The sequence below is a fragment of the Elephas maximus genome, chromosome 23 (assembly GCF_024166365.1).
Source record: "Elephas maximus indicus isolate mEleMax1 chromosome 23, mEleMax1 primary haplotype, whole genome shotgun sequence".
In the NCBI taxonomy this organism is placed as follows: Eukaryota; Metazoa; Chordata; class Mammalia; order Proboscidea; family Elephantidae; genus Elephas; species Elephas maximus.
The window spans coordinates 30,279,639-30,351,727 of record NC_064841.1 but is presented as its reverse complement, the minus strand read 5'-3'; the positions used below and the strand labels follow the sequence as shown (position 1 = coordinate 30,351,727).

General features: G+C 40.1%; 1 protein-coding gene across 4 annotated transcripts; it reads left to right on the top strand.

The window, feature by feature from the left end:
- Positions 1-27,878: 27,878 nt before the first annotated feature.
- SKIL (SKI like proto-oncogene) lies at positions 27,879-56,067 on the top strand. 4 transcript variants are annotated; one of them, XM_049867723.1, is made up of 7 exons: positions 27,879-27,985; positions 30,477-32,223; positions 45,492-45,589; positions 47,144-47,376; positions 50,161-50,402; positions 50,719-50,943; positions 51,624-56,067. In XM_049867723.1, exons 2-7 carry the CDS (start codon positions 31,123-31,125, stop codon positions 51,780-51,782), a joined length of 2,058 nt encoding a protein of 685 aa, XP_049723680.1. In that variant the 5' UTR covers positions 27,879-27,985; positions 30,477-31,122; the 3' UTR covers positions 51,783-56,067. The 4 variants fall into 4 exon arrangements, with proteins under 4 accessions (XP_049723680.1, XP_049723681.1, XP_049723678.1 ...); XM_049867724.1 differs by lacking the exon at positions 27,879-27,985 and adding an exon at positions 28,618-28,905 and having other exon boundaries at positions 50,719-50,874; XM_049867721.1 differs by lacking the exon at positions 27,879-27,985 and adding an exon at positions 28,619-28,905.
- Positions 56,068-72,089: the final 16,022 nt, after the last annotated feature.

Below are 72,089 nucleotides of genomic sequence, written 5' to 3'. Positions count from 1 at the left end.
TGCTGTCTCATTAGGGGGAGAACAACTAAGGGTATATAGTAAGGTGTATATAAGGCTTTGTATGAGAGACTGACTTGATGTGTAAACTTCCACTTAAAAAAAAAAAAAGATTATCTCAGGGCAATATTTTCAGGGGTTCATCCAGACCCCATGGCTCCAGAAAGTCTGGAGTCCATGAAAATTTGGAATTCTGTTCTGCATTTTTCCCCTTTTGATCAGAATTTGTCTATAGAATCTTTGACCGAAATGTTCGGAAGTGGTAGACAGGCACCATCGAGTTTTCCTAGTCTCACAGCAAAGGAGGCAGTTGTTTGTGAAGGCCATCAGCCACACACATTCCGTGTCCTCCTCCTACTCCTGATTCTCCTTCTTCCCCGGTTGCTCCAGGCAAATAGAGGCCAACTGCGACCTGAATGGTCATTTGCAAGGTTTTAAGACCCCAGAAACCGTGCAACAAACTAGAAGTAGAACAGAAGCACTAAACACATTATTAGACCAATTAACTGGGATGTCCCATGAAACCGTGACCCTGGACCTCCAAACCAAGGGTCCAAATCTGATGAGGCTTTTGGCTGTACGTAAGCAGCCTTAACAGCTACTTTTTTTTTTTTTTTTTGTCATTGTTGTAAGTATATCTATCACACAACTTTTGCAAGTTCAGCTTTTTACAGGTATATCTCCCACGGTATTGCCGGATGGGTTTGAGTGGCCAACCTTTAGGTTAGCAGTTGGGCACCAACTGTTTACATAATTTAAAAAGTCAAATAGGAATGAAAGTAAAAATCCTTTGCCCCACTCCCACAGTCCAGATTTTCATTTCCCAGGAACAACCACCTTCAACTTTTAGAACTGTTTCTTCCAACATTTACTTCCAAATCGCTAAATAATACATCCTAATTGCTATTTCTGACTTTTTTGCATTTTACGTGTTGTCTAAAGATTTCCTACTATGGAAGACTAAAATCTAATTCTCTTTCTCTCTCTCTCTCTCTCTCTCTCACACACACACACACACACACCCCACACACAATTTATCTGCTTTCTCTTCTCAATACAGTTATACCACAATTTTTGGTTATTAATAGTGTTTACTGAAATCACTGGATGGTGCAAAAGGTTAATGCTCTCAGCTGCTAAACAAAAGCTTTGAGATTCAAGGCCACCCAGAAGCACCTCAGAAGAAAGGACTGGCAATCTGGAAATCAGTTATTTAAAACCCTATGGAGCAGTTCTACATTGTAACACATGGGGTCGCCATACATTAGAATCAACTCCATGGCAACTGGTTTTACAGTTCTATGGTTATGTAAATTTTATTCACAGCAGAGCCAGGTGATGTATTATGTTTTTCCTTCTTAAATAGCTTTTTAGTTCCTTAAAAAAACTTTGCTTTTAGCTTTCTATGTTTCTATTTATTACTCATTTATCTTCAAACTTTCTCACAGAACAATGAGTCTCTTCCAATAGGCTCAAACATCAGGAAATGTGTCAGGGCACCCCCCCTCTTTGATAATCTGGACTGGGGCATAGTGATCACTATCATCATTCTCAGCTTTCCCTTTGTCAGCTCTCATCTTTTGCATTCTTTTTGTCCTTGTGAGTTTATGCTTGTTTTATTCATTTAAACTTAATTTACTTCCCTTTTAATGAGGTTTCAGGAAGGGGGAGAGTTTTTTTCTCAGAAGAGCTTGTCAAGCAATGGGAAAGTGACATTTCCCAACCTCAGTGTTATAGAGTAAAAGTCATAGCATCATCACAAGAAAAACAGCAACTGCAACCCATGCCCAATGCAAGACAACCCCAATGACAAATGCTAAAAGAAGTTCCTTGTTCCAGTCTGAGGTAACTCAGACTACCTGCACAGCAGCAGTAAGACACAGAGTGTCATACAGAGTCCTTATAAATTCTCGTAACACACAGACTTTAGTCCACAAACACCAGGTTCAGGTAATTCTTAACAACTCATTTTGTAAATTCTGGAAAGTAGCCCCTAGTCCTATGGGTACGTGAACACTTAACATGCTTGTGGGTCATTCGTCTCTAAGAACCGAAGAGCCAAAAGTGGGACATTTTGAGTTAAAAAAAAAAATCAAACGAAAGATAATGTGTTAAAACATATAAAATATCCATGAACTAAAACCCAAAACAACACCTTGGTCATCTTTGGAGAATGCTCATTATTCTGAAAACTGACTTAAAAAGGGAAAAGACCAAACAGAAGCATTCCCTGAAACAATTATACCTCCAAGTAACCAACAGATGACAAAGGAGGAGTCTTCTTTATTTAAAATATTTCCAGGTAATACATGAAGAAGGAATAAATGACATTGCAACCTCTAATGGAATAATGGATCCAATGGTTACTGCACCCATTTGCTGAAAACTGATGGGGAACTTTATAATAGATGGGTCAGATTGGCAACCTCTGAGCCTACCGATCGATTTTAATATCACAAACAACAAAGACAAGTAGACACTATATGTCTCCTTATGTGAGGTACATATAAGTACACAGCACTACCAATAAGATATTCTTGCAGGAAAAAAAAAAAATCACACCTAATCTGATCAAGCCTCTAGATTTCACTACCACTCTGCAGAAAACAGAGGGAGCAGAGGGAGCAGAGGAACTGGTACCATAAGCGTGCATCCGGCCAAATCATCAAAGCTCAGGATATGGGAAACCCCACAGTACAAATGACCCAGTTTCTTCCACAAATAAATTACAAGGAAAAAAACGAGTTTCTACAGATTAAAAGGGGGCAATGGTGGTTCAGTGGTAGAATTCTTGCTTTCCATGTGGGAGACTCAGGTTCAGTTCCCCCCAATGTACCCCATGCACAGCCACTGCCTGTCAGTGGAGGCTTGTGTGTTGCTCTGAGGTTTCAGCAGAGCTTCCAGACTAAAATGGAAGGAAAGACCTGGTGACCTACTTCTGAAAATCAGCCAATGCAAACCCTATAGATCACAACAAAGCTATCTGAAACTGATCATGAGGATGACGCAGGACCAGGCAATGTTTCATTCCATTGTGCGTGGGGTTGCCATGAGTGGGTGGCCTGAGAACAACAAAGACATAGATTAAAAGAGACCCGAGGAACTCAAATGCAATATATGGACCTTGATGCAAACACTCAAGCTATAAAGGCAAGCAAACAGACAAACTTTTGTGAGACAATCAGGGAAATTTGAACACTTAGTCAATTTTAAATGATATTAAGAAATTATAATTTTTAAGATATGATAATGGTATCATGATCATGTTTTAAAAGAACTTCTTATTGTTTAGATACACATACCAAAGTATTAACAAATGGACAGATGAGATTTTTAAATAATACAGTGGGAGGGGAGAAGTAGGTGGAAGTACAGATGAAACAAGACTGGACATGAGTGGATAACTCCTGAAACGGGGTGTTGGGTACACAGGAGTATGTTATACTATTCTTTTTACTTTTGAATAAGTTTGGAATGTTCCACAATAAAAAGTTTTTATTATTATTATTATTTTTTAATCTTGGTATTCTTAAAAATCAATTTTTCAGCCCATTGGGAAAACTCCATACTTTGAGATTCTCTACCCTAAACCAAAACCAAACCCATTGCTATCAAGTTGATTCCAACTCATAGCGACCCTCTAGGACAGAATAGAATGGCCCCATAGGGTTTCCAAGGAGCAGCTGGTGGGTTTGAACTGCCGACCTCTTGGTTAACAGCTGAACGTTTAACCAGTGTGCCACCAGGGCTCTGCTAGAACCCTAAAAAGAGGCTTATTTTGCCTGCCTTTCTTGTCTCACAAACTGTTATTGTACAGGGTTGACTCCCTTCCCAACAGAGTCAGAAAACTAGTGTAGATGCCCAAGCCCCCATTGGCCATCACAGAGCCTGCCCTGTGTGGGCCTTGGGGCCAGACAAGGTCTTCAGAGCCAAAAAAGAACCAAAGTAGCTGATCACCATGAATAGTAGTAAGTGCTGAGTGACAAGTTGTCACCCTGGACCAGGGATAGGGAGTGATGAGGCCATGGTAAACTGAAGAGCATATACTCCATTTAAAAGCACTCAAATTGATTGAAAGAAAGAGAGGAAGAAATTAAGGGAGAAAGAAAGAAGAAAGATTAAAAAAAAAAAAAGGAAGAGAGGGAGAGAGAGAAAGAAAAGAGAAAAAACAATCAATACTGGAGAACCATACTGGAGCACAGCTCTTGACCATATTCTGTAGTCTTGCCCATGACCCCTGATGAAGACCTAAACCAATAGTTGAACTGAGTCCAGATTTTTTTGAGAAGTACAACTGTTGGACATATTCATCTCTCGATAGTCAGTAGAGGACTCCAGTGCCTAATCAGGGTGGATTAAAAAATAGTGTGCTTATCAAACTGACAAAACAAGAATGAGTAGGAAATGGACTACCAGGAAAAGGCAGTCCCTTGGGGAGGCTGACTTGTTGATTTAATGATAAGAATCTGTACACTGAGGGTGTCAGCCAGCACAGGAAATCCATCCGGGTGGAGAGTCAGAAGTGCCCCAGTCAAGGCTGATAGCCTGTGGCCATATCGATTGGCTCCAAAGGGCATCCCTTATACACACAGGCAAAAGCCACATGTAGACTTCCCAGTCATGGGAGGTTTCCCTGGGCACTGAAAGGGAGTGAAGGGTGAGGGCCAGGGGCCAAGAAAGAGGCAGGAAGCCTACTTCTCCTTACCTCCCTGTGATTGGTTGGCTTTTATTCAATTTAAAAATAATTCTGAGATTCTTCCTAAAATATAAGAGCTATATCAGAATGCAGAAGAAAACTATTACGAAAAGTAGGATTTTTGGTGTGTTTCAATATCTTGCTCACTAGATAAAATTATTAATTTATTTGGTGGGTTAGCAGGAAGACTTACTGTATCAACTTCTGCATTGTCAAAAATGCAGAACCATACCAAGTTCTGTGGAGGATTCAGACTGAAAGAAAACAGGGTTCTTGCCCTCCCAGATATTACAATAATTGGTAAGTATAAATAATTGTAAGATCAGGAAAGAGAAAGCTTCGCGGGAGATCTGGGGGTTGACTCTGGCTTTGAAGACCGATTGACCCATAGTGACTCTATAGGACAGAGTAGAACTGCCCTATGGGGTTTCCAAGGAGCCACTTGCAAATTTGAACTGCTGACAGTTTGGTTGGCAGTCTGAGGTCTTAACTACTACACCGCCAGGGCCTCCTGGCTTTGAAGGGTAGTCAGAATTTCAGTAGGTGTAAGCGGAAAGAGGGAAACCCTGGTGGCGTAGTGGTTAAGTGCTACAGCTGTTAACCAAAAGTTTAGCAGTTCGAATTCACCAGGTGCTCCTTGGAAACTCTATGGGGCAGTTCTACTCTGTCCTATAGGGTCGCTATGAGTCCGAAACAACTCGACGGCGACCGGTTTTGTTTTTTTTCTTTTTTCAACTTTTATTGAGCTTCAAGTGAACGTTTACAAATCAAGTCAGACTGTCACATATAAGTTTATATACACTCCCACTTGCTCTCTCCCTAATGAGTCAGCCCTTCCAGTCTCTTCTTTCGTGACAATTTTGCCAGCTTCCAACTCTCTCTATCCTCCCATCCCCCCTCCAGACAGGAGATGCCAACACAGTCTCAAGTGTCCACCTGATGTAATTAGCTCACTCTTCATCAGCATCTCTCTCCTATCCACTGCCCAGTCCCTTTCATGTCTGATGAGTTGTCTTCGTGAATGGTTCCTGTCCTGTGCCAACAGAAGGTTTGGGGACCATGACCGCCGGGATTCCTCTAGTCTCAGTCAGACCATTAAGTATTGTCTTTTTATGAGAATTTGGGGTCTGCATCCCACTGATCTCCTGCTCCCTCAGGGGTTCTCTGTTGTGCTCCCTGTCAGGGCAGTCATCAATTGTGGCCGGGCACCAACTAGTTCTTCTGGTCTCAGGATGATGTAGGTCTCTGGTTCATGTGGCCCTTTCTGTCTCTTGGGCTCTTAGTTGTCGTGTGGCCTTGGTGTTCTTCATTCTCCTTTGCTCCAGGTGGGTTGAGACCAATTGATGAATCTTAGATGGCCGCTTGTTAGCATTTAAGACCCCAGACGCCACATTTCAAAGTGGGATGCAGAATGTTTTCATAATAGAATTATTTTGCCAATTGACTTAGAAGTCCCCTTAGAGCATGGTTCCCAAACCCCCGCCCTTGCTCCGCTGACCTTTGAAGCATTCATTTTATCCCGGAAACTTCTTTGCTTTTGGTCCAGTCCAGTTGAGCTGACCTTCCATGTATTGAGTATCGGGGTTTTGTTTTTTTTAAGTGGAAAGAGAATCTTCTTCACAACTAAGTCTTTCATGTACTAGATTTTTCCTGCATTCCTTCCAAGGAAGCGGCTTTGCCCACAGACTCTTTTAGGTAGTCATGTTTTTAATGCCCACAGTCCCCTGTTACAGCCAATCTAGGCAAGAGGTTACCTGGCTCCAAAACTGTCAATCTCAGGTATGGCGTGACAAGTATGGCCCTGCTTTGAGAGATGTTCTGTGCCAGTGGGGTCCGTTTCATGACAATTTAAACTTAAACCAAAAAACCAAACTCAGTGCTGTTGAGTCGATTCCGACTCATAGCAACCCTATAGTAACCCTATAGGACAGAGTAGAACTGCCCCATAGAGTTTCCAAGGAGCACCTGGTGGATTTGAACTGCCGACCCTTTGGTTCGCAGCCGAAGCACTTAACTGCTACACCACCAGGGTTTCCAACTTAAACTTAGGATGGGAAAAAAGGCTTGCAAGAAGGATGCCATGTGTAAATCAAAGTTATGAAGAAAAGGTGGTACCAGGCTACCTAGAAGCCAGAGGACTTTCTGGTTCCAATTACAGATCTCCTTATAATCCTCCACCCCTAAGAAACTTGAAGTAAACAGGATGGATATCTATTTCTTAACCAAAATTATCTGATTAAATTATATGGGCAGGGTGAATGGAAATAACAATCTCTGTCCTCCCCCCGACCCCCACTTAGCTCTGAGACCTTGAATACCTTGAATGGCATCTTAGAATTTATAGGGTGAACATTGCCCTTATGTTTGTATGTGAGAGGAATAAAAAAAAAAGGCATTTTGGTATGAGTCAGCCAGAACTTCCGGTTTCTCTTACCCCCAGTTTCTCTCCCTCCTTCCCTCCCTCTCTCTCTTCCTCCCTCCTCTGCCTCATGGATGAAATGAGAGCATTGAGAAATGAAAGGTGGGAAAGAAAATCAAATCAGGGGTAGAGTCAACACACAACTGTAGCTGGAGGTAGTCTATAAACTTGATTCTGAGCTTCTGAGGTGCTGGGGGAAACATGATTAATAGCGATATTTTTAACCTGAAATTCTGATAAAAAGACCAGACTTAATGGTCTGTCTGAGACTAGAAGGACCCCAGAGGTCATGGTCCCCAGACCTGTTAGCCCAAGACTGGAACCATTCCCAAAACCAACTCTTCAGACAGGGATTGGACTGGACTGTAAGACAGAAAATGATACTGGTGAGGAGTGAGCTTCTCGGCTCAAGTAGACACATGAGACTATCTGGGCAGCTCCTGTCTGGAGGGGAGGTGAGAAGGCAGAGGGAGACAGAAGTTGGCTGAACAGACACGGGGAATACAGGGTGGAGAGAAGGCATGTGCTGTCTCAAGAGGAGAGCAACTAGGAGAATGTAGCAAGATGCATGTAAGTTTTTGTATGAGAGACTGACTTGGTTTGTAAACTTTCACTTAAAGGGCAATAAAAATTAAAAAACAAAACAATATTTTTAGCATCCATAAGACAAAAAGCAAAGCAGTCAAGACAACAGAAATTTCTCTCATAAGTCCTCATAAAGCAACCAGCATATTAAAGGTGGCTGTTTCCTAAAAGTTCTCCTATGTAGATGAGAACATAATGCCAACCTTCTTCTCAGGAAGGGAACTCTTGATGTTTTAAATATGGTCATTTCTGGTGGTTTGATTTGATCCGAGGAAAAACTTCAAGGGGGAAAAAAAAACACAATCTGCCTAGAAGTGTGGATGGTGGTCCAGTCCTCCAGGCAGCCTTTGATAAATAGCATTCCTCACAACTGTGCTATGATGAGAATTAAAGAGCAGGGAGGTTATATCCTGAAGGGCAGAAATTCAATACAATTGATTAACAGCAGATGCAGATTTTTGACATTTTGATATTTGGACAATCAACGGAGCAGAGGTTATGTTTGGCATCATTTTCTGGATGCAAGCAGCCAAACCAGAAGAGGTCATGAAGATCTTCCGGTTTAGGTAGAGGTCCCAAATGAATATCCAAACAGGTGTGGCACTGCTGGAGGGGTGAAGGGGAGGCCATAGAGGCCTGTGAAAGACTGGACTCTGATTTCCTATTTATTTTGGCCCACCATGATCTCTGTGGTGTATATTTCATGACCTTAATTTTTTTTTTTTTTTTAGGAGTCTACTTCAATGTTGGTGTTTGTTTATAACTAAATGATTTTGTAACATTTATTGGCAAATTGTTCTTTAATATCCTAAAATTATGGTAATATAGTGTTTATTTTATCTATTTTTAAATGTGTAAAATATACCGAAGGCCTGGCATGACAAGTATGGCCCGGCTTAGAAAGAAACATGAGGAAAATATTATATAAAGCTTTATTTGACAAGCAGATTTATTTAAAAATTTATTTATTTATAGTGGCTAATGGAACTTCAGCATAGTAATTTCACATTTATATTAACCTTTAATGAGTCCATGTGGTTTCTTTAAAATCTTTATTACCTGTGCAAAGAAAACCTACTCATTAGAAATCCAGCCTCTGATTTTGGTAACGGAGCCAATATTCATTTCCCACAGAGGCTATCTTAGTTATCTAGTGCTGCTATAACAGAAATACCACAAGTGGGTGGCTTTAACAAACAAATTTATTTTCTCACAGTTTAGGAGGCTAGAAGTCCAAATTCAGGGTGCCAGCTCTAGGGGAAAGCTTTCTGTCTCTGTCGGCTCTGGAGAAAGGCCCTTGTCTCGTTGAGCTTCTGCCTCTGAGCCATCTTCATGTGGCTTGGCATCTCTCTTCCCCCGTTTCTGTTTCTTAGCTTGCTTGTTTAATCTCTTTATATCTCTAAAGAGATTGACTCAAGTCACGCCCTACGCTAATCCTTCCTCCTTAACACAATACAGCCAATGGATGCCCAAAAGGGATTATAACCACAGGTATAGAGGATAAGATTTACAACACATACTTTTGGGGGACACAATTCAATTCCTTACAGAGACCAATTCTAGTGAGCTTTAAAGTTCAAGATATTTAACTTTGGGAATAAAAGACTTTACAACGTATTGTATCAGGCAAATCTGCTGCAAAAGACCTGTTTAAACTGTCAAGAAGCAAAGATGTATGTCATTTTGAGGGCTGAGGTGCACCTAACCCAAGCTGTGGGATTTTCAATCGCCTCATATGCATGCGAAAGCTGGACAATGAATAAGAAAGACTGAAGAAAAATTGACATCTTTGAATTGTAGCGTTGCTGAAGAATATTGAATATACCACGGACTGACAAAAGAAGGAACAAATCTGTGTTGCAAAAAGTATACCTAGAGTGTTCCTTGGTAGTGAGCATGGCAAGACTTCGTCTCACGCACTTCGGACATGTTATCAGGAGGAACTTGTCCCTGGAGAAGGACATTACGCTTACAGAGTTGACGGTCAGCGAAAAAGAGGAAGACCCTTAATGAGATGGATTGACACAGTGGTTGAAATGGTGAGGATGGCACAGAGCTGGGCAGTGTTTTGTTCTGTTGTAGATAGGGTTGCTATGAGTCGGAACCAACTTGATGGCACCTAACAACAACGACATCATCGACATTTATTTCTCATGCTGTCAACTGAAAGAATATATTGACCACACACTGTAATTAGTTTAACTGATAAGTGGTTGAGACATTAATAGATAAAACAACAGCGCTGTTAATATTTTTCTAAGGCATATTTGCAAATAATCATTTTATTTCCTGAAGTTTTAATAGATGACTTAATATATAGTTTGTTTGTAAAGGAAAAGGGGCACATCAATATGATGAAGAGGTTAAGAGCTCAGGCTGCTAACCAAAAGGTTGGCAGGTGGAATCCACCCAACCGCTCCTTGGAAACCCTATGGGGCAATCCTACTCTGTCCTATTGGGTCGCTATGAGTCGGAATCTACTCGATGGCATACAACAACAACACAAGTACTAGAACACTGAGGCTATTTTTGGGTTAGGGATGGGACATCTTGATTCACTTCAAAGAGCCCACAAACAAATGATTTTTGCCACAAAAAGTCAAAAGGCATAATAATGCAGGCTGCATGCTTTAGGCAACTAAAATTATTTTTACAACTTTGTTAGAAATGACGTACCATTTAAATTTGTACCAGTATGCTGTCTGTGTGCCAGTTGATTCCTTTGAGCTGGACTCTCTGGTGGCCTGTATGGAGGGTTTTTAAAGCTAATGCTGAGGACTTGAGCTATGGAAGCCACCTTCTTTGATGACTAAATGGTGTTCTCACTGTTCTCTCATGGCCAGGACAGTGTTAACTGAAGAGTCAATAATCAGATGGAAAATTACTTGTGGGGAAGGTTTTGCAAGTAATGAAAAACCCAAGTGAATAGAAATGTCCCTCTGCTAGGACTCTGTTGTGTCTATAATGCTGTGTCAGATAAACAGGAAAATGTGCACGTTAGTACTGTACAGTGATTCTCGGATTTCTTCTGCTAAGAAACCCTTTTGACAGCGAGTTTGAGAAGTCTTTTAAAAATTGTTTAGTAATGAATTTTCATCTATTCTGCATGCATCTTTCTTCCTCAAATGGTAGTAGCCTTGTTTCATCTGATTATAAAAATAGTACATAGTCATTAAAAAATAGACAAAGAAAATAAAACAAAGAGTGTAAAGAACACCCATAATATCACTTTCCAATTTTTTTATAAGTACCTTTAATAGTTTGGTATATGTCCTTCCAAGTTTTTTTTATGTGTATATATCTGTATCTATATAATGATTTAGAAGAATAGGTAACATCAACCTATTCATATATATATATATATATATATATATCGCCCAAACTGTTTTGTAGCTTATATTTTTCAGTGACAACAAAAATTGCCGCGAGTATCTGGGGCACAGCATTCCATCGTAAGGAGGTACCACACTACTAGCTTTCTCTGGCTTTTATGCATGCAAGAAATAAAGAACGAGTCAAGCTACCTCAAAATAAGTTAAAATAAGAGTCCATGTGACAAAAGGGAAACGGGATGTATGGATTGTTCAAGATCTCAGGAAGTTCTAGAGGCTGAGTGACTTTGAGAGGCTGTCATCAACAGTTCTTGGATCCTCATGTCTGGGCTCCTCCATTGCTGTGTCCTGTCATTCTTTATTGCTCTCTGCTGCTTCTTGTATGTTCTCCCACTTTTCCCTTCAATTCCAACTGGCTAGCTCTGCATTTTTCATTAAATTCTAGAAGGAGAGAGCCTAATTTGTCTAGTTAATTAATATCAACCTTTCTGGGCCAGGCTAAGTCATAGGATGTTGGCCATTCTATGGGTTCAGGAGCCAACTCCTGATCCACCCTTTGCTCAAAGGACTGTGATCAGGATGATCTCTGTTAGAAGAGGCTGGAGGAGTTCATGCATATGATGGAAATGTTTCGTGTTAGGCTTCCACTTTTCCTGTACCTTTTTGCATTAGTCCACTAAACTTCATTAGGATGAATTTCTAGAAGAATAACTGTTGAGTCAAACGGTGTAAAATTTTAATTTTAACTTCTATCCTGCCATAAAAGAGCCTGGTGGCACAAAGGTTAAGTGCTCGGCTGCTAACTGAAAAGTTGGTGGTTCAAACTCACCCAGTTGCTCCACGGGGAAAGACCTGGCAATCTGCTCCTGTTAAAGGTCACAGCCTAGGAAACCCTGCGGGGCAGTTCTACTCTGTCATATGGGGTCGCTATGAGTCGAAATCGATTTGAAGGCGCCTAACAACAACAACAATCCTGCCATAACTTTACCATTTCTCTTCATGTTTCCCTTACTGAACTCCACGAATATATTCTCACTCCCTCTTTCCTTATGGGTAAGCACGTAAGAAACAAAAGTTCTGCTTCTGTAATCAGCTCACAAAAATATTTGAGCCTTACAACCTTGTTCTTTTCTTTGTTTTTCTGTGAAACAGTTTATGAAATAATTTTGGTTATTTTGGGAAATACTCATATCTCTAGAATGTTTTTCATTTCAGAAAAGAGTTAGGGCGGCTTGACTGCTGCTGGGAAGGCTACTCTCCAAGAGAGTGGGAGATTAAATTCCAGGTGTTCTTTTTTCACTTAATGTTGCCAATTTTATAGGAGTTTATAAAAACAAACCACTTTCAGAGTGGCAGGGAAACAGACAGAACAGAGAAAGTTCTCTCTGAAAAGTCTGCATTCCTGTTTCTGTTCTCCCTCACCTCCCCCCAGTAGGTGGGACTGAGTGATCCTGGTGCCACAGCTGTTTCTGGTCACTGTTGGGTTAGGAGAACTCTTCCTTCTACCTTTTCTTTCTGATACTGTTCTGTTGGTTTACAGCTTCTCAGGCTTGAGAGGGCAGAGAAGCACTTGGGACCTTGTTCAAAGTACAAATTCCTATACTCCAATCCCTGAGATCCTAATTTGATAGTTTTGGGGCCCAAGAACCCATGTTTTTAACAAGCTCCTCAGACGATTCTGGCATAAGTGTTTGGTAAAAATCCCACTATGGGAAAAAATTGCTTTGGGGACTTGCTGAGTACTTTTTGGGTTGGGAGAAATAAAAAACTAAAAGTTTTCTACTAAAAATTCTAGTGGATGATTTGTTCCCAGGTTTCAGCACCAAAAAAAAAAAAAAAAAAAAATCCTGTGGACAGGCTAGGGAGGTCAGAGAGTTGCTGGGGAGGTCATTTGGCTGTCTGCCAGGGACCTGACCAGGCTGGTGTTATCTGGGCTAATTAGAACCTGGCTCTTTGCCTTGAAGGTTCAGACACCTGATTTTGTCAATACTGTACGCAAGATTGGATCTGGTTTGTGAGCAGGCTCACATTAACCAAGCACACAGCACCTGATGCACACAACCAGTGTGCCAGTACATTTGTTTACAGTTAGAAAAGTAACTGGAATGTTTGTATTGGCATGGATCTTCCCACAGGCAAATGGCTCAGGAAGCCAGTTATAATCAGAAGGTTGTTTGGGTAAGAAATCAGATAAGGGAGGTGTTATGGATTGAATTGTGTCCCCTAGAAATATGTGTTGTAAATCTTAACCTCTATGCCTATGGTTATAATCCCACTTGGGAATGAGTTGCATATGTTATGTTAATGAGACAGGATGAGTGTAGGATGTGTCTTAATTCAATCTCTTTTGAGATATTAAAGAAATTGAACAAGTAAGCAGAAGAGGTGGAGATGGGGGAAGAAAGATGCCAAGCCACGCGGAGTTTGCCCAGGAGCAGAGGAGACATGGACCTTCCTTACTCCAGAGCCAACAGAGACAGAAAGCCTTTCCCTAGAGCCAGCACCCTGAATTCAGACTTCTATCCTCCTAAACTGTGAGAAAATAAATTTCTGTTTGTTAAAGCCATCCACTTGTGGTATTTCTGCTATAGCAGCACAAGGGAACTAACACAGAATTTGATACCAGAAGAGTGGGGTGCTACTCTAACAGATACCTAAAATGTGGAAGTAGTTTTGAAACTGGGTAGTGGGTAAAGGTTGGAAGAGTTTTAAGGCAGAAACTATATGGGGCAGTTCTGCTCTGTCCTATACGGTCACTATGAGTCAGAATCGACTTGATGGTAACAGGTTTTAATAGTAAAAGCCTAGATTGCCTTGAAGAGGCTGTTGGTAGAATTATGGACGTCAAAGGCAATTCTGGTGAGGGGTCAGAAGGAAGTGAGGAGAGCTATAGAGAAAGTCTCTATCATCTTAGAGAATACATATGGCGCCAGCAACAGAATGTTATTAGAAATGCAGACATTAAATGTGCTTCCGGTGAGACTTTAAAAGAAAATGGTGAGCATGTGATTGGACAACAGAGGAAGGGTGATGCTTTTTTATGCCGTGGCAAAGAACTTGTCTGGATTATGTTCAGATGTTTGGTGGAAGGTAGAACTTGATCGTGATGAACCTGGATATCTGGCTGAAGAGATTTCTAAGCAAGATCTTAAAGGGGCTGTGTGGTTTCCTCTTGCTGCTTACAGTAAAATGTGAGAAGAAAGACATGGACTTAAAAATGATCTGTGCAAAATGAAAACAGAAATTAAAGATTTGGAAAATTCTGTTCTACAAACTACGGACAAATGTCCTAGAATGTTCACCAAGGACATGGCTATGCAACCTTTTGTTTAAGAGATTAAGCCTGTGACTGATGGATCTAATCAACTACCACAACAGAAAACCCATCAGCTTAGACTGAAGAAGAAAGAGAAAAAACGAAAGGAAAGAACACTGTCTGTCTCTTGGAATTCTACAGACAGGAAACAGGCCAAAGAAGCTACATGTTTTGTCCTCCAAGAAAAGAAAGGGGCCGTCCTTGGAGCAGCTCAGAGACCAGCAGAACTGTTGGAAGGAGCAGGAGATGCAGAGCTGCCTAGGTCTCAAAGCGTGGAGCCACGCAAGGGTGGATTAACCAGTAAGCAAGGTATGCTTGGGCTAAATTGCCTTTACTTATTAATATGTAGTGCACCATGTTACATGGGTTTTACCACATCTTTGTGGACTACACTACAGATTAGTAAGATTAGTGCACTACAGATTAGTAAGCAAGGACAAATATACCTTGCTTATTGGTTAACCCATCCTTGGCCCCGGCCATGGCCTCAGGGGTGTCAAAGAGTACAGCCAAGGCCTACTAAGTTTCAAAGAGGCAGGACTTCATCAATTTGGCCAAGGAGATGGGGCCACTGCCCAAAGCTGAGGGGGTGCAGTTGCCATACCCAAGGGGCAGAAGAATGGGGTCTGCCAGGGCCAAAGGGGTGGGGTCACCTCTCAGATGGACTAGGAGAATGGGGCCACTCAAAGAGTAGAGAGCAGAGTCGCCATCCAAGTGGGCTTGGAAGGTGGAGTTGAAGCCCAGGGCTAACGGGCCTCTACCCAGAATCCAGAAAGCATGGCCAACACCAAGTCTGGAGGGCAGGGTCATTACCTAGATGGTCTCAGAGAACAGAGGATAATTTTCAAGGCTTGAGAGATAATGTAAATTGTTCTGCCGACTTTTAGACTTGGTTGGTGTCCATGACCGAAGACCAGATGAGTTATGGGGTGACATCAAGGACAACATACGTGAAGAAAGAAAAAAGTCAGTAAAAAGACAGAAGAGAAAGAAAAGACCAAGATGGACATCAGAAGAGACTCTGAAACTTGCTCTTGAACAAAGAGTAGCTAAAGCAAAAGGAGGACATGATCATGTAAAAGAGCTGAACAGAAGATTTCAAAGGGCTCGAGAAGAAAAAGTACTATAATGAAATGTGTAAAGACCTAGAGCTGGAAAACCAAAATGGAAGAACATACTAGGCCTTTCTCAAGCTGAAAGAATTGAAGAAAAAACTCAAGCCTCTAGTTACAATATTGAAGAATTCTATGGGCAAAAAATTGAATGAAGCAGGAAACATCAAAAGAAGATGAAAGGAATAAACAGTCACTGTACCATAAAGAATTTGTCAACATTCAATCATTTCAGGAGGTAGCATATGATTAAGAACCGATGGTACTGAAGAAAGAAGTCCAAGCTGCACTGAAGGCATTGGGGAAAACAAAGCTCCAGGAATTGACGGAATACCAGTTGAAATGTTTCAAAAAACGGATGCAAGCCTAGAAGAGCTCACTCATCTATGCCAAGAAACTTGGAAGACAGCTACCTGGCCAGTCAACTGTCAGAGTCCATATCTGTGCCCATTCTAAAGAAAGGTGATGCAGTAGAATGTGGAAATTAATGAATAACATCACTAATATTACACACAAGTAAAATTATGCTGAAGATAATTCAAAATGGGTTGCCCCAGTACATCCACAGGGAACTGCTAGAAATTCAAACCAGATTCAGAAAAGGACATGGAATGAGGGGTATCATTGCTGATGTCAGATGGATCTTGGCTGAAAGCAGAGAATACCAGAAAGATTTTTACCTGTGTTTTACTGACTATTCAAAAGCATTCAACTGTGTAGATCATTACAAATTATGAATAACATTGTGAAGAATGGGAATCCCAGAACACTTAATTGTGCTCGTGCGGATGGAACCTGTACTTAGACCAAGAGGCAGTCGTTCCAACAGAACGAGGGGATACTGAGCGGTTTAAAGTCAGGAAAGGTGTGCATCAGGGTTGTATCCTTTCACCATACCTATTCAATCTGTATGCTGAGCAAATAATCTGAGCAACTGGGCTATATGAAGAAGAATGAGGCATCAGGGTTGGAGGATGACTCATTAATGACCTGTGGTATATAGATGACACAGCCTTGCTTGCTGAAAGTGAAGAGCCCTTGAAGCACTTACTGATGAAGATCAAAGACCACACTGATCTCTGCAATTGAGATAGCTTTGCTAATCTAATCTTGCTGGCCAGTTCTGCCTGATGAGGGATACATTTTTTCTGTAGATTTGTTAATGTAATCAGTTGACTTTTACTCTGACCAAAGAACCTTTTTATCTCTTTAAAGTGACTTTTTCCTCTCTCTGTTTTCCTCCTTCCTTTCTTTTTGTTTGTTTTATAGGTAATCCTCAAAGTATGGACTTAATATCCTTTTTCCAAGTTATTGTATGGAACGAGAAGTAGCAACGTAGTTTACAATTGCTGGGCTGGCTACTTCACAATTGTCCCCTAGTGTACGTTCAGTACTCACTTCCAGTTTTCTTGTGATTTTAATCTCAATGCTACAAACCAACTTTCCTATTTACTTCTAGCCACAGAAGAAACCCTATTTTCAATGGTTAGGGAGCTGTGCTGTTCAGTATGGTAGGCACTAGCCACATGTGACTATTTAAATTTAAATCAATTAAAATTAGGTAAAATAAATAATTTAACTTCTTAGTCACACTTGGCATAGGCGAGTGAGCACCTCCAGCACTTCATCTGTTTGTTGAAACAGCTCAATCGATATTCCATCAATTCCTGGAGCCTTGTTTTTCACCAATGCTTTCAGAGCAGCTTGGGCTTCTTCCTTCAGTACCATCGGTTCCTGATCATATGCCACCTCTTGAAATGGCTGAATATCGACTAATTGTTTTTGGTATAATGACTCTGTGTATTCCTTCCATCTTCTTTTGATGCTTCCTGCATCATTTAATATTTTCCCCATGGAATCCCTCACTGTTGCAACTTGAGGCTTGACTTTTTCCTTCAGTTCTTTCAGCTTGAGAAACGTCGAGCGTGTTCTTCCCTTTTGATTTTCCATCTCCAGCTCTTTGCGCATGTCATTACAATACGGGAGACAGCTTCCTGGCCAACTGATTGGAAGAGATCCATATTTATGCCTATTCCCAAGAAAGGTGATCCAACTGAATGTGGAAATTATAGAACGATATCATTAATATCACATGCAAGCAAAATTCTGCTGAAGATCATTCAAAAATGGCTGCAGCAGTATACAGACAGGGACCTGCCAGAAATTCAGGCCGGTTTCAGAAGAGGACGTGGAACCAGGGATATCATTGCTGATGTCAGATGGATCCTGGCTGAAAGCAGAGAATACCAGAAAGATGTTTACCTGTGTTTTATTGATTATGCAAAGGCATTCGACTGTGTGGATCATAACGAACTATGGATAACACTGCAAAGAATGGGAATTCCGGAACACTTAACTGTGCTCATGAGGAGCCTTTACATAGATCAAGGGGCAGTTGTTCGGACAGAACAAGGGGATACTGATTGGTTCAAAGTCAGGAAAGGTGTGCGCCAGGGTTGTATTCTTTCACCATACCTATTTAATCTGTATGCTGAACAAATAATATGAGAAGCTGGACTATATGAAGAAGAACGGGGCATCAGGATTGGAGGAAGACTCATTAACAACCTGTGATATGCAGATGACACAACCTTCCTTGCTGAAAGTGAAGAGGACTTGAGGCACTTACTGATGAAGATCAAAGACCACAGCCTTCAGTATGGATTACACCTCAACATAAAGAAAACAAAAATCCTCACAACTGGACCAATGAGCAACATCATGATAAATGGAGAAAAGATTGAAGTTGTCAAGGATTTCATTTTACTTGGATCCACAATCAACAGCCATGGAAGCAGCAGTCAAGAAATCAAAAGACGCATTGCATTGGGCAAATCTGCTGCAAAGGACCTCTTCAAAGTGTTGAAGAGCAAAGATGTCACCGTGAAGACTAAGGTGCACCTGACCCAAGCCATGGTATTTCAATCGCATCATATGCATGTGAAAGCTGGACAATGAATAAGGAAGATCCGAAGAAGAGTTGACGCCTTTGAATTGTGGTGTTGGCGAAGAATATTGAATATACCTTGGACTGCCAAAAGAACGAACAAATCTGTCTTAGAAGAAGTAAAACCAGAATGCTCCTTGGAAGCAAGGATGGTGAGACTGCGTCTTATATACTTTGGACAAGTTGTTGGGAGGGATCAGTCCCTGGAGAAGGACATCATGCTCGGCAGAGTACAGGGTCAGCGGAAAAGAGGAAGGCCCTCGACAAGGTGGATTGACACAGTGGCTGCAACAATGAGCTCAAGCATAACAACGATTGTAAGGATGGCGCAGGACCGGGTAGTGTTTCATTCTGTTGTGCATAGGGTTGCTATGAGTCGGAACCGACTCGACGGCACCTAACAACAACAACAGTCACACTAGCCACATTTCAAGTGCTCAATATCGATGGCACTGGGCCAATAGCCTCATGTAGCTTGGAGCTTCCTACTGGACAATGCAGATATAGAACACATTCCTGATTGCAGAAAGTTCTATTGGACATCACTGGCCTGGAGACTCAGATATTTAAAGGAAACAAGAAGATCCTTAGTTTATATTTTATGTCAAAGGCAAAAAAGGTGGATTTTTTCAATTGTTTGCTTTTTTTTTGGTTGAGGAATTCAACACTAATGAGACTTGGCAGCTATAACTAAGTCCAGCGCTATGCAAAATTGAAGTGAGTGGAGCAGGTGTTTGCTACCACCACCCCTCCCTTCCACTTCTTCCTCAAAGCCTGTCACCCTTGAATTAGTTAGAACTCTTTGGTTGCAAGTAACAGAAATCCACTCTGACTAGTTCAAGCAAAAAAGAGATTTAGATCAAGATTGTAGGAGCATGCAAGGACAGGAATACAGTTCAGCCCCAGGAATAAACTAGAAGCTAAACTTGAGTCTCATCAGCAATGGTATCTGTTCCTCTCTCTGCATCTGCCTCGTTTGGTTTCTCTTTGCAGACCAGCTTACGCTGCTTTTCCACTCTATGTTACAGCAAGTATGACCGCTAGTAGCTTCATAGATTATATTTCCTTCATTCAATATACCAGCCAAGCTGAGGCTAGATTCTTTTTGTGCTCATTCCAGACACCTCTGGGAAGGTGCTCATTGGCCTAGGTTGGCTCAGGTGTCTATTTCTTGTCCAGTTAGCTGTGATTGGAGGCAGGAAACCCTGCTGCTGTGGCTATGTGATTCAGGGAGGTAAGGCAGTACCCAGAAAAGACACAGGGGTTGGGGGTGGGCAGCAAACCTCATGGGAGGCCACTATAATTCTCACTCTGCCATTTAGAACCCCATGTCTACTCCCTTCTCTAACCAAAGTTTCTTTAACTTGTGTTTCATTGCAGGAGAATTCTGCTAGATGACTAATTAATCTGATCTAGGCAGTAAACTGTATCAAAGATTTCACAAAACCCGGAATATCAATTTTTTCATCTGGTAAATGGAGGTAGTATTGCCTACCTTGAAGCATTGTTGTGAGGTTTAGAGATTTATATAAAAATGGCCAAAATTAGCATCTGGCCTATAGTAAATATTCTATAAATTAATAAGATATTAAACCAAAAAAGCAAAACACCAAGCCCATTGCTGTGAGTCGATTCTGACTCATAGTGACCCTATAGGGTTTCCAAGGCTATAAATCTCTATGGAAGCAGACTGACACATCTTTCTCTCAAGGAGAGGCTAGTGGTTTTGAACCTTGACCTTTCGGTTAACAGTCAAACGCTTTAATGATAATAGGCATTATTATTAGCAATAAGAATGCTTATTCCCTTCCAAGTAACACCTTTTCAGTTTAACCTGGGTGTTCTAGAAATAAAACACTTTCTGGATTTTTCAAACACTATGTCAGAGGGAGAAACCCTGGTGGCGTAGTGGTTAAGTGCTAAGGCTGCTAACCAAGAGGTCCGCAGTTTGAACCCTCCAGGCGCTCCTTGAAAACTCTATGGGGCAGTTCTACTCTGTCCTATAGGGTCGCTATGAGTCGGAATTGACTCGACGGCGGTGGGTTTGGTTTTGGTTTGGTTTATATCAGAAGTTAGTGGGGGAGATGGAATCTTTACTGACCATCAAATCATAAAACAAACTTTGATTCTATTGTTTTTATATTCAGATTGATCCTACATAGAACTCAGATTTAAAAATGAGTATAGCCTTTTACAAGGAGACCTGGTGGCGCAGTGGTTAAAGTACTCAGCTGCTAACTGAAAGGTAGGTGGTTCGAACCCACCAGCTGCTGCTCGGGAGAAAGGTGTGGCAGTCTGCTTCCATAAGGATCACAGCCTTAGAAACTCCATGGGGCAGTTTTACTCTGTCCTATAGGGTCGCTATAAGTTGGAATTAATTCAACGGTGGTTAGTTTGTTTTGGATAAACTTTTACACAAGCTGTGGGGGGTTTAATCTAGCTATGTTGTCTTGGGGCCAATTCTATACCAGTTTTCCCATCCATGAAATAATAACAGCCACTACCTCATAGGGTCGTTGTCAGGATTAAGTCAGTTATTATATGTGAAGTGCTTAGAACAGAGTCTGGTGTTGTTACTGTCATTGCATGCCTTCGAGTTGATTCTGACTTGTAACGACCCTATAGGACAGAATAGAACTGTCCCATAGGGCTTCCTAGGCTAAAATCTTTATGCAGGCACATTGCCAGGTCTTTTATCCCACAGAGTGGCTGGTGGTTTCGAACCGCAGACCTTTTGGTTAGCAGTCGAGTGCTTAACCATTGTGCCACCAGACTCAAGTGTTAGCACTGGTTACTGTTCTTTAAATGTATTGTTTCCTAAACTGCAGATTGCAATGCATTAGTAGTAGATTGAAATATGAAGGAACAGAACAGAATATAATAAAAATATTGTAGAGCACTACACACAGTAAGACCAAGTATTATTGTGGGTTGTGACAAATGGTGGGTACAGTGAGTTTCAATAATTGCTCTTTTTTTTTTTTTTTTGGCTTATTTGAATCAGTTCTTATAGCCTATTTGAATGAGCAGCAAGAAGAGAGAGGAAATGAAGAATGAAAACTCCACTAATGCAGGGCAAGTGCTTCCAGTCCCAATGCCTGCTCTGCCCTGATGAGCAATATGGTTTAGCACATGACCTAAACACTGCCTCAATTTCCCTTTTGTTAAAAGAGGGAATTTCTTATACATACCTTGTAGAACATGTGAAGCACTGAGCTACTTGGAGTCCAGCACTACTAATTAGACAACATTTCTCAACTTGCAGGTTGCAAATCACAGTTAGCAACATCACAGGGGTAGTTATGACCCCTCCCATTTTTGGGGAAAGAAAAGGCCAGTGAGAAGTCTCTGGCAACAAGTCAAACTTTGCCAAGCTTTCTAATCACTTCTGAGATTCCAAGAATTGACAGTTCTGAAGTACACTGACTGTGCTGTCACATTGATTTCAGAATTTGTCTCAATTTCAGGACTGAAAATGTGAACATTTCTAACATGACCATTCTCTATTCCTTTTTGTTTTCTTCTTCCTCTTTCCGTTCCAATTTCACAGAGTCTAAGGTAAAAACTGAAGAAAGAAGGGCCTTAAAATACTATTCAGGGAGAGAATGCTTATGTTTTTAAATACCATCTGATTTTTGCCTTACTGAAGTCATTAAAAGTAGGAATTGAGACCTTGTAGATCCAGTACTGATTTGGCAGAGAAGAGGAGAAGGCAGCGCCAAAAAGAAAGTCCCATCAGTGAGGGGAAGGCACTTTGCACAGTGACAGTAGCATTAAACAAACATGGGAGTCAAGTGCCCAGGGGAGAGCACAGGTGGGAAAGAGATTAACTCGCAGTGACTTTAAAGAGCATCATCAACATAATTCTGACAAAGAGAAATAAATGAAAAGCTACAGAAACAATACGAGATGGAAAAGGAAATGGTTGAGGTTCTTTTGTAAAATTGAAGGACCTAGCGGCATTTTGACTCGCTGCTAAAAAAAATCTTTCAAAAAAAAATTTTTTTTTTGAGGATCAAGGAAGAGGGAAGAGGAGGCAGAAGGACGGTCAAGCTACAACTGGTTTCTCTTGTTTAGAACAGCAGCAGGTGTCAACAAATATTAGCTAGTGTTTGCATGTTCAATTAACATTTGACTTCCCTTTCCTTCATAAAAGTAAAAATAATTTGTATTAATTTTTTGTACTTTATCCTAACTTTTTCAGTTTCATATTCTTCATAATTAATATTAGTAGGTCATTAGCACTATACCAAGGGGTCCTGGTGGTATGGTGGTTAAGTGCTGGGCTGTTAACTGATAGGTCAGCAGTTCTAATCCTTCAGCAGCTCCACGGGAGACAAGACCTCGTGATCTGCTCATGTAAAGAAACAAACCTGTTGCCGTTGAGTCAATTCTGACTCATAGCGACCCTATAGGTCAGAGTACAACTGCTCCATAGGGTTTCCAAGTGAAGTGGGCTTCAAACACTTACTGTTGAAGATCGAAGACTACAGCCTTCAGTATGGATTATACCTCAATATAAAAAAAACAAAAATCCTCACCACTGGACCCATAAGCAACATGATGATAAACAGAGAAAATACTGAAGTTGTCAAGGGTATCATTTTACTTGGATCCATGATCAAAACCCATGGAAGCAGACAGAAGTCAAGAAATCAAACAACGTACCTCATTGAGCAAATGTACTGCAAAAGACCTCTTTGAAGTGTTAAAAAGCAAAGATGTCACTTTGAGGACTAAGGTGCACCTGACCCAAGCCATAGTATTTTCAATCATCTCATATACACGTGAAAGCTGGACAATTAATAAGGAAGACTGAAGAAGACTGATGAATTTGAATTATAGCATTGGTGAAGAATATTGAATATACCATGGACTGCCAGAAGAATGAACAAACCTGTTTTGGAAGAAGTACAGCCGGAATGCTCCTTAGAAGTGAGGATAGTGTGACTTCATCTTGCTTACTTTGGACATGTTATCTGGAAGGATCAATCCCTGGAGAAGGACATCATACATGGTAGCGGGTCAGTGTGTTAGTTATCTAGTGCTGCTATAACACAAGTGCCAGAAGTGGATGGCTTTAACAAAGAGAAGTTTATCCTCTCACAGTCCAGTAGGCTAGAAGCCCGAATTCAGGGCGCCAGATCCAGAGAAGGGTTTTTCTCTCTGTCAGCTCTGCAGGAAGTCTTCCCTGGTCAGGGGGCATCTCAGCACAGGAGCCTCAGGTCCAAAGGATGCGCTCTTCTCCCGGGGCTGCTTTCTTGGTGGTATGAGGTCCCCCAATCTCTGCTTGTTTCCCTTTCCTTTCATCTCTGGTAAGATAAAAGGTGGTACAGGCCACACCCCAGGGAAACTCCCTTTACATTGGAACAGGGATGTGGCCTGAGCAAGGGTGTTACATCCCACCCTAATCCTCTTTAACCACAGGCAGAGATTATGATTTATAACACATAGGAAAATCACAAAATGGAGGACAACCACACAATACTGGAAATCATGGCCAGGCCAAATTGATACACACCGTTTTTGGGGGACATAACTCAATCCATGACAAGTCAGCAAAAAGAAGAAGATCCTCAATGAGATAGACTGAGACAGTGGCTGCAATAACAGGCTCAAACATAGCAAAGGTTGTGAGAATGACACAGGACTTGGCAGTGTTTCCTTTTGTTGTGCGTGGAGTTGTTATGAGTCCTAACGGACTTGATGGCATCTAACAACAACAAATCTTTACAGATACTGCCATGGAGCAGCTGATGGGTTTGGGCCACTGATCTATTGGTTAGCAGTTCAGCACTTAACCACTATGCCAACAGGGCTCCTTCCGTAGAAAATCCTATGGGGCAGTTCTGCTCTGTCCTCTAGGGTCACTATGAGTCAGAATCGACGACATACAACAATAACATCAGTATATCAGTAAATGGAGACAAAAGGAAAGGATTTGCCCCAAATTATTTATCAGGTCACAGGGTAGAATTGGCCTTAAAATTTATACCTCTAAATTCGTGATTTCTATTATTATCAGCCCCCACGCGTCTGTCAGTTTGTCATACCGTGGGGGCTTGAGTGTTGCTGTGATGCTGGAAGCTATGCCACTGGTATTCAAATACCAGCAGAGTTACCCATGGTGGACAGGTTTTAGCTGAGCTTCTAGACTAAGACAGATTAGGAAGAAGGAACTGGTGGTCTACTAATGAAAAGAATTAGCCAGTGAAAACCTTATGAATAGCAGCAAAACATTATCTGATATAGTGCCCGAAGATGAGCCCCTCAGGTTGGAAGGCACTCAAAAGACGACTGGGGAAGAGCTGCCTCTTCAAAGTAGAGTCGACCTTAATGACGTGGATGGAGTCAAGCTTTCGGGACCTTCATTTGCTGATGTGGAACAACTCAAAACAAGCAGAAACAGCTGTATAACATTGATTGCGAAGATGGTGCGGGACAGGGCTGTGTTTCATTCTCTTGTATGTAGGGTCTCTATGAGTTGCAATCGAGTTCAGGGCACCTGACAACAACAACGTTATTACCAGAGGGGGCAATGGTGGCTCAGTGGTAAAATTCTTGCCTTCTATGTGGGAGAGAAGCCGGACTATATGAAGAAGAACGGGGCATCAGGATTAGAGGAAGACTCATTAACAACCTGCGTTATGCAGATGATACAACCGTGCTTGCTGAAAGTGAAGAGGACTTGAAGCACTTACTGATGAAGATCAAAGACCACAGCCTTCAGTATGGATTGCACCTCAACATAAAGAAAACAAAAATCCTCACAACTGGACTAATGAGCAACATCATTATAAATGGAGAAAAGAATGAAGTTGTCAAGGATTTCATTTTACTTGGATCCACAATCAACAGCCATGGAAGCAGCAGTCAAGAAATCAAAAGATGCACTGCAATGGGCAAATCTGCTGCAAAGGACCTCTTCAAAGTGTTGAAGAGCAAAGATGTCACCGTGAAGACTAAGGTGCGCCTGACCCAAGCCATGGTATTTTCAATCGCATCATATGCATGTGAAAGCTGGACAATGAATAAGGAAGACTGAAGAAGAGTTGACGACTTTGAATTGTGGGGTTGGCGAAGAATATTGAATATACCACGGACTGCCAAAAGAACGAACAAATCTGTCTTGGAAGAAGTGCGGCCAGAATGCTCCTTAGAGGCAAGGATGGTGAGGCTGCCTCTTACACACTTCGTACATGTTGTCAGGAGGGATCAGTCCCTGGAGAAGGACATCATGTTTAGCAGAGTACAGGGTCAGCGGAAAAGAGGAAGACCCTCAACAAGGTGGACTGACACAGTGGCTGCAACAATGAGCTCAAGCGTAACAACGATTGTAAGGATGGCGCAGGACCGGGCAGTGTTTCGTTCCGTTGTGCATAGGGTCGCTATGATTCGGAACCGACTCGACGGCACCTAACAACAACAATCCAGGTTCAGTTTCCAGGCAATGCACCTCATGCATGTGATACTGAACAGGTTTTAGCAGAACTTCCAGACTAAGATGGACTAGGAAGAGACACCTGGAAATCTGCTTCAGAAAATCAGCTAATGAAAGCCCTGTGGGTTACAATTGTCTAATTTGCAACTGACCATGAAGATGAGGTAGGACTGGACATCAGCGTAGGTTAGGGCAGCATTTTATTCCCTTGTACATGGGGCCACCATGGGTCAGGCCAACTCAGAGGGCAGCTAACAACAATCGTTACTTGATATTATTATCAGAAGGCCATAACTTCTGAAGAAGAAATTCTAGATCACCTAGTGTCAGTTAGTTTGGACCTTCTATCTGTACTACATGATGAAAAAATCCGTCCTCCCCATCGTTTGAAATTTTTAGACATCCACAGGCACACATTTTTACAGTGGCCTTGCTTAGCTCCTGCTGGCTGCCAAGAAGGTGAGATAGGAGGCCAGTTGAAATCCACCTAATAGGTATTTACTGACAATACTTAAGTTGACTTTCACCACTGATCAGTATGTGGGAATTACAACATTCATTACCTCACAGCGCTTATTTTTCTAAGGCCTGTGTTCTCTGTTGGTTAAGGTATTTTTCCGGGATAAAGAGCCATTATCATTTCAGTGCTTTTTAATTTCACATTATACAATCCATTTTACTGATAATTTTCAAAAATCTTTGAGGCCTGCAAAAAATGTGGCTAAGTGTGATCCTCCAGGTCTGCATCAGCACTATGTAAATGTACCCTGCTGAGTTTCAGTTGCATTCAAACCTGTACCTTTGGGGCCAAGACCTTGGAAATTTAAGGGCAAAGTGAATTTTAATTTGGTACATTTTGTACTTTGACAAACAGTGAAAAAAAAAATGCCCCCAAAGATTGCTTACTTCTAACCACATCTGCCCTTCACTATTTCTCAAGGCACTGCGCATAAAATCACACACTCAAAAGAGCCTTCCCTCAAAAACAGATGCCTGGGGAAAGCAAACCAAAAAAAAAAGGGGAGGAGAATAATGTTTGATTTCTCAAAAGTCTATTTACTGTCCAGTTTATTTTGGTCCTTAGGCCTTTGGCAAGGAATTGTTCTTATGACTAATAAAACGACTACTAAACATTGGTCATTAATTGCAGTTTTGAAATCACTTTTTTTTTTCTTTTTAGATATGTCATCTTGGTTTCTAAAAATTGTTTCTTCTCGGTAGACACAAGACCCAGGTGCTGAGAGTTGACCCGGTGCCAAGTCTCAGTTCCGTCCAGTCTTCCCCATCAGATCTTCTGCCAGGCCTTCTGAATATTCTCGAGGTTAGAAAATCTATCCCCCCAGACTCGCAGATGCTGTTCTCCCCCCACTGGCTCTGCACAGAACATCATTATCTTTGCTGAGCTTCTGTCTCTATGGCAATAACAGATGGGAAGTGCTGCGGAATTATTCATGTTCAGAAAGAGAGGCAGTCAAGAAGGAGTGAAAGGTGGAGGGGGGAGGTGGGAGAGGGGGCACGACCCGGAGCAGGGCGATGGGGGCGTAAGAAAGGGGAACTTGGGGCGGGGGTGTGGTAGGAAAGCGAGGCTTGTGAGCCTTTGGTAGGCCCAATGGAAGGAAAAAAACAAAATCTACAAGCACAAGAGTAGAACAGTCGGTTGCTTCCAATTGTCGAGTCCCTTTAGAGCGACCTTGAAACTGTAAAGCCAAAGAAAATTGGACAAAATGGGCATGAAGGGAAAAAAAGAGGGGGGCGGGCAAAGCTTTCGTCTCCTTGAATTCCGTGCTTTGCGATTCGGGGGACTGTTTCAGTTCCTGATCTTGAGGTGGAGAAAGGGGGATTTTTAGTGTTTCGAAATAAGACGGAGCAGCTCGGGAGAGTTCAATATGCTAATTAGCTGTCCTGGGAACGCTGACCAGCCAGAGGCCTTACATCGTGTCTTTTCCATCCCATCTCTCCCTCCTTTGCTCCTCCCAAGCCTAACATTGTAAAAACATGCAATTTGTATGTTCTTTTAGGAACCGAGAAAGCAGTGTGGCGAGAGGGGCACGCGGGAGGCTGAGAAGTAGGGAAAGAAATGTTCTCCCTCGGTTCTGCCGGAACTTTGGCCACACTACGGCCTGGCCGATGGCGGACGGAGGTCAGCTCGGGGGAAGGCGGCGGCGCGGAGGCGGGCGCGAGGCGGGGGCCGGCAGGGCGGGGCGCCGGCAGCTGCAGGGGCGGCCCTCGGGCAGGAGGCCCCGCGGGGGCGGGGGCGGGGGCAGGCCGGCGCTCTGGGCGTCTGCGCGGCGGGCCCGGGGGACGCGGCCCGGGGGGGCGCTGCAGGCCGGTGGCCGCTCGGCTGCCGGCGGGCCCGTGGGGGAGGGGCGCCCGTGCCCGACCTCGGGCGGCGGCGCTCTGCCGGGCGGGCCCTGCCGGCTGCTGGGGTCGCGCGCAGTGCACGGCGCGACCGCCCTGCTCCTCTCTCCCTGCGGCGCGGCGGCTGAGCGGCCTGGGCGCCCCCGGGTCTGGCCCTTCACCACAGAGCCGAGGGAGGGGCGGGGCAGGGCGGTGGCGGCCCCAGACAGCCGGCTGGGCGACTCGAGGAAGGAAGGAGGGCGGGCGGCGGTGGGGGTGGGGCGGGAGGGAACATCCTGTCTGCGCCGGGTGCACCGCAGACAGTGTCGCGCGCCAGCCGCCCAGACGGCGCGCGGCGCCAGGCGCGCCGGGCGCGCGCTCGGGGGGGGCGGGGCGCGCGCGTGAGACGAGCGGGCGGGGGCGTCCTGAGGAGCCACAATAGGCTAGACGGCGCGCGTCCTCGAGGGGCTGGTAGCCGTGAGGCGGCGGCCGCGCGCCGCTGGCTCGGCTCCTTCCCTTCCCCTCCCCCCCGCCGCCCTCGCTCTCCCCCGGGCGGCCGGAGACGGCGGCGGCGTCTGCGGGAAGCCGTGTGTCTCCGCAGTGACGTGGGCGGGCCGAGGGCTCGGTGACGTCAGAGGGCTGTGTGTAGCGATGTGTGTGGGGTTCGGAGCGGCGCCGGCACAGCCGAAGGGAGCGGGCGAGCGGCGGTGGCGGCGGGCACAGGTGCGGCCCGGTTCGTGGACGGGGGGTGGCACGGTGGAGGCGGCGGGAGGCGAGGGGCGCGCGGCCTCGGGGGAGCTCGACGGGGTAGTGGGGAGTCAACAAAGCTCTCCAGCGTACCCGGGCGCCGAGGCCGGAGTCGGGGATCCGGACGCACGGGTCCCGGTGGGGTCGGGGCCACCGAGGCGTGGGGCCGGTGTCCCAAGGCGGGTTACGCCTGGCTGACCCTGGGCGGGTGGGCGCGGGCAAGGGAGGGGCGCTGCACTTGATCCGAGCCGTCGGGACCCCGGAGACCGGGGCGCCTGTCAGCGTCCCCCACCTGTCTGCGCTCCGCGGGGATGCCCGGGCTCGACCCGGTCGGCCGTTCCCCAGCGGTGCGGGGATCCCGGCTGGGCGCCTGCCCCGCCGCAGACCCCTCTCCCGTTTGGCCCCGGGCGGGGGGAGGTGCATCCTGAGGGGTGCTGGGTGAGAACTTCCCGGGGAGAGGGTGCACGGGGGATTTCCACAGTCTTTCTCGCGGCCCCCGCAGTGAGGCCGGGCTGGGAGGGCATTTGGGGCTGTCCCAAGCTCGTGGGTGGGGGTTGGGGGACTCCTCTCTTTTTTTTCCCAGTACCTCCCTGCACACCCCCAGCTGTCCCGGGTGCCTAGTCTTCTCTCTTCTTTCGGGTTTGAGATGAGTGGGTGGCTGCGCAGGCGGAGGACGTTAGGGTTTGGGGGGCTCCCCCATTCTAGGTCATGCCTCCTGCCCTCTTCCTTGGTCTGCGTTGGCTGAGGTGTTCCTGTGGTGCGCAGAAGTCGGTACGACGGCTAGTGGCCTTGGTCTTTAATCTTTTGGGTCTGTTTTAAGAAAAATTGCTAGGAGTTAGGGAGACAAGAATTTCCATTTGTTGGATTTCTTCTGGGTTTTCTCTCAAGAAGGAAGTGGGAGAAGAATCTTTTCCCCCTTCCTCCATTTGCATTCTTTGTGAAGTCTGTCTGCCTTGTGCTTTTTGTCCCGGATTAGTCTTGTTCTAGGATGGAGATTCCCCGGTACGGAGTCTGTAGCTTTTGGCTTTCCATTAAGCCAATTCGCTTTCCTATTAGAGGAAGTTAATTTTTGCCCACAGTCATTTCAGAAAAATAGCATACACTGACTAGATGAATTAATGCATTTAAAATTATAACTGAGTTACAAACCATAGGTATGTTAACACGCGTCTGATTTTTTGGGATAGAACTTTTTTTAATTAGGAAATGAAGTAATGGATTATTTTAGTCAAAATGGCATAACTGAGAAAACCTCTGGTACTGATCTTTGGGTAAACTCTGCTTACGGTACTGTTTATAGAGTTTAAGAGTACCCCTCCCCTTTTTGAGGGATGTTATTGCTTCATTTACCCACCTTTCAAATTGCTTTCTTTACTTAAATGAAGGTTCTTCAAGTTAACTGATGTTAGATTTAAAGGAATCACTGAAACGTCACCTTTGGTAAAGTGAACTTAGTTTAACATTAAGAAATTGGTTTCAAACTGACCCTTTGGCATCTGGAGCAAATTCAAATATAACTCTCCCCCACCCCCCTTCTCTTCTTCCAGATTAATTGAAAGAAGAATGAGCTGTAATCCTTGAAGCTAATCAGCCAGTTTTTAAGTATCATTTTTTGATTGTAGATGTTCAAGTAGAGTCAGAGGCTCTTACTGTTGTGAAGATTTATACAAGCCTTTAATTTGTCAGCACAGACCAGCAGACTTTTTTTTTTATAGGGGATACATTTTTCCTCCTTTTTTGGCGTCTTTGGTGGCGAAAATTAAATTTGGCTGCATCATTTTGACTCTTCTTTTTCTGACACAAGTAATGGCATAAACTGTTCACAGGTTTTACTGAAAAAAAATTGAATTGAACCTGGACGGCTTGAATTGAGAGAATTGATAGCTTACTTTAGTACATATATCTGAAGAATTTGAGCAAAAAGACTTTCTCATTGTTGTGTCTCTTAAAAAAATTACCTTATTAGAGGTAAAACAGAGATTTATACATTTGCAGTGAAATTATATTAGAGTTTAAGCAGAACCAAAACAAAGTTGCCAAATCACTTGAATAAGGATCTCTCTCTGGAAATTGAAATTTTCTGTGACAGTAAGTTACCATAAGTATTTGTGTACCTTATTTTTCTCTCTTCAAATAAGTGACTAAATAAACATGCAAATCTCCGACTTAATTTTTTAAAACAATAGTTGAACTATGGAAAACCTGCAGACAAGTTTCACCATGGTTCAGTGCTCAAGTAAAAAACTGAAGGGGATGGGAGATGATGGCAGCCCTCCAGTGAAAAAAATGATGACAGACATTCATGCAAACGGAAAAATGTTGATAAACAAGGTGCCAACGGTAAAGAAGGAACACTTGGATGACTATGGAGAAGCGCCAATGGAGACTGATGGAGAACATGTCAAGCGAACCTGTGCCTCTGTGCCTGAACCTTTAAATTTAAATCCCAGTTTGAAACACACATTGGCACAATTCCATTTAAGTAGTCAGAGCTCTCTGGGTGGACCAGCAGCGTTTTCTGCTCGGTATTCCCAAGAAAGCATGTCACCTACTGTATTTCTGCCTCTTCCGTCTCCTCAGGTTCTTCCTGGCCCACTGCTCATCCCTTCCGATAGCTCCACAGAACTTACCCAGACTGTGTTGGAGGGGGAGTCCATCTCTTGTTTTCAAGTTGGAGGAGAAAAGAGACTCTGTTTGCCCCAAGTCTTAAATTCTGTGCTCCGAGAATTTTCACTCCAGCAAATAAATACAGTGTGTGATGAATTGTACATATATTGTTCAAGGTGTACTTCAGACCAGCTTCATATCTTAAAGGTCTTGGGAATACTTCCATTCAATGCCCCATCCTGTGGCTTGATCACTTTAACTGATGCACAGAGACTATGTAACGCGTTATTGCGGCCACGCACTTTTCCTCAAAATGGTAGTCTGCTTCCTGCTAAAAACTCATTGGCCCAGTTAAAGGAAACTGGCAGTGCCTTTGAAGTGGAACATGAATGCTTAGGCAAATGTCAGGGCCTCTTTGCACCCCAGTTTTATGTTCAGCCTGATGCTCCGTGTATTCAGTGTCTGGAATGCTGTGGAATGTTTGCGCCCCAAACATTTGTGATGCATTCTCACAGATCACCTGACAAAAGGACTTGCCACTGGGGCTTTGAATCAGCTAAATGGCATTGCTATCTTCATGTGAACCAAAAATACTTAGGAACACCTGAAGAAAAGAAACTGAAGATAATTTTAGAAGAAATGAAGGAGAAATTTAGTGTGAGAAATGGACAGAGAACTCAGTCCAAGGCAAGTGTTTTTTTGTTATTTTTTAATAGCAATTATGAATATCGGTAATGGTTTACTTGGATGTTACAATTCCCTGTTTATGTATTGTTAAGAAACTGCTATTGCTCATGCAACAACAGCAAAAAATATCGATCAACATATAATACATTTGTATTGTACTTGTAAAGTGCTTTCCTGGATGTGTTCCCATTTGTCCTTCCAGACAACCTTGAGAGTGAAGTTAGGGTTATTCTCAGTTTACAATGAAGAGAATGAGACTCAGATCAAGTGGCTTTCCCAAGATTATATAGCCAGGGTGTGGAAGACTCAGGGCTTCTTTCTCAAGTCATCCTTCCTTTTTCATACATCCTACTTCTCGGTGACTGAATCTGTGGTTTTCGTAGGGCCTGAGGTATTTACACTTTGGTGTTATCTCCATTTACAGATGCTGTAAGTGTACCAAGACAATTCTGGTGGTGGGCTCCCAAGAGCATTCTCCAAAGGTTCACCCAGGGGTTTCTGACATGGTTTTCATTCTTGGATATTCAGGCTTGATCAGTGTTGGAAACAAATGAAAAAGACAGATTTACCTGAAGAAATTTGTGATTTTAGTAGCTAAGGTTTTTTTTTTAGGTCTTTTTAAAGCAACGGGATAATTTAAAAAAATGATAGCTAGAATAAAGAAAAAGTTATTGTAGGCAAATCAAATATTAATAATAAAGAAACCTATTGGGTTAAGAGCTACAGCTGCTAACCAAAAGCTTGGCAGTTCGAATGGGGCAGTTCTGCTCTGTCCTTTAGGGTTGCCATGAGTCAGAATCAACTCGACGGCAACGATTTTGGTTTCGTTGCCATAGAGATCTTAAACTTGCCATCTTCCCACTGCGTTATCTGCTATGCTAAACTAATATCTTTGGCTAGTTAAAAGTTTGAATGCCTGGGTAATGAGAAGATTTGATTTGTTACATATTCAGTTAGTCTGGCTGTTTTGTATCTTCTTGATTACAGTTGGTATATAGTAACTAAAGCTAACAGCTTATTGAATGTTTAAAATGTGGTGAGCATGCCCTGGAGCCGTTTTACATTTATTATTTTACTTAGTTCTTGCAGCAAAAGGTTGGCCATGTTTAACCTAAACGTTTAGTTATTTAATTTTCCATTATTTTTATTACTTGAAATATATCTGCCCTTGCTATTCTACAGAAGGAATGAATGTAGCACATTAAATGACTGATCGAATGTTATTCACAGCAACATTAGATCTTCAGATTTGGTGTTCTGTGCTTTATTAGGGTACCATTAAGGTTTTGAAAGAAATTCAGTTAACGATGATTTGCTTCTGAAGCCCAATGAAGATAATAATTTTAGACTCTCATTCAGGGTAGTTTGCTGCTTGCCATTCCAAAGGTCAGTCAGCACTTCTTTGGAATTCCCTTGCCAGTGGCTACTAGGTATGTTTTTATCCGTGAGGTGCAGTTATTAGCTGATTTTAATGTAGAATTGGCTTCAAGCCAGTACTCAAACTGTTGGACTTGCTTACAGCTGGACTTGTCCCATGCTGGAAGCGTGTCCTCAGAGATTATCCATATTCTCAAGATGTGGAATGCCCCTTTTGATATCTTATTCCCAAGCTAATTAGGGTCTTGACTCTTACATGTCCCTAGGTGGTCACATTATTCATTTTAATCTTCGTTACTCTGACATAAGCATTTTTGGGGTAAGCTGTTAACTTGGCATAATATTCTTGCTCTGTGCTTGTGTGAAAAAAATTTGAGAATTACAATAAAAGTTAAAAAAAAGATAATGGATGAATTTACTTATCTGGAACAGGGAATATGCTAGGGATTGGTAAAATTAAAACTATGCTTCATGTACAATGTAGTACTCTGTTGTCTCAGAACTTGTTTTTAATTTGAATACATTTTTGATTTGAAGAATTTGTGATATTTTTCCCCATCTTTTTTTGCTATGTTATTTTTTGCAGTATTTGCTAGTGTTTGTGGTGTTTTTTGGTATTGTTTGCTATTAAGGGAATTTAGGAAAATTTCCAGGGACCAAACCTTTAAGAATGAAGATTTTTTGGGGGGTTATGTTGAAAACATACTTGAATGCTTGTTTTATTATACTTAACATTTAATATTTAAAAAACTTATCCCTCAAAATATTGTGAGGTAGTTCCTTTTTAAAGGTCTGTGGAGAAGCAGGATTAGTTATAGTCCCCTTACAGATGAGGAACTAGTCCCAGATAGGTCACATACACCTGGTTGTAGGTGGTAGAATCAGGAGTTGATTGTGGGTCTTCTAACTTGAAGTCTAATAGTTTTCACTAAACCCTTTGCCGTTGAGTCGATTCTGACTCATAGTGACCCCATAGGACAGAGTAGAACTGTCCCATGGGGTTTCTAAGGAGAGGCAGGTGGATTTGAACTGCTGACCTTTTGGTTAGCAGCTGAACTCTTACCCACTGCACCACCAAAAAACCAAACCTGTGCTGTCTGTCTACTGATTTTGGTAATTTTCACTGATTCTCCTTAAAGCCAACCTAGTTAGTAGCATAAACAGTTTTGAGAAACATTAACTTTTCTCATGGTTCTTAAATGTATAAACCTGTATATAGAACTTAACTTGAAAGGGGACAAGAAGATAGTCCTTGGGGAATATTTTTCATTATTTTCTGTGAGTCAGTGAGTTGGTTGCCAAACAAACCAAACTGACCCAGAGGAAGCTTGTTTTAAAATATCAAAATAGGCTTAAAAAAAAAAAAAGTTCATGTATGTTAACATGAAGGACGGAGCCCTGGTGGCACAGTGGTTAAGAGCTTGGCTGCTAACCAAAAGGTTGGCAGTTTGAATCTACCACCCTCTCCTTGGAAACCCCACGGGGCAGTTATTCTCTGTCCTGTAGGGTCTGTATGAGTTGAAATCAATTTGATGGCAACCTTTTTTTTATTTTATTTTTATGCTTATTGTGATTACTAATGTAATTTGATATGTTTATGTAATTTGTAGTCAAAATATTGCTTTTGGATCAAAAAACCCTCTAAAACCCCATAAGCAATTGTTTGAAATGTGCCAACTGTTATTTCATAGGACTGAAGTTATATTAGTAATGATCAACAAACTACTTATTTGCATATCTAACAGTGGTATTAATTTGCATAGTTAATAGCTGTACTTAGATGAGAGAAATAACTGGTAAAAGATCAGTGTTCTAAGAACTGAAACTAGGCTTTGTAGAAACTAAAGATGTGTTTTCAACTCTTTATTCAGGCCACCACAAGAAATATACTTGATTTTAGATCTGCTTAGTTTGCACTGTAAAATAGTGTTATCGAATTATTTATCTCCTCATATCACTTTGAGCTTTTTGTGCTTTTTATTAGAAAAATGGTTATTGTCTTTTTCAGTGCACAAATATATGCAAGAATATCATAATCCTGATTCCTTTTCAAATCTCTAGTGGGTATTATTTACTGCTCTAATTCTGATTTGTTGAATCTTATATTTGTGTCCATGGAAAAAAGGTTGTTAAGCAAAGTGATCATATGTAAATAAAATGTCAAGGGTGGTGTTTACTTAAGAGACAAATTATTTTCAAGAACATTAGGCTTATTATAGTCAATTAGATGATTATAGGAGATTCTTACTGTGGCTGACAGTCTCCACCTAAGTTAAAGATGTTATATGTCCTTGTATGTATTTTTTTTTTAATTAAAATCTAGATTGTTAATATTCAGACTGGACTATTCTTAGGTAAGTCAAATAGTATGGTTTTTACTGTTTAGGAAAAAATACCCTGTAGATTATAATACAAATAGATGATCTAAAGTTATCAACTTGAAAAATTTTCACTTTAAAACATATTAACCATGTCATTACCTTTAGTTTTGCATTTTCATTTCAAATCTTCATTTGATGCTAATACTATGAAGCACTTCTTTCCTCTTACAAACTACTGTACTTTTTGTTTAGGAAGTTTATTTCTGAGTATAAACCTAAATGAGGTAAGGAAATACACTGGTGAGAACGGGCAACTACAAAGAGTAGTTTGGGACAAAATGTGTTCGAGTAATAATTGTGGCAAATTTGACAGCTTTAGTTATATCAGTGGTCTACTTTGCATTTTGTGATTAGCATACATTTTGATCAAGTGGTAATAAGGCCTGAGTCAAATTAAGGGTTTGCGCTCACATGAGGGACCAGTATGAACATTTTTACCTAACTTTTTAAAGTTACAGCTGTCTCCATGAGTTCAGAGACTTTTTTCTATTTTCCCAGACCCCAGTTTAGTGCCTGGTATGTCAAAAGGCATTCAGTGAATTTTGTACTTTTTTTAATTGAGTATGTTTTTGATAAACAGCACTAACTTGTATTTTAGAATATGTTTTTGAAAAATGATGGCTTAAAATTTAAACACCTACATAATTTGCACATAAACTGTTGAGTAAGATTAACTGATCAAATGAGAAAATGAATATGAAAGCATTTTGGAAGCTAGAGTAGAATGGCATTTCAGAATGTTATTTAAATATTTACCAATGTATGTTTGGAAACCTGGTGGCGTAGTGGTTAAGAGCTACAGCTGCTAACCAAAAGGTTGACAGTTCATACCCATCCACCAGGTGCTCCTTGGAATCCCTATGGGGCAGTTCTACTCTGTCCTATAGGGTGGCTATGAGTTGGAATAGACTCGACGGCAGCGGTTTTTTTTTTTTTAATATATGTTTGCGGGTTCTTCCATTCACCAAACATCTTCTTGACTTACCTAGAATTATGTGAATATATTTCTAAGACAAATAGTAGGTATCGCATTCAAATGTATCTCCCTCTTAGTTGCTTATATACAGTAATTATACTAATATTTGTATACTAAAATGAAGTATGCTAGAAAGAAATGTGAAACAGGTTTGCTACAAGAAATAGAAATCATTGTCATTTCTAGAATCATTTCGTTATTTTAGACTGGCAGCCCAAAAAGATGCATTGGTTGTGTTAGACATGGTACCCATTCCAATGATTTGGTTGAGATCGCATTGAAGAGGAGAATGAGGGAGTCCATCACAGACCTATTTAGATTGGACAAGTTTGTTTAGAGTAGCTTTTTGATTTCTTCAGGGTAATCAAGTTTTTGGAGCTCGTTCTATCAATAACTGGATTTGTGGACACTCCCGTTCCTTGGCATTATTTTTTTGAAATCTTTTGGATGACTTTGGGAATAGTGCCCCCTTATGGTTTTGGAAATAGAGTCTAGTAATGATTCATTTTTACCATTAAAAAATATTAGCATTTTTTAAAAAGACACGATTGGAAAACTTAGAAATTTATCCTTTTGAACTGAGAAATAAGAAAAAAAATTCCAAACAAGAAAAGGAAAAGATTCCCCCCGCCTTCTTTTCTTCAGGATAGGACTGAATCGGTGTATAGTTAGCAGGAAGTGTTCTGTTAGCTGTGCTCATTTATGCTGTGGGGTGAACAAGGAAGTGATCAGGAATTGGGGTAATTTCCGTCCTTCAGAGTTTGGGAGTGGAAGGTGATTGTGGAGGCAGAAGTCAGCTTGTTCAAGTACAGGCGTAGAACTCTTTTGGGAACAGCTTTAGTAATAGCTCCAACCTGTATTTTGTTCACATGCAGAATTTTGTTCTATTGGGGTTCATATATATGTATAAGATAATTTAAGGATTTTATTAGTAATAAAATTAGCAAAAAACAAAACAAAAAGCACCTGTTGCCGTCCAGTCAACTCTGACTCACAGCAGTTCTGTAAGGCAGAGCAGAACTTTTATCGGGTTTCCAGGGGTTGGCGGGTGAATTCGAACTGCTGACCTTTCGGTTAGCAACTGAGCTCTTAACTGCTTTGTCACCAGGGCTCCAATAAAAGCAAAAGGATGTATAATTAAACCATAAATCTTTTTTTTAGGTGTGGTTTGCTTCAATCACTAAATTATAGCACCATGCTAGGCAGAAAGAGGAATGAATAAGAAAGATATAAAATTAGTTTGAAACTCATGTTGATTTCCTGATTTCTAGAATTAGGAATGGAAGAGAAATATCTGTGTAGGGCTAGCGGAAGCCGCATAGGACAGGAATTCATCTTGTAGTCCCAGAATCTAGAACTGTGCATTGCATGTGTAGATGCTTAATAAAGCTTTAGATGCCTGAGTGAAAAGTTTTAGTAGCCCTATAAGGTCACCGATGATTCTTTAGGAAGAAAATAGGTTTAGTTTTAAAACAAAGCAGCATTTTTTTTTTTCATTTGTGACATTGAATTTGTTTTGAGATTTTACATCGCATTTAAAATTACATGTTTTATTCATCTTTTCAAAATAGCTTTTTTTTTTTTACAACAGTCACGTGCCACATAACATCCATTTGGCCAGCATCCAAGTCTGTGGTCCTATAAGGTTATAATGTACCTTTCTATGCATAAAAAAATTAAAGAAGCACTTCCAGATACACTAAAACATCTTTAACATAATACTACGGTAATAATAGTAATGCTTTGATGAATGTCGAAAAGTAGCGCCCGTTTATTAATATGAACCATTGTATATGCCTCTAATTTTTAATAACATAGGCTTTATGGGGATTGGTTCGTAACTACCGGTTTTACATAAGTCAGAAGTTCATAACCCAAGTCCTGTCTGTGTGTAATACGGTGCTTGGACAACGTCCAAATCACATATTGTCGTCTTTCACCGAACATGTCATGGACGTTAAGCAATGCATGACTATATTAGAATTCTCTAGTGTCCAATCCACTTAATACTGCAATTGCTTGGAAATCTCAACACCATATACATATTTTCACTAAAATACTTATTGGCAAAAGTTTTAACTTAATGTAAATCAGAAGCTTGCTTTCCTATTGCATTTCAGCATGTGTGCTGAAAAGTCCTAGTAATTAACAGGATTTTTACTAGTTTGTTCCTTTTTCTTTTAAGTTGTATAGTGAGTGACAGCATACTACTGACTTACCAGGGCTTTCTTTCCCTGAAGGATTTCAGGTTGTACATTTATATAAGAATGTAAGCCTTTGCTTTTCCTGTGAGCATTTTTATGCATTTAGAATCTCAACTTTGTGAGGTAGGTGGTATGGATCTTTCGTCTGGGAGCAGCACGCATTGCTGCAACTCCTCAGAGTCTGTCGGGTGATCATGTCTTCACTAGTTTTGCATTATATTGATTCTTTTTTCTGTAATTTGTTATATTTTCTGTTGAGAATATGCACAGCAGAACATACACCAGTTAATTTCTACATGTACAATTCAGTGACGTTGATTACATTCTTTGAGTTGTGCAGCCATTCTCACCCTCCTTTTCTGAATTGTTCCTCCTCTATTAACATAAACTGTCCGGCCCCTAAGTTTCCTATCTAATTTTTCAAGTTGCCAGTTTGATCCAACGTAGATAGTTCTTTTTAATTTTTTGTTGTATTTTAGGTGAAAGTTTACACAGCACGTTAGGTGCCCATTTAACAGTTTTTATACAACTCGTTCCATGGCACTGGTTACTTTTTTCACAATATGTCAACATTCTTGTTATTTCCATTCTTTTTGTTCTGTTTCCATTAATATGGCTTCCCTGCTTCTCCTTAGCGGTTCATCTTTGTTTTACGGTAAATGTTAACCATTTGGTCTCATATGGTTGATGATAATTTAAGGGAGCACAGTATTCGTGGGTGATATTATTTATGTTATAAGCCAATCTCTTATTTTGATGAAAGGTGGCCACTGAGAGTGGCTTCAGTTCTGAGTTTCAAAAGGTAAATAACCCACTGCCGTCAAGTCAATTCCGACTCATAGCGACCCTATAGGATAGAGTTAGAACTGCGCCATAGCATTTCCAAGGAGCGCCTGACAGATTCAAACTGCCGACCTCTTGGTTAGCAGCCATGGCACTTAACCACTATGCCACCAGGGTTTCCTTCAAAGGGTATCTTAGGGTAATAGTCTCCGGGGTTCCTCTAGTTTCTATTGGCCAGTAAGTCTAGCCTTTTTTAGGAATTCAAGTTCTACATTTTTTTCTCGTTCTAACCTGGACCTTCTATCGTGTCCCTGGTCAGTATTGCGTCCCTGGTTGGAATAGTCGGTAGTGGTAGCCGGACAACATCTAGTTCTTCTAGTCTCAGGCTAGAAGAGGCTGCGGTTGTAGTGGGCATTAAGTCCTATGGACTTTTTCCTTGGGTTTTTGGTTTCCTTTACTCTCCTTTGCTTCAGAAGGGAAGACTCCCATAGTTGTATGTTAGATGGTTGCTTGCAAGCTTTTAAGACTCCAGATGCTACTCACCAACCTAGGTTGTAGAACATTATCTTTATGAACTATGTTACAACAATTGATATAGCTGTCCCCTGAGATAGATTAATTCTAATGATTACAGTGAAATGAGACAGGAGACTAAGCCTTAAAATCTCCTAGGTAGCTATTTGCTACCTTGTAACAGTATTCCTGTTTCAGTTATTGAAACACTCATTCACAGCATGTTGGAAGTATTGGGGAAACCTAATACTGTACCGAGGGATTCGGTTTCTTTCAGCAAGAGTTGTTGGTAGCTGTCTGGTAGGGTGTCTTCTGTGTCCTTCCGAAATCATGTATTGACCACTTGAGTATCTTAGTATTGTACACAGTACAAAGACCCTGATGGGTATGTTCACTTAATACCTAAGGAGTTAGTGCCTGTGTATCCAGTCATGTGCTTAGGATTGTTGGCGATTTATGTTGGGCCAGTACAAAGTATGTGCATTTAATATGCATTCTATTTTATTTCTTGTGTAAAGAGGCTTTTAAGAGATAGACCGTTAAATTTAACAACCTACTAGTATTAATGTTCTTCATATGGTTACTGCCTTATGATTTAAATACCAAAATTAAAGACTGAATCCTTGTCTTTTATAAAGCATTTTTTTTAAATCCTATTTTTCATATTTTAAAAAAGGCTTACCTCTGATTTTTGCTAAAACTTTAGAAATCCCACCAGCATTTTGAGGCATTGTCTTGTTTTAATTCATCGGTATTTGCCATTACCAAAACCAAAAACCAAACCCAGTACTGTCGAGTCAGTTTTGACTCATAGCAACTTAATTAAAGGTCATAATGTTAATCTGATGCTATAATTAAAAACTGGAGTGCTACCTAAAAGCAAAAGTTTATTAGTGAAGTTAAGTCTAGGAATTTTAAAAGGTTTCGATATTTTGAGTACTAATTGGAGTATTTTATATGAACAGCGCTGAGTGGGTAGAGTTGCTTTTATATCTAGAGAGTGGTAACAAAACTTTTCATTACTTTTTTGTAAATCAAATTGAGCTCTCTAAATTATTTGTCAGTGTGAGACTAATAAGCATTGTGCTACCAAAATACAGTCGTTTTTTCCTTAGGAAATCTGGTTATTAAACAGTCAGGCACACAAAATAAAGAAATTTAGAGAAACGTTTTACAACATTTCTTCATTTTTACTCATTTTAAATAAGTGCCTTTACTATATGTAGTTTGAGATTGTTTAGATTTGGCTTTCATAGACATTGTTTGGAGTTCTATGACTTAGAGAAAGAGCCTGGAGATGGAATATTGTGTCTCAGATTTTGCTTATGTGTTTCAGATGAGGAGGCCATCTGTTCATTGTGGGATAGATAATGGTGGGGAAGGTGGGAGAGAAAAGCATTTTAAAAATGTTAAGGCCTTAACTTAAGCTACTAAATCATCTGCTTCCCCCCTTTGCCAAGTAATAAATTTTATTTTAATGTTTAAATACACAAAGGGAATGAAGTATTCTCATGTTAAAAAGTAAGATAAAAGGCTTTAGATCCTCATATTTTAGCATCTAATTTTTATTCCTGAGCAGTAGCATTACTGCTGTGCCATTTAATTATATTGCTCTTTTTTTGAAAACCTAATTTGTATGTTGACACAAATGCAGAATAGATGAGAAAATCTGGCATGCCTATGAATGTTTTGTTGTGTAATACATGCTTTTCTTAATTGTTCTTAACATGCAGTTAGGATCATTTGTTAAATGTGTTTATGCCTTACCCATAGCATATTGGGTAGAATTAACTCCCTACATTTTATCATTATTACTGTTGTATATTTTCCGTCATTTGTATTATTTAATTTGTAGCTCTGATTTCTAAAGATACAGCCTGGAGATTGCTAGGCTTCTTTGGTGATTCATGGGGTGGAAGGATATTGAATGTGAAAGACTATCTAGTGAGTTTCTTGGTAGCAGAGTAACCTTGAAAAAGGCCACCCTGGGAATTAATGAGCTACCCTTTCATTCAGAATTCATCCAACAAATATTTGTTGAGACCCTACTACATGCCAGGCGTGGTGCTAGGCACTGAGAATACAAAAGTAAATGAGATAAATTGACCTCCAGCTGCTGTTCAGGCAGAGGCTGGATAGTTACTTGTCAACGATTTTGAATAGGGAATTCAAACATTGGCTAAGGGCCTACGCTAGGTGATCCTGTACGGGACAGACTTTTATAGTTGATTAGTGTGAGAACAGGGAATAAAATAAAGGACGGAAACTGGAGAGGAATGAGTGTTTAAAACTAAATGAATGTACTGGCAATTATTTTATGGTGGTGGTGGCGGTGGTTGTTAGGTGCTGTTGAGTCAGTGCCAACTCATAGCAACCCTATGTGTACCACAGAATGAAACACTGCCCAGTCCTGTGCCATGCACATAATGTGTTTGTATGCTTGAGCCCATTGTTGCAGCCACTGTGTCAGTCCATCTGGTTGGGGGTTTTCCTCTTTTCCGCTGACCCTGTACTCTGCCAAGCATGATGTCCTTCTCCAGGGACTGATCCCTCCTGACAACATGTCCAAGTACGTAAGACGCAGTCTCGCCATCCTTGCTTTTAAGTAGCATTCTGGTGGTACTTCTTCCAAGACAGATTTGTTTGTTCTTATTTTATGGTGGCATCTGAAATTTGGTGATGGAAATAAAGGGACAATTGGTTTGAATCTTGAATAGAAGTAAAACTTTTACAAATCAAACTGCAGTATTTTGAAATGAACTTAATGATTACAAGTCGGATTCAAGGAGATCTTTGGCTGAAGAAGCTTAGAGTTTGCTCTTTAGAAGATTTGAGATTCCAGATATCTAAAATAGGAAAAACTGTTAAACAGTGAACCAGTTTTTATGACTTTAATAAGCATTTTACCAGCAACATACAGTGGTTCTTTATTAGGAAATCTGGTTATCGAAGGGTCATGTACACCCAATCTGGAAACAGTTGATTTCTTGCGCACGTATATTCTGAAATGTTTCAGGTCTAAAACTGATTTAAAGTGGAACTTTGTTTTCTAAATAATGAGTTTTAGCAAATAGAAAGACTTTTAGAAAAAAAGTTCTCACTGAATTCAAGCTTATGTTAGATTTCATTGATATGTTAGAGTGAGCTGATCCGTGCTCATTAATACCTCTTAGCATACAGTGTTGGGGTACAAAATGCTCTGCTGAGTGAGCTTTGTAGAACATGAAGCTTGCTCTTTTAAGCACTGCGGTTTTTTTTTTTTTTAAGCTTTCATCTTTTTCATGAGATTCTAAAATGTTCTAAATAGTTAACTGTCTTTCTAAATGGTATGCAGAACATAGTTTAACTATATCATATTGATCTTAAACGTCAGTTACTGTGTTCCTGTTGTGTTGGGGGCAGGAAGCAATTGAGGTACTTCAATTATGTGCCCTGGCCTTTGCTAACGCCCTCAGATCGTCCTGCTTTCTGAATCAGTTTTTGTTTTTGTGTCCTGTAATTCTCATCTCTCCTCTGGTTGTCACCTGTCATCTCGCATCTCTCATTGTCTCTGGTGCCAGTAGCCAGTTCCCTTTCTAATCTACTGCTAGAACTAAACTGTAGGCATAAGGAAACTATGTAAACTAGCGATTGATTTATTTTGTAAATAAGTAGTTGAATTTGCTCCAGATTCTGAACTTCTTTAGAATGTTTGATCAGGATGTAAGATAGGTTTGTTCGTTTGTTTAGATATTTATAATTCTCTTACAGCCTGGGGACCTCAAATCTTAAATCCTTTAAAAATATTCTTTGCCATGTAATTTTCTAGTCTTGTTAGTCTTTCAAATTCTTTGTCCAGTAATTCGTCACAAAAATGTAGTTCTCCCACCAATACAAGTTATTATACTTATGATTTGATTTAGCTTAGATCACAGCTGCTTAGCATCTGGGGCTGTTTCCTTTCAATTTTACTTAGTTTCTTGGTTCTGAACTGGAATATTGGGAAAACATCAGGCAAAACAGTTTTCCTGCTTTCTCTGTAGTTAGTTAGTGGCTGTCCCCCAAGTGTGCGCATTGTTGGGTGAGGTGGTCATTTCCAGCATGCCCTGCCTGGTTGTAGAGCCTCCCGGAGGCAGGACTCAGAAGAATACCCAGCTCCCCTTTTGTCTTATCCCCCCTTTAACTCATTCCCAGTTCTGTTCTCCCTCATTCACTGTTTGTCTGTTGACCTCCTATCTTTGTTGCTCATCCTAACCATGCCTCTTCGATCTCCACTCTCCCTCCTCCACCACTGAGTCTTGTTCCCTTTTTGAGGTACTCTTTTCCCACAAAAAAATGTAACATGAAAATATGTGGGGGGTGAGGGTTGAGAGAAGGGGTCATGGTAAGAAGCGAATCAAAATAAGGGGAGAAGTTAGTAACCATGGTGTATCCTCTTTCTCAGTTTTGGAGCCTCAGTTTTCTAATCTGTAAAATAGAAATAATGATACTTAATAAGGTGTTTGTTAGAAATAAGCAGGATGTGTAAGTTGCCAGTTACCTTCCTCCTTTTTTCCCCGTATTTACAGGTAGAATTCATTCTTCAGGGCTAAAAAAAAATAAAATAAAACTTTTTTTACATTTATGAGGAAATATGGTTTGCTGCTAAGGATTAGCAAACAAAGTAGTTTCAGGATTAGTTTTATGAAATATTGTTGGAGAATGTTATCTAGCTAGTATGCTGACAAATACTTTAGGGGTAGTGTGTATGCTGGCTGATTGTTGTAGCAAGAATAAGAACCAGAACATCTCAATGCTGTACATTTGGAGAGTACTAGTCTTTAAAATGGATTTTTAGAATAGATTCCATAAATGTGAAATTTGATGAAAGTATGTCTGTTAATCTGTAACAGGTATTCTGAAATGTATTGTGATGACACAGTTCATGTAGCAGTCTCTGAGTTTGTCTTCAAGTGACTAGACATGATGCTCTTAGGAAAGACTGCCTCGTTAGAAGATGGCTCTTAAATGATGCAACTCTTCATCTAAGTAGTTTTCCCTCCAATTTTTCTACAGACAGATACATCATCAGGAGTGGAATTGCAGTCATGGTATCCTGTTATAAAACAGGAAGGTGACCATGTTTCTCAGACACATTCATTTTTACACCCCAGGTGAGTGGGCATTCCTTCATTCATTTAACATTTACTGTATTCCAGATACTGTTCTAGGGTCTGGAATTCATTATTTAGCTAATCATAGATCATCTTTGAAAAATTGTTTTCTAAGCAAGTATATTGTGTTTTAATACATTTTTTGTTGTTTCTGTTTGGTGTGTAACTTGGATATTTTAAAAAGAAATTACTTTGATACTTAGAAGCTTTCAAATTAACCACAGTCCCTCAAAATCAAGTTTTCATGCTTTTAGTAAGAATACATCCTAGATTAGGAACTTTATATTTATTGAGTCCTAGATTTTTATCCGCTGCTGTAAATACATATTCCTTCCAAGCATGGTGATGAAGTCTCAGTCTTATTACATTTGCATAGTCATTACCATACTTACTGCATTTGAATTAAGTCTTTTGGGCAGTATGAAACCTGTTAGTTTTCTTAGCAGAATACTGCGATTGATAAAAAGGGACAATATAGGTGTCCAGTACTGAGAAGGACACCCTGGTGGTGAGGTGATTAAGAGCTCCGGCTGCTAACCAAAAGGTCAGCTGCTAACCAAAAGGTCGGCAGTTCGAATCTACCAGGTGCTCCTTGGAAACTATGGGGCAGTTCTACTCTGTCCTATAGGATCATTATGAGGCAGCATCGACTCAACGGCAGTGGATTTGGTTTTTGGTTTGGGACGAAGAAATTGAGATGTAAGAGGAGATAGATTATTTGGAGTTTAGGGGATAGATTGTTGTATCAGTTAAGTGGTTGTATCTTCTGACGAAAGGTTACACAGATTATAGTTAAAAATACGGTATTTAAGTTTCTAAATCAAATTTATTCCATAAGCTTCTCAGATGATTAACCTACTGAGGAATTTTACGTGAGCCTTTGAGCACAAGTAGTTATCCCCTCTCTCTCATTTTTACACAATTTACTATTGCTGTTTTATCATATAAGTAGGAAGTACTAAAGTATCTTAAGAAGGTAGCCCTTTGGGGTTTGATATAAGAATATGTTCACAGCACCTGACCTCTTTCTTGAGCTCTATAAGAAGGGCCCTGTGAGCTCCTCTTTGGGCTTATTGTGAACTCAGGCCCTAGTTACGCAGTGTGGGGCTGAAGCAGCCTCACTGTAGCTAAGAGCAAGGATTCCCTGCTTTGGAGGAGTGCTGGGGCAAGAAAATAGCACCCCCAATGCAGCATACAGTCTCTTATCTTTCTGGCATAAACCTTACAGACTCAGGGCTACAAAGTGCTTCCTGCTTTTAGTTCTCATGTGATTTTCAGGACAGGAGAAGAGACTGCTTTTCTTTCCCAATGAGTACCTTTTTAGTACATAAAAATTACTTGCAAAGTAATAAAATGCCTCATAGTTTTGCCCTTAATGCTTAAATGCTGATTTTTTCAAGATTTGCTTTCTGTGACATTTATTTTCTGAGTTGTTATATTGTCTGTTCTGGTAAAAAAAATTTTTTTAGTTTAACCATAGAAGTATACATTATATATTTTGATTTTTACTTTAATATGTATTATGCATCTTATTTTGCCTTTCTGTGTTTTCAGCTACTACTTATACATGTGTGATAAAGTAGTTGCCCCAAATGTGTCTCTTACTTCTGCTGTGTCCCAGTGTAAAGAGGTCACAAAGACAGAGGTGTGCAAGTCCATGCCAAGACAGCCAGAGAAGCCTTACAGCACTGGCAGACATCAAAAGCCAGTGTCCTACCCAGATGTCTCACTTGAGGAACAGGAGAAACTGGATTTAAAAACAAATAGAGAATTATGTAGCCGTTTTGGTGAGTATTCACAAATTATCTTTTTAAAATAAAATATCAAAATATCTAATAAACACTTTTATTCAATATCACCAAAGAGCATTTTTATTTAAGAGAATAGTTGAAGCTTTAACTTTAAAAAAGAAACCTGTCATTTCTATGCTGGGCGATTACTTTGAACCTGAACTACTATACTCTTAGGACGATGATTGCTATAGACTATAGAGGCGAATGAGATAGATGTACATACATATATATGTACACATATAGACTACATAGTTTTCACACTGCAATTAGTTTTTGTCTGATTTTTTTTCTCTTCCTGCCTTTGCTGTCAGATTCTTCAGTAGGTCCTTATTTTTATTTCTAATTGGCTATGAACTGAGAAACCATTTAACTAGTAATGCTAAGAAGTATGTATACGTAAGAGTAGTTGAGTATAGGACTCAGGGAAACTTAGTTGTGGAAGAAAGCAAGGATTGAAAATTCATAGATATAGGGGCCTGGCAGATGGCATAAATGTAGAATGCTGGCTGAAATCTAAAAAAGAGCTGCCTACTTATAGTGCCTTTTAAAATACTGTGGACCAAAACAAGACACGCCACCTGTTTTACCTTTATACGGCAGCAGTGTGACAGTGACTTCAGCTGCCTCGGAGCAGTGGAAGAGCCCTCTGATTATTTGTTTTCATAGAGATTTGAGATTCTTGGGTTTTTTTTATACTATCGTTTTGAAATTTAAAAAACTCTTTTGATTTAAATATGATAAGTAATACGTAATGTTACCACTGTCATTCTTGCATGTATCATATTTCCCAAACTAATTTATTCTAGTGACTTTTTAAAATTACTGAGATAGAATTCACATACCATAAAATTCCCTTCTTTAAAATTTATAATTCAGTGATATTTAGTATGATGACACAGTTGTACAACCATCACACCCAATTGCAGAACATCTTTATCACAACCCAAAGGGCAGCTTTCCAACTCATTAGCAGCGGCTCATCTTCCCCCTTTCCCAACCTTAGCAACCAATAATGTGCTGTCTTTATGGATTTGTCTATTCTGGATATTTCATATAAAAGGAATCATACAACATGTGACTTTTTGTGTCTGGCTTCTTTCACTGAGCATAATGTTTTCACAGTCCATGTTGTATCAGTCTTCATTCCTTTTTATGACTGAATAATATTTTCGTGTACAAGTTTTAGCGTGGACATATGTTTTTAGTTCTCTTGGGTATATACTTAGGAGTAGAATTACTGGGTTATATGGTAACTTTTTGAAGGAGCCTTGGTGGCACAGCGGTTAAAGTGCTTGGCTGCTAACTGAAAGTTTGGTGGTTTGAACCCACCAGCCTGCTCCTCGGGAGAAAGATATGGCAGTCTGCCTCCATGAAGATTTACAGCCTTAGAAACCCTATGGAGCAGTTCTGCCCTGTCCTATAGGGCCACTATGAGTCAAGATTGACTTGACAGCAGTGGGTATGGTAACTTTTTTGAGGAATTGCCAAACTCTTTTTCTGAAGCAGCTGCACCATTTTACATTCCCATCAGCAGTGTATGAGGGTTCCAATCTGTCTGCATTCTCCCCATCACTTCTAATTGTCCATCTTACTGGTTATAGCCATTCTGGTGGTGGTTAAGTAGTATCTCATTGTGGTTTTGATTGGCAGTTCCCCAGTGACTAATGATGTTGATATTCTTTTCCTGTGCTTATTGGCCGTTTGTATATCTTCTTTGGAGAAATGTCTGTTCAGATCCTTTGCCCATTTTTAAGTTGGGTCATTTATCCCTTTATTATTGAGTTGTAAGAGTTCTTTATATATTCTGGACATTAGGCCTTTACCACTTTGTGGGTTGTCTTTTCACTTTCTTGATCAAGTCCTTTGAAGCACAGAGTTTTAAATTTTGATGCGGTCCAGTTTTCCTAATTTTTCTTTAGTTGCTTGCTTTAGGTGTCATGTATAAGAAACCGTTGCCTAATCCAAGACATGAAGATTTACATTTATGAGTTTTAGGTCTTCAATGTTAAGTTTTTAACATTTTAAATTAGTTTTTATATATGATGTGAGGTAGAGGTTCACCTTTATACTTAAGCATGTCCATACAGTTGTCACAGCACCATTTGTTGAAAAGATTATTCTTTTCCCATGGAATTGTCTTGGCTCTCTTGTCGAAAATCCATTGCTCATAAAAACACAGATCTATTTCTGGATTCTCAATTCTTTTCCATTTGTTTATATGTCTGTCCTTACGCTAATACCACCCAGTCTTGATTTCTGTAGCTTTATAGTAAGTTTTGAAATTGGAAAGTGTAAGTCCTCCAAGTTTGTTCTTCTTTTTCAAGATTGTTTTGGCCGTTCTGGATTTCTTATATCTCCATATGAATTTTAGAAACAACTTGTTGATTTCTGCGAAAAAGCCAGTTGTGATTTATTAGGGATTATGTTGGATAATAGTTAAGTGGACTCAACAATATTAAGTTTTTTTTTTTTTTGTACTTTAGATGAAGGTTTACAGAGCAGATTAGTTTCTCATGAAACAATATACATAGTGTTTTGTGACATTAACTCCAATATTAAGTCTTCTTATCTGTGAACATGGCATCTTTCCATTTATCTATCTTTAATTTCCTTCAGTGATGTTTTATAGCTTTCAGTGTACACATTTTGCATTTCTTTTGTTAAATTTTGATGCTATTGTAAATAGAATTTTTTTTTTAATTCCATTTGTGGGTTATTTTAGTGACTTTTTAACAAAATTATATTCATACTTTGTTACTTGATTTTTGCCTTTCAAAGAGCCGTTACTCTCAAATAATTCGACAAGTGAAAAGAAACCCGAGTCTGCCACTAGCAACTTAGTCAGAGACACAAGCAAGGCGGGGATTCGTTGTGATGCTGCAGCTTCGTCTCCGCTTCTGGCCAGAGATGTCGTCTGTGAGGATGATAAGGGGAAAATCATGGAAGAAGTAATGAGAACTTATGCAAAACAGCAGGAAAAGCTGAACTCAATTCTGCAGAAGAAGCAACAACTTCAGATGGTAAAATCGTTATTTAAATGATAGTCCATTATAAAAAGATACTTTTGCATATTCTTAGAAAAATCGAGGTGCTGCAAGTGTGCTTAAAATTACTCAGAATTTTATACTGATAAACAATTTCAACGTACTTTTAACTTTTCAGACTAAATGGTTTTTCAAGATAATAAAATTCAGTTCGGTAATAAAAATCAGTTTTATATTGAACTGATATGATGGCTGAACTTCAGGTATTTTTCTGTTCTCTTTTTCCTGAAGAGAAATTTTTGACATGATGAAAATAAAGTAAAAAATTGTGTTGTCCTTCTTTACATTACAGGAAGTGGAAATGTTGAGCAGTTCAAAAGCTATGAAGGAGCTCACTGAAGAACAGCAGAATTTACAGAAGGAGCTTGAATCTTTGCAGAACGAACATGCTCAAAGAATGGAAGAATTTTATGTTGAACAGAAAGACTTAGAGAAAAAATTAGAGCAGGTAATGAAGCAGAAATGTACCTGTGACTCAAATTTAGAAAAAGATAAAGAGGCTGAATACGCAGCACAGGTAAGAATTACTCAGTTTATCTGATGTTGCCCTTTCAGCTTGGAAATGGAAACTGTCATCTTCTCTGTTAAAGGAAATACTCATGGCCAAACTCATTTCGTTAGGCTAGATTTCAGAACAGATAATTCTGTTAAACACAGCCTTATACTATATTGTCCAAGATGATTTTTTATCTTTATTATTTTTTTTAAACTTGTGTTGGGTTTCTGTAGTTTAATGCCTAAATTGCGGATCTCTGGCTCTCTGAATAACAAATATTATATATGTATATTATTTTAATCTAGTGTATGGGCTTTCAAATCAACAAATTAACAACATGTCTTGCCCGCTGTGTCCACAAGCTCTGGGGCAAAAATGAATACTTAACTGCCTTCTGTTAATTGTAGCGTGAACTTAGGGGGGGTGAACAAATGGCTAACGTGAACAGGCACAGTGCAAGGAGAGAGAGTAACGTGTGGGACATAGTGAAAGTGCTGTAGGTGTTCATTTCTCTTGACGCTTTGCTTTTCCTTCAATTTAATGTCATGTCAGATGTCAAAAGTATTAGATACTCAAGAGATTGTATTATGTATGAAAGAGCTTATCTTGTAAAAAAATAATTTGCAAGTAGATCTCTGCCACTATGAGGATTAAATGGAGAAACAAGACTGAAAACTGACATAGCCTTTTAAATCACACAGCTGGCGGAGCTGAGAGAGAGATTGGACCACGCGGAGGCTGACAGACAAGAACTCCAAGACGAACTCAGACAGGAACGGGAGGCAAGGCAGAAGTTAGAAATGATGATAAAAGAGCTAAAGCTGCAAATTTTGAAATCCTCAAAGACTGCTAAAGAATAGAAAACTTTAAAGAGATTAGTCTGTGTACTCCTAACAGGGTTTTTTGTTTTTGGTAATAGAATTGTGAACAACTTATATGTATGAAGATAACAAGGCATTCTGTTCATTTGTAGATCAGAGAAAGTGAAAGATTATATATTAGTATATAAATTTTTACATTTTCCAAATGAATGAAAATGTATGTTTCTTTGTACCTTTTTTTTTCAACCAACTTAATAACGATACTATATGGTTTCAACTAGTAGATAAGCTGCCTATATTTCTAATGCAAATTTTACAGTTGAATACTTTTTTAAAGCTGCGTTGTGTGATGGCAAATGGCTGTGGTCAATTTTGTTATCCATATTTCAGACTCAATTTTAGATACAATGATGACTTCATATTTCACATGTATAGAGCTACTCAAGAAGAAGTTGAATCTCTTTTTTTTTTTTCAGGAACACAGTCTCCTTTCTAAGTTGATATAGTATGTTCATTATTATACACAAAATATTGCTTTCGTTTTGTACAGATTGTGGGATGAATTTCCACCAGTTCTCTCAATGTCTCCTACTAAGACATTTTGCGCAAAGAAGAATTTCATTGATGAGGCTAAAGCGTACCCTGTAGGTATACCAGGGAAGGATAACGTGCTTTGTTATGCGCTGCTGCTAAGAACAAGCAGCTGTAATTTGTTTTTCAGTTTAAATGTGATTATAGTTCAAAAAAAAATTTTTTTTCAGCAACTTCAGAAGAGGGAATAAAAAGTAATACTTTCTGAACTTTTGTTTGTTGTTAATAATAGTGTGAAAATATTAATGTTCTTGAGAAAAACCGATGTCGTTGGTGTGCGTTTATTTCTGTGGAACTCCTGATTCTCCTGTACAGTTTTATGTGTAGCTCTGGGTCCTCCTGAAACTTCCATAATGGATTTGTTTGCCTTTAAATTGTAAAATATTAAACACCTTGAAGGTTATTTTGGACTTTTGTATGTATAAATGTTGTCTTAACCAAAATTTGCACGAATGGACCATTTTCAATTACTACTTACTATTAAAATCAGGAATTGACAGTCAACTGTATGATAGGTTAATATAGGAAAGTTTAGTTACTGCTATTAAAATGTTTTTAGATAATATTTAGAAGATAAAGGAATTCCATAGTTTGGGGAAGGGGGAACATCTTCTGCACTTTTTTTTTTTTTTGCACAGAAAAGTCTTATTCTTTCATGGCAAATTTCATATTGGTTGATTCTTAGTTTAAAAGGTATTAGGTAAAATTCTTAATATGACTTTTTTTAAAAGGACATTTCCTGAAACTACCATTCATTGACATGTATTACCCCTTGAATTTGTGTTTTCTCATGTTTTCTTGTAAGGTACTGTGTGAAATTACTTAAGAGAGGTAAATTTATTTTTAAAATAATTAGCTAGGGTTAAGGTTATATACTGTTCCCAGGGTAGAAGGTAGATGCTCTGCTGGTATAGAACTTCAAAGTCACTAGGTTATCATTTATTTAATCAGTTATTTTCATATTTTGCGTAATGGTACTCACAAAAATAATTTTTGTCCTTTCCAAAGTGTAGTTTCTTCAGTAAATAGAGTATGCTCTAAGTATGTGTTTTCTATTTCTCATTTAAATTTTAGTATATTCACCCTGTAGCTAATTCATTGATTCTTGGAATCTCCTTGAGAAGAAACAAATGTTAAAATGACATATAGGAACAATTGTCAAAAAATGACATGCTCCCTCAATACCTTTTATTTAGATCTGGGAAAGAAAAATCACAAAGACACTTAAGATACAGTTTTATTTTAGTTGTGAATTAGTTAAGTGTCACAGCTTACCTTTTTGGAAGGCAAACTCAGGCCCATATATTTTCATTTATTTTTCTAATCCACTCGACCTTTTTTTTGCGTTTACTTAGTAAATCAAGCTTACTTAACCCTCAACCCAAAACTTCTAAAATAAACCATTTAATCTTCAAAATATGTTATTTTAAAATTCTAAATGGTGCTTACACACCATTAAATTATTATAAAATTGTAGTTTAGAATTGAGTAAAGATATTTTTTCTAGTCCTTTACATAATGAAAACTTGCCACATGACATAGTATAGTCTTCATTTTACAGAAGATACATTGATGTGCCATAGGTTTCTGTCTTAACTTCTTTGAAAGTAGTTTTCTAGTCAATTGTAAATATTATACCTGTTCTAGTTAAAAGTAATTTTATGTTAAACTGCACCACATAGCTTGAAAACAGTATAGCAACTTTGTAATACTTTGAAAGTGGCCTCCACTAAAATATCTTACCCATATAAATTTACTATATTCTTTGCATGCTCATTTGTGTGTTGGTTGCTAGCTTAAAGTTTGTTTTGACGTAGTTTTTGTGTGCCAAATTTATTAGGAAACAAATATTTTCCTCAGACTTTGTAGTGTTATTCTTTGAAGGAAAAATTTGAAAATGTTGACTTTAAAAAGCTGCGTTAAATCAATGGCCTATTAAAAGTTAAGCTAGAGCATCTTTAGAAGGATGAAAAATTAAAATATTACCTTCCTGGGTGATAGGTCATGTTTAATTTTGGTGATGACAGTTTCTTAAATTTATGAGAAAAAATAGCACCAAATTTATAAAAGTAGAAATGTTAAACCTCCTGCTGTCATTGGAGAAGCTCTAGATCACCCTAATTTCACAAATGCAGCTTGTAACACTAGAAAAGGATTTGACCAACAACCTGTTTGGCTTGTACTGGAGTTTTTATAAAGCATATTCTTTTGCTTGGATTTCTGTGTACATGAGAGTTAGGATGTTTTATGCTTCTTGAGCTAATTTTATAACATATTTAATATATTAATAGTTTAGATGTAAAATCATTTGTACATATTGAACTTATAAAACAGTTACTAAAGTAGATAAAATAGAGCCAGTAAAATATTTGTAGGTTATCCGTGTATTTTAGAAGTCATGACAGAACAGCCAGTTTATTTGCACATCTGTGGCTTCAGTTTTAAGAAAAGTAAAATGATGAGCAAACTCAAGTGATATGAAATGTGCTCAAAATATTCCCCTAGAATTAATTGCAGAGCTGGTGCTGAAGGTTTTCAATCAGCTTCTAAAATTTTCTTCTCAAAAATAAGATTTATGTTTTGATTACTTAGGGAAGAATTCTTCACTTTTATTTGCTCTTTATGCATTTATTCCACGTTAAAAATTGATATGCTGAAAAGTTGTGCTCATACTGTACATCTGTTTCTGTTCTTGGAACTACTTGTTAATAGTTTTTATTGAAGCTGTCAGCAATAAGGGACACATAACTGCTGCATTATACGTTGTGGAAGCGAATAAACAGCTTAACATTTTTTTTTCTAGTATAGCATTTCCACTATTGGAAGAAAATTGTATGAGTATTTTATATGGCATCTTGTATAAAAGGACAGTCTTTTCTTTTTTTTTTGTAATACCTTTTCATTGAATTGCTTCTAAACTACAAAATACAATTCGGAGCCCATTTCTTCAGTAATAGAATTCAATGTCTTACGTAGTGCTTATGTAGTGTTTTTGAATTAGAAAGTGATCAAATGTAAAAACTAAAATTACAAAAAGCCCAGAAAACAAAATAGTGTATTAAGTCAGTTTAATGTAAAAGAAATTTATAAGATTTTTTCTTCGATATAGATACCTCACTTGAAACTAAAGAAAGCACAGCAACTTAAAGTAGTTCTAGTAGAAAGATCCTACTAAAAGAATTGCTTAATCTAGGATACCTTTTGGGGATTTATAATTTGTGAGAAATAAAAGATTTGCTTTTAACCATCCTTTTAGAAGTATTTGTTTATCCTGATAATGTTAAACCAACACAGTAGTCTTTTGTTATTTCTGAATTTCTAATCTGTTAAAGCAGTAACATGAAATATCTGTTCTGCAACTGTTGAAACTAATTGTTGACTACATTGACCATAATTCAATTTAAAATTTTGCCAGTGATGTACAGTTTTATGGTTAAAATCGCTGTGTTTGGTTGCATTATATGACACACAAAACTGTCCTCTACCTCACGTAAAATAAATATTTTATATGGTTTTATAAACCAGACTCATCTATCTGGTCACTTAGTTTAGGTGAGCAAGACTCATCTATCTGGTCACTTAGTTTACAAATTTTGAATTGTATTTATTGAAACATGACATACTGTGCTCTTAGCTTATACCTCAATTGTATTTCGTGCTGTTTTCCATTTTCATGCCTTGTAAATAACTTGTATAGATTGTGGATTAAATTCCAAATAAAAACTTGTAATGCCAATGAAATTGATTCCAGTCATCTGGGTCTTCTGTGGGAACTTTCTTGTACCTTAAGATTGACATTTTCTACTTTTGTACCTTTAAAGTCTATTACTCATTACACACTGAGTGATTAACTTTGAAAACCTTACTATAAAATGTGAAATTCTATGCAATATTTCAGGTGAGGAAAATAGGAACATTTTGTGTTTATTCTCTTTCATGATAACCTGGACTTTTACTCACATACTTTTCCTCCCACCGCCTCTGGTAATATTAATTGCTGCATAACAAATTACCCCAAAATATAGCGGCTTCAAACAAAAAATACTTCACAGTGTATCCGAGGGTCAGAAATCCAGGAGCAACTGAGCTGGGTATTTTGGCTCAGGAGCTTTTATGAGGGTGCAGTTGAGATGTTGCCCAGGCCTGAAGTCATCAGAGCTTGACTGAGCTGGGGGATCAGCTTCCAAGCTCAGATAGGTGACTGTAGACAGGGGCTTCACTTCCTCATTACGAGGACGTCTCCTTGGAGCTGATCATGACACGGAGGCTGGTTTCCCTCAAACGAGTGATCCAAAAAAAAAAAAAAACAATTTCCTTTATGACCTAGACTAAGTTGCATAGTGTCGTTTTTGCCTTCTTCTATTAGAAGCAAGTCCCTAAATTCAGCCCATATTCAACGGGAGAAAATTACACAAGGGTATGAATACCAGGAGGTGGAGATCACTGGGATCATCTTTATAGAGTCTGGCTACCACACCTTCCAACTTATTTTGAAAATATGAGAGATTTATAAAGCTCCCTATGGATATCTCATTCCCTAGATTTTCGTTTTTTTTCATCAGCCTCTTGTTTGCTTCAGTTGGCATTGCTACCTCAGGCAGCTGCAGTGTCAAACAGTTGCCACTGATTGCATTTGACAATGCCTCGAAAATAGGGTTTTCCCACTGAGCTCTGAGTCAGGTCAAATAACAAGGCCTGTGAACGGTACTTTTCAAAGGAGCTGCCAGACAGGTCAAATAGTGACAATTCTCCGGGGATGTGGCTTTTGGAGGAGCTCCAAACCTGGTCTGCTCTCCACTCCCACCCCAGTGGTTGCTAGTTTTGACAGCTACCGTAGTTGCAAGGCTGCTAGTTTTTAAGGCCACTACAGAGCAGGGACAGGGAGAATGGGAATAGGGCAAGTTAAAATACCACAAATCTCGCTGTTTGTACTAAGATTCAGCAGTTTTTCTTAAATGCTCCTTGGCTTGTTGCAAGTCTTTGGTCATTTCCAGAGTTAATTTTGACAATGCTTGTGAGTGTTCTCATTGCTTTTATGGAAAGGTGGATTTTTAGAAATCCTTACTCCACCTTCCAGAAGTTTGGCCCTCTGAAAATATATAGTTTGTATGTGTGTTCAAGTAAAGCTTGCTAGTAAAATTTTAAAGTAATAAAAATATAAACTAAGTAAAATGAAACTCTCACCATTCTTCACCCCACCCCTCAACCCTTGCCACAATTTCTGTTTCTCAGAGATTACCATTGTAATTGTAATTGGAGGGAATTAACCCAAACTTTTTCTGTATATAAATATATGTATATATGTATGTCCTTATCTCTCTCTCGCTCTTCTCTCATTGAAAATCTTTCTTCCTCTCTCTAATTAGTAGAGCACAGTGATAAAAGAGTACAGATTCTGATGTTTGAACTTGAAGCCCATCCCCACCATTTGCTTGGACTGGTTACATAACCCCTCCGAGTCGCAATTCTTTTTACTGTAAAATGGGAATAATAATATCTGACTTATAGTCATATTAAATGAGAGAATCCATGTAAAGTGCTTAGCAAATAGCTAATATTTATTGAGCACTATTAAAATAGTTTCCACTTTTACAAAAACACAATGAAAATGCAACAATGGCCTTGAGGTGAATAGCCCAGAGAGGAATCTAAAAACTTTTGGAATTATTTGTCACCTTGGACATAGGACATACACAGATCTGTAGGTCCTGGTGTTGTCTGTACAGCCTCATCCTTCACTGCCATAGGAACACTTGTGTATGCACCTTTAGAAAGAGCACACCCCTTCTAGTGTGCTGCAGCCCCTTTCACTCTATTAATCACAGTATTTCTGTGCCAATTATGGTTCCCATTTGGATTTTGTAGGTCGCACAGGCAGTGACACCTGTAAAAATTCTGGACTTCAGAGTACATGGCTTCTTGGCAGGACCCAGGGAACAGTCTCTCTTTAACAGTGCTGGGGCATATGGGTCATTCCCTGGGAACAAGTGACCTAATTAATGCTTCTCCTAAATGCAGTAGAGGTTGTCACAACTGCTCCCTCCTCAGGGTCCAGGGCCTGGGCCTAACCGTGCCATCCACACCAATATTAGGCCCGTGGCCCCCTTCATTCTTCCCTAAAGGCTTTGGGTAGCAAAGTAAATCAGGCCAAAAAAGACTGAGATCTGCCATCTTGCTCTCCCCTCCAAGACACACAATGGGTATTAACCTTTTTATCCCGGCAGAACTCAATTCTGTTCTGAACCTACCCCACATAGTAGACAGATAAACAGACAACACACTAAGATAACATAGTAGACAGATAAACAGATAGACAAAACACTAAGATAACAGGTGGCTCAACAATAAGGCCTTTATTATTGTGCAAACTCAGAGCAACATCTGGCAGGCAGTTTGTAGATTGGGTGACTTGGAGGCTGGACAAATTCACTATGGGCATCGCATGAGAACAATGTCCGTGAAGACTGTAAACTGCAAGTTGCCAGCAGAATCCATCTCAGCTCCTCCTGGCCAAAACTGAGTTCATGTCCATCCCCTAACCATTCAAAGAAAAGGAAATGAGGCACCTCAATGGGTTCAGGCTATTCATGACTCCTTGTAGGATTTGGAGAGAGGGCACAGAGGTCAGCCTTCTCTGAGCATGTTGGGGTGGCTGATGTACTTCATGAGGACAAGTCAGCTGGTAGAGATGAAATGGCTTCTTCCACAGGTATGGGCAATGACACAACTTGCAAGTGCTATGGGTAGGCTAGAAAGTGCAGTGCAGTTCCTGAAGGTCCCTGTACCTGGCAAATTGTTGAGAATCTTCCCCAGTGTGGGTGCTCAGATGTGTGGGGTTTAAGTGCTGGTTGATGGCTCCCTCACAAAGGCTACTCTCAGAGCTTCTCTCTGGCGTGGGTCTTTTTAGGATGAACCAGGAGATGGCTATTTCTGTATATAAATATATGTATATATGTATGTCCTTATCTCTCTCTTGCTCTTCTCTCATTGAAAATCTCTCTTCCGCTCTCTGATTAGTAGAGCACAGTGATAAAAGAGTACAGATTCTGATGTTTGAACTTGAAGCCCATCCCCACCATTTGCTTGGACTGGTTACATAACCTCTCTGAGTCGCAAAGCTTTTGTCAAGTGTGAACTCTCTGGTGCTGGATGAGAGAAGTCATTTGGATGAAGGCTTTCCCACATTTGCTGCACTCATAAGACCTGGCCTCATTGTGAACAATGGTGTACAATAAGGTCGCAGTCATAGCTAAATAATTTCTCACATTCACTGCATTCATAAGGCCTTCATTCTTACGTAAACCTTTGATCCAATGTGAAATTTCTAGTGTAGAATGAGGTTCAAGATTTAGCTAAAGAATTTCCCACATCCACTTATTCAAAAGGCCTTGGTCCAGTGTGGATGCCCTGGTGTTGAATAAGTGTGTCTTTGTGTCTGAAGGTTATCCTACATTTGGTGCATATATAATGCCTTTGTCCAGTGTGAAAATCCTCTCTACAGGGTGCTTTTGTGGCTTCCACCATGAGCACTGGAGAAGGCCAGAGCTGGCTGGCAAGTCCTTCCTACCCTCCCTGCATGTGAATAGCTTCTCTGACACATGGACTCTACAGCTCTTCACAAAGGGGGTCCTACACTTGTTCCTTCTAAAGAGTTTCTCTCCACTGTGTTGCTGGGGAATGTTTTCAGTGATCCAGAATCATTTCCCATGTGTATCACACGTGTATAGTTTATGCCTGGAGTGTGTTCCTTGGTGCTCAGCCAGGTGCAAATTATCTTTCATGACTAAGCCACATATCTCACAGAGGTGGGCCTTCTGGGTGGAGGAGCTTGCCTTGGGAGCTCTGACCTGTGACACTCCTTCTTCAGAAACACTCTGCTCAGAAGGTGCTTCCTCATTCTTGCTCCATACGAACAACCAGGGCCAGACACCCTCCGAGCCCCTCTTATCATGGCTGGAGTTATGTTTATCCCATCAGGCATCCAAGGCTCAAGTTGGTTATCTACATGGGAACTGGAAAATGCAAGTCTCAGGGAGTCTGTAAGTGAAAAGTTCTCCAGCATCACATTACAGAACAGGATTCTCTGAGTTGCATCAAGTAGCCCCTACTTTTTCTGGGAGAAGTGCAAGAACACATCCTTGAAGGTCACATGGCCTTGCTTACGGGGTCCATAAGTGCTTCTGCCACCAGGAAAAACTGCACTGGCTCTATCAGCACTGTCATCAGAACCTGACGGCAGAGTGGGCTGTGAGACTGTGGCAATCAGGGCAGGGGCCTGCAACCTAGTATCCCAAGTAGCAGGGTCACTCAGGGCAGTGCCATCGCTGAGTCTCAGATCCACCTCTATGCAGTGGCACAACACTCTCTGTCTTGTCTTTCCACTCCCATTACCTTGGGCTACCCGGCACTCAAGAGCCTCTGATCTGGTGGATGGACCCATGAACAGCCAACATGAATGCCAGGAGGGCCATGGTAGAAATCCTTCCATGATCTGGTTCATCTTTATCTGGCTGCCACATAGGGAAATGCCCCTCTCCTTCATTATCCCACTGTTGCCACTGCAGGGTGCAGAGCCTACTGGATAATGTAGTTCCCACAACTCCACCAATGCTTGGAATTCACCAAAATCCTTGGATCTATAAGTTTGTAGTGATCATCAAGTTATTAAAATTTTGGTTATTTTTTAGCTGAAATGTCTTTTTTTTTTTTGGACACTTCCCTTCTCTCCTTTTTTTCTGAGCTCCAGTGACACAATCCACCACGTGTTGCTCTGATACTGGAAGCCTTGCCACTGATACTTCAAATATCAGCAAGGTCACCCTTGGTGGACAGGTTTCAAGATCTACCCTGAAGTAAAATGCCGTCAGTGATAGGATAATATCCATATGCCTGCTAGGAAGATCAGTTAATACGACTACTATTCAAATATATGCACCAACCAAAAAGGCCAAAGAGGAAGAAATTGAAGATTTTTACCAACTTCTGCAACCTGAAATTGATTAAACTTGAAATCAAGATGCATTGGTAATTACTGGTGATTGGAACGCGAAAGTTGGAAACAAAGAAGAAGGATTGGTAGTTGGAAAATATAGCCTTGGTGACAGAAATAATGCCAGAGATCACACGATAGAATTTTGCAAGACCAACTGTCTATTCATTGGAAATACCTTTTTTCACCAACATAAACGGTGACTATACACGTGGACCTTGCCAGGTGGCATACACAGGAATCGAATTGACTACATCTGTGGAAAGAGATGATGTAAAAACTCAGTATCATCAGACAGAATAAGGCCAGGGGCTAACTGTGGACAGGCCATCAATTACTCATACGCAAGTTCAAGTTGCAGTTGAAAATTAGAACAAGTCCAAGAAAGCCAAAGTATGACCTTCAGTATTTCTCACCTGAATTTAGAGACCATCTCAAGAATAGCTTAGACACATTGAATACTAATGACTGAAGACCAGAATAATTGTGGAATGACATCAAGGGCATCATACATGAAGAAAGCAAGAGGCAATTAAAAGGATAGGAAAGAAAGAAAAGATCAAAATGGATGTCAGAAGAGGCTCTGAAAGTTGCTCTTGAAGGTAAAGTAGCTAAAGTGAAAGGAAGAAATAATGAAATAAAAGAGTTGAACAGAAGGTTTCAAAGGGCAGCTCGAGAAGACAAAGTAAAGTATTATAATGACATGTGCAAAGATGTGGAGATAGAAAACCAAAAGGAGAAACATGCTTGGTATTTCTCAAGCTGAAAGAACTGAAGAAAAAATTCAAGCCTTGAGTTGTAACATCGAAGGACTCTATGGGGAAAATATTAAATGATGCAGAAAGCATCAAAAGAAGATGGAAGTATAATACACAGTCACTGTACCAAAAAGAATTGGTTGACGTTCAACCACTTCAGGAGATTTCATATGATCAGGAACCCATGGTACTGAAGGAAAAAGTCCAAGCTGCATTGAAAGCATTGGTGAAAAACAAGGCTCCAGGAATTGACGGAATACCAATTGAGATGTTTCAACAAATGGATGCAGTGCTGGAAGCACTCACTTGTCTATGCCGAGAAATCTGGGGGAGAACTACCTGGCCAACCAACTGGAAGAGATCCATATTTATGCCTATTTCCAAAAAAGGTGATCCAATGGAATGTGGAAATTATCAAATAATATCATTAACATCACACACAAGTAAAATTTTGCTGAAGATAATTAAAACGCGATTGCAGCAGTACATCAACAGGGAACTGCCAGAAATTCAAGTTGGATTCAGAAGAGGATGTGGAACGAGGGGTATCACTACTGGTGTCAGATGGATCATGGCTGAAAGCAGAGAATACCAGAAAGAAGTTTATCTGTGTTTTATTTACTATGCAAAAGCATCTGGCTGTGTGGATCATAACGAATTATGGATAACTTTGCAAGAATGGGAATTCCAGCACACTCAATTGTGCTCAGAAGGAACCTGTATCTTTTCGCCATACTTATTCAATCTGTAAACTGAGCATATAATCTGAGAAACTGGACTATATGAAGAAAAACCTGGCCGCGGGATTGAAGGAAGTCTCATTAACACCTGTGCTACGCAGATGACACAACCTTGCTTGCTCAAAATGAACAGGACTTGAAGGACTTACTGATGAAGATCAAAGACCACAGTATTCAGTATGGATTACTCCTGGACATAAAGAAAACAAAAATCCTCACAACTGGACCAATAAGCAACATCATGACAAACGGAGAAAATGTTGCAGTTGTCAAGGATTTCATTTTGCCTGGATCCACAATCAATGCCCGTGGAAGTAGCAGTCAAGAAATTAAACGGCACTTTGCATTGGGCAAATCTGCTGCAAAAGAGCTCTTTAAAGTATTAAAAAGCAAAGATGTCACTTTAAGGACTAAGGTGTACCTGACCCAAGGCATGGTTTATTTTTAATTGCCTCATACGCATGTGAATGCTAGAAAATGAATAAGAAAGACCGAAGAAGAATTAATGCCTTCGAACTATGGTGTTGGCAAAGAATATTGAGTATACCACGAACTGCCAGAAGAACAAACAAATCTGTCTTGAAGGAAGTATAGTCAGAATGCTAATTAGAAGCAAGGATGATGAGACTTAGTCTCACATACTTTGGACGTGTTATTGGGAGGGATTAGTCCCTGGAGAAGGATGTCATGCTTGGTAAAGTAGAGTATCAGCAAAAAAGAGGAAGACCTTCAACAAGATGGATTGACACAGTGGCTGCAATAATGGGCTCAAGCATAACAAGGTTTACGAGCATGGTGCAAGATTGGGCAGTGTTTTGTTCTGTTGTACATAGGGTTGCTACGAGTCGGAACTGACTCGAAGGCACCTAACAACAACACAATGACATATTGTTTTCTGCATTTATTGTTCACTCTTTTTTCTCTCTTCTATTTATTCGCGAATAGTTTCTACTGGTATATTCTCAAGTTCCCTGATCTTTTCCACTGCAGTGTCTAATCTGCTATTGATCGAATTCAGCCCATTTTTCATTTCAGGAAATTCAGTTTGGGTTCAGTTTCCTTCTTCATCATATTTATGTTTTAACTACCTTCTTTACTATATAAAGTGTATTTATAAAAGGTGTTTTAATGTCTTTGCCTCCTAATTCTATAACCTATACAATTTCTGGGTCTGTTTCTATGGATTGATTTTCTCCCCTCTTATGAACCTTGCTTTCCTGTTTCTTTGTATGCTTGGTAAGTTTTTGTTAGATTCCAATAACAGTTTTATTTGAATTTTTTGTTGTTGGGTACAGGATGGAAACCCTGGTGGCTTAGCAATTAAGTGCTATGGCTGTTAACCAAAAGGTTGGCAGTTTGAATCTGCCAGGTGCTCCTTGGAAACTCTATGGGGCAGTTCTAATCTGTCCTATAGGGTCACTATGAGTTGGAATCGACTCGGCGGCAATGGGTTTTTTTTTTTTGGGTATAGGATTTTGCTGTATTTCTTAAAATATTGTTGGACTTTGTTGTGGGATGTAGTTTAGTTTCTTGGGGTCAGTTTGATCCTTTTGATGCTTGCTTTTAGAATATGTTAGGGTGGGCACTGGAGTGCCTGGGTAGTGCAAACTATTAAGCCCTCAACTACTAGCCAAAAGGTTAGTGGTTCAAACACACCCAGAGGCGCCATGGAAGACAGTCCTGGCAATCTGTTTCTAAAAGGTCGCAGCCTTGAAAACCCTATGGAACAGTTCTATTCTTAACACATGGGATCACTCTGAGTTGGAAGCAACTAGACAGCAACTAACATCAACAACAACAGCAGCTAGCAGGGTGGGTACAAAACAGCCTTTCGTCTAGAACTGATTACACTTCACTAAGATAATACCTTTCTGAGCACTCTACCTGCTATCCTGTGTAGTAGGGGGTATTTTCATTCTGGCAGATGGAAGCATGACCTGTTACTACATGACCTAGTTCTAGCCCTGCGTAAGCTCTGGGGATTACTCCACTTATTTCTGTCAGTCACCGTTTTCCCTGGCCTCAGGTAGTTTCCTCACTTGTGCGCTCCAATGAGCACTTAGCCAGAGACCTGAGGGGACCCCTTTCCATATCTCTGGAGTTCTTTATCCGTGCAGCTCCCTTCCTTCTGGTATTTTCCTCCCACGAATTCTACTTCCTTGGCCTCACCAAACTCCAACCTCTGTTGCCTCAACTACTGAGCTCTGTTTAGGTCCATTCTTTTTGCACCGTGACCTAGAAACTCTGTTTAGACACTAAGCTGGGGTAATCATAGGGGTCACTTTGGTTGTTTATCTTCTCTCAGGGGTCATTGATCTGTACTGCTTGTTGTCCAATGTCTGAACTTCATTGTTTGGTTTTCTAGTTGTTTACGCGGGAGGGTAAATCCAGTCTTTGTTTCTCTATCTTTGCTGGAAGTGGAAGTCTGGACAAAAAAGTCCAGATGTTTCATCAACAATGGGCATTTTCAATCTCATTTTGCTAATCTGATAGATTGTGATATTGATTTAATTTTAATTTCTTTGGCTTTTAATTAGCTAAGAATCTTTTCATATGTTTCATGGCAAGATTTATCTTGCTTGGCCTTGTATTTATTAGTCCCCCTGGCCCTCCCTTTTTTTTTTTTTTCTAAATTTGAAGAATATCTTTATACGGTATGCATATTAGCCTTGTATTTTGTAAATGTTTTCCTCCTGGTCTTTTAGTTTGCTTAGAATGTCTTTTTCTATGTGGAGCACAAATTCCTGAAGATTAAAATAGTGGACATCAAAGACATCTATCTAGGCTTGGAGTATACCCCCCAGGTCTCCTCTGAATCTTCCTCCACTGTTCTCTTCCCTGGGTTGTTGGTTGAAGTTTGAGTAGTTGGAGTGAATGAATGACTGTCTTGGGCTGGGTTCTCTAGAGAACCAAAACTGGTAAAGCACATAATATATATATACACAGAGAGAATTATACCAAGGAAATGGCTCAGGAGATTGTAGATGCTGGAATGTCCCAAGTCCATGGGTCAGGATAAAGGCTTCTTCTGATGCACATAACCATAGGGGCTGGTGAACCCAAGATTGTCAGATCAGAGAGGAGGGCTCTTGCTCACAGGCTGCGAAGATCGACAAATCTCAAAGATTGGCAGGCAACACTGCAGGTAAGCTGCTAGCCAAGTCCCAAGAACCGGAGGTCAGATGAATAGGAGACAGCTGCAGGATCCAGAACAAGCAAAAGCCCACAAGCCTTGCTAGAATATCCACTTATATTCAGTGCAGGCCACATGCCCAAGAAAACTCCCTTTCAACTGACTGGCTACTCACAGCAGATCCCATCATGGAGGTGATCATATAATATCAAGTTTCATGATGGAAATGATCACACCATCATACGACTACCAAACATTGAGAATCATGGCCCAGCCAAGTTGACACACAATGACTAACACTTTTCTACTCAGTTTATGACAAGATCTGATTAGAGCCGACTCAGACTCAAAGTGTGGTCCCTAGACCACAACACTTTTTTTTTGGCTGGTATCTTTTTTTTTTTTAGAATTTTTATTGTGCTTTAAGTGAAAGTTTACAAATCAAGTCAGTTTCTCACACAAAAACCCATATATACCTTGCTACACACTCCCAATCACTCTCCCCCTAATGAAACAGCCCGCTCTCTCCCTCCACTCTCTCTTTTCGGGTCCATTTTGCCAGCTTCTAACCCCCTCCACCCTCTCATCTCCCCTCCAGGCAGGAGATGCCAACATAGTATCAAGTGTGCACCTGATCCAAGAAGCTCACTCCTCACCAGCATCCCTCTCCGACCCATTGTCCAGTCCAATTCTTTTTTTTTAATTAATTTTTTTTTATTGTGCTTTAGGTGAAAGTTCACAGCTGAAGTTAATTTCTCATTTAAAAAGTTATACATGTATTTTTTTGTGACATTGGCTGCAATCCCCACAATGTGATCGCATGCTCCCCCTTCCCACCCCAGTTTCTCTGTGTCCATTCGTCCAGTTCCTGTCTCTTCTTGCTTTCTTGTTCGGCTTTTGAACAGGAGCTGCCCATTTGGCCTTGCATATTTGATTGAACTAAGAAGCACGTTCCTCATGTGTGTTATTTTTTTGTTTTATAGTCCTGTCTAATCTTTTCCTGAAAATCGGGCTTCAAGAAAGACTTCAGTTCTGGGTTAGCAGAGCGTCTGGGGGCCATAGTTTCGGGGTTCCTCCAGTTTCTGCTAGGCCATGAAGTCTGGTCTTTTTATGTGACTTTGAATTCTGTTCTACTTTTTTCTCCTACTCTGTCCAGGACTCTCTGTTCTGTTCCCTGTAAGAGCAATCATTGGTGGTAGCCAGGTAACATCTAGTTCTTCTGGTCTCAGGCTGGTGGAGTCTTTGGTTCATGTGGTATTTTAATCCTTCAAGTCAGTATTTTCCTTGTGTCTTTGGTTTGCTTCATTCTCCTTTGCTCTGGGTGGGATGGGACCAGTAGATGTATATTAGATGACTGCTCACAAGCTTTTAAGACCCCAGACACTACTCACCAAAGTAGGAAGTAGAATGTATTCTTTGTAAACTATGTTATGCCAGTTGACCTAGATGTCCCCCTGAGACTCTGGTCCCCAGGACCCAGCCCCCGCTGATCCCCCAAAGTGTTTGGATGTATCTAGGAAGCTTCTATGCTTTTGCTTAGGTCCAGTTCTGCTGATTTCCCCTGTATTGTGTGTTGTTCTTCCCTTCACTGAAGTTGACACTTGTCTACTATTTAGTTAGTGGTTTTACTTCCCTCACCCTCTCTACCCTTATAACCAGCAAAGAATACTTTTTTCTCTGTGTAAACCTTTTCTTGAGTTCTTATAATAGTGGTCTCATACAATATTTGTCCTTTTGTGGCTGACTTATTTCACTCAGCATAATACCCTCCAAATTAATCCATGTCATGAGATGTTTTGCAAATTTATCATTGCATAGTATTCCGTTGTGTGTATGTCCCATAATTTGTTTATCCATTCATCTGTTGACGAGCATTTAGGTTGTTTCCAACTTTTTGCTATTGAACATGGGTGTGCTACAATGAACATGGGTGTGCATATGTCTATTCGTGTGACAACTCAAATTTAGGGTATATTTCTAGGAGTGGGATTTCTGGATAGTATGGCATTTCTATTTCTAGCTTTTTAAGAAAGTGCCATATTGTTTTCCAAAATGGATGCACTATTTTACATTCCCACCTGCAGTGCATAAGAGTTCCAATCTCCCCACAACCTCTCCAACATTTGTTATTTTGTGGTTTTTGGATTAGTGCCAGCATTGTTGGAGTGAGAGTGTATCTCAGTGTAGGTTTGATATGCATTTTTCTAATGGCTACTGATCATGAGCATTTCCTCATGTATCTGTTAGCTGCCTGAATGTCTTCTTTGGTGAAGTGTCTGTTCATATCCTTTGCCCATTTTTAAATTGGATTATTTGTCTTTTTGTTGTTGAGGTGTTGCAGTATCTTCTAGATTTTAGTGATTAGGCCCTTATCGGATATGTCATAGCCCAATTTTTTCTCTGTCTGTAAGATCTCTTTTTACTCTTTTGGTGAAGTCTTTTGATGAGCATAAATGTTTGATTTTTAGGAGCTTCCAGTTATCTAGTTTCTCTTCTGGTGTTTGTGCATTATTATTTATGGTGTGTGAACTATTTATGCCATGTATTAGGGCCCCTAGCTTTGTCCCTATTTTTTATCCCATGATCTCTACCATTTTAGATTTTATATTTAGGTCTTTGATTCATTTAGAGTTAGTTTTTGTGTTTGGTGTGAGATATGGCAGACCAGCAGTCTTGGCATCCCCTGGGAACTTGTTAGAAAGGCAGAACCTGAGACCCTACTCTAGATCTGCCAAACACTGTATTTGGAGAAGCACTTCTCTAGTGTGTGCTTGAAACAAGGCTTTGAACCGGTTCCTTCTGGTTTGAGCCCATGCAAAGAATCTGCATTGCTAACAAGTTCCCAGGTGCTGCTGCTGGTTAGGGACCAATTCTGAGAACCACTAGTACAGCAGTGGTTCTCAAATTTTATTATACGTAAGAATCTCCTGGGGATCTTGTTAAAATGTGGATTCTGATTCAGTATATCTGGGATGGCAGTGAAAATTCTCAGCAGGGGTTTGAACTGGAATGAACTGGAAGCCCTGGCTTGACATACCAATTTTTTTTGTTTTTATTGTGTTTTCGGTGAAAGTTTACACAGCAAATTCAGTTCCCATTTAACAATTTCTATACAACTTGTGCAATGCCATTGGTTACATTTTTTTACAGTGTGTCAACGTTCTCATTATTTCTGTTTTGGTAGTTCCGTTTTCATTAATTTAGTTTCCTTGGTCCCCTAACCTTCTAATCTTTTCTTTAAAGGGTAAATGTTGACCATTTGGTCTTGTATGGATGTTTTTTTAAAGAAGCACAATACTCACAGGAGATATTGATTATTTTATGGGCCAATGTTATTTAGACGAAAGGTGATCTCTGGGAGTAGTTTCAGTTCAAAGTTTAAAGGGTATCTCAGGGCGATAGTCTCAGGGGTTACACTAGTCTCTGCCAGTCCAGTAAATCTGGTCCTCTTTTTTTTTTTAATTGTACTTTAGATGAAGATTTATAGAGCAAATCGATTTCTCATTAAACGATTAATACACATATCATTTTGCGACATTGGTTGCCAACCCCACAACACTGACATATCAATTTTCTGCTGGATTAAGAGTCATATTTTCTCCAGATCAGTAAGGTAGGCTGAAGAGTTAATATCGTGGCAACATGTAGTTGTGTGCCATTGAGTTGATTCCAATTCATAGTGACCTTATATGACAGGGTGACCCTGTATGACAGCTCATTCCCACGGCCCTTGGCAGGAGGCTTCAGTTCCTTGCTACATGGACCTCTCCATAGAGCAGCTCACATTACATGGCAGCTGGCTTCCCCCAGCATGAGTGATCTGAGAAAGGGTGAGAAAGCACACCTGAGATTGAAGCCCCAGTGTTTTTATAACTTGATCTTGTAAGTGACAAACCATTGCTTCTGTCACGTGCTATTGGTCATGCAGACTAACCCTGAACAATGTGGAAGGGCACTACACAAGGGTATGAGTTCCAGGAGGTGGGATCGCTAAGCATCGTCTTAGAGGTTGCTGACCACAGGATGGACAGAATTGTCCCAACAGAAGATCTTGGTGGAAACCACAGGGCTTTCTACATTAAAGTTGGAACTTTCACTTGGGAAGCTTTAAGCATAGCTGTTTAGCTGAGATAACAACACCGGTGCTTACCTTGGCCTGACACTCTGCTAGACACTGGGCTCACAGGAAGGAGTCAGGTGGTTTCCACCTTTGATGAATTCCCAGATACTCGAGCAGGTAATTTCAAAGTAATGTGGTTCAGTTCAACAGAGGGGTCTATATAGAGGGCTAAGGGAACATGAGAGATACAGGTAGTTCGTCCTGGAGGGATGGGTTGTTCCTGGTCAAGAGGACACCTGAATAAAGCTTTGAAAGCTGTGGGTGAGGGGATGGGAAGCAGTGACTGTGCTGGGAAACATTCTGGGCAGAAGGAGCTGCATGAGGACAGGTGTGGACGCCAGTAGCTGATGCATTGTTACACTTACAGAGAAAATGATTCACACAGCTAAATTAGAAATTAAATACTATAATGTGGGTGATTGATGTTTTGATAAAGCCACACTTAAGATGCTATGGGAATCCTTAGGAACTCCACAGGAAGAGGCGGGAAAGGCTGTCATAGGAGGTTCTTGGGCTAACTAAAACTTGTGAATGAGTGGAAAGCAGCTGGGTGGAGAGGCCGTCTCCTGGAGGATGAAGGACAGGTATAAAGCAGGCGGGAATGGGCAAGTGTGGTGTTGCCCTAGGAGCAACTGCTGAGGAGTTCAGGAGCACTGAGGTGGACGTTGCTTGCGGTGCTGGACAAAGGAGGGGCCGCGGAGAAGCTGGGTCACGAAGGGCCTGTGTGAACCTGTGGCCTAAATGGTTTGAACTGTGCTCTGAAGGTGAAGACACTGCCAGTGTGGCCGTGACACATCATCAGGTTGGCCACATACTATGTAGGGACATGAGTACTCTTTATAAACCCTTATAATAACTAATATTTTTAAGTAGCATTTTTTTTTTTCTCTGTAAGAGCAACTGATGTTGGTTGGAAAACACCTAAAGAATAAAAAAGAGAAAAAACCCTCAATTTCACTACCCTGGGTGGTGCAAATAGTTAGGCACTGGACTCCCAGCTGAAAGGCTGGTGGTTCAAATCCTCCCAGAGATGCCTCAGGAGTAACGCCTAGTCATTTGCTTCCAAAAGGTCACAGCCTTGAAAACCCTGTAGAACAGTTCTACCTTGTACAAACATGGTCGCCATGAGTCAGAATTAACTCCACAGCCACTAACGACAACTCACTCTACCCAAAGGAACTATTTCTTAACATCTCAATGTATATTTTCCAAGTGTATTTATATATATTTTTAGATTGGTGTCAAACTGAACAGATATTTTGAAATGAGATTTAGCAATGCATATTTCAAAATCAATATTTTATAAGAGATCTACTTCTTATGTTATTCTTCTATATCATAATGGTAAATTCTGTCCTATTGATCTACCATGATGTATTTAATGGATTACCAACTCTTAAACTTAAAAATTTCTTCCAAATTTTTTTGAATTTGAAATAATACTATGATAAACAGTTCTGAAATACTGCATTGAATACTTTCCTAATCATTTTCTTAGATACATTTTTGGAAGCTGGTTCAAAGAATATGCATATTTTAAATCCTTTGCTATAGCTTGCCAAATTAATTTTGAAAAGAAGTATATCAGTCATGCTATTGCTATTTCATAAAGTTCATTCTTTTTAATTTTTTTATTGGATCACTTTTATTTATTTATTTATTTATTTATTTATTTATTTATTTATTTATTAGCATTAAACGGGAGACTGTGAGAGCCCTCCAGTGGCCAAGCTAATTTCTGCAAAAATATCATCAGTGCAACTAAAAAGGAATCGTATCTAATTTGTTAAATCTCAACGGCAAAGGAGTGGAAGATGGCTAGAAATACCATGCCTGTTAAAAAGGCCTTATCCTATAGCTGGAGAAGAGTTGCTGTTCACTTTCTCCTTGAACTCTTTTTCATTTTCTACCAGATTATGAAACGTTACAAAATTGTATTTCACTGCTCTGTAACGCGGAAAGTTTAGGTTGTGCTGGTTTCTGTTATAGATTGAATTGTGTCCTCCCACAAAATA

What these genes read in the sequence shown, in the direction of transcription:
- SKIL (XM_049867723.1), top strand. Translation starts at nt 31,123, where the DNA reads ATGGAAAACCTGCAGACAAGTTTCACCATGGTTCAGTGCTCAAGTAAA. An exon ending in CATTCATTTTTACACCCCAG is followed by an intron (nt 45,590 to 47,143) that starts GTGAGTGGGCAT and finishes CTGTGTTTTCAG; the next exon opens with CTACTACTTATACATGTGTG. An exon ending in AGGCTGAATACGCAGCACAG is followed by an intron (nt 50,944 to 51,623) that starts GTAAGAATTACT and finishes TAAATCACACAG; the next exon opens with CTGGCGGAGCTGAGAGAGAG.